Source organism: Odocoileus virginianus, chromosome 32 (assembly GCF_023699985.2).
Source record: "Odocoileus virginianus isolate 20LAN1187 ecotype Illinois chromosome 32, Ovbor_1.2, whole genome shotgun sequence".
NCBI lineage: Eukaryota > Metazoa > Chordata > Mammalia > Artiodactyla > Cervidae > Odocoileus > Odocoileus virginianus.
Window position 1 is genome coordinate 36,399,221 of NC_069705.1, and position 72,089 is coordinate 36,471,309.

Consider the following 72,089-nt stretch of genomic DNA (forward strand, 5'->3'; position numbering starts at 1 on the left):
AAGAGGGCTGGCAGGTCAACAGTGGACTTGCACAGATTAGATATGAGCAGCATTTTGAGAGCAGGAGGATTTGTGGGTTGGGCTGGGCCAGGCTGGGAATTCGGACAGGGCTGGGGGCATGAGAGGGCAGACACTCCTTCCTGGGGCAACACCTGCCCAGTGTCCATCAGCTGTGTCCCCCCAGGCTTCTCATTGACACTCCACTTGGAGAGGGGGGCACCCCGCAGACAGACACCCAACCGCAGTGCGCCCTAACCCCAAATCCACTCCATGGCCCAAAGTCACCCACGGCATTCACAGACAGAAGTCAGGAGGTCTGACCCCAGGGAGAATCAGACCCACGTCGAGGCCAACTTCAGTCCTGCCGGGCAGTTCTGTCCTGGAGAAAGGGGTGGGTGGGGAGGAAACCATGTGTTTCTCCGCGACCACACGGGGCTGTGCCCGCCAGCTCTCCCGGGCCTGCTGGGCAGGCAGTGTGCAGCCAGAGAGCTTCCCACGTAGGCACTGGTCGCGATGACCTTTCTTTTCTTTTTTTTAATGTTAGTTCCAGATTTTATTTTTTTAATTTTTTTATTGTAGTGGTTTTTGCCATACATTGACATGAATCAGCCATGGATTTACACGTGTTCCCCATCCCAATCCCCCCTCCCTCCTCCCTCCCCATCCCATCCCTCTGGGTCTTCCCAGTGCACCAGGCCCGAGCACTTGTCTCATGCATCCAACCTGGGCTGGTGATCTGTTTCAACCTTGATAGTATACTTGTTTCAATGTTGTTCTCTCTGAACATCCCACCCTCGCCTTCTCTCACAGAGTCTAAAAGTCTGTTCTGTACATCTGTGTCTCTTTTTCTGTTTTGCATATAGGGTTATCATTACCATCCTTTTAAATTCCATATATATGTGTTAGTATACTGTATTGGTGTTTATCTTTCTGGCTTACTTCACTCTGTATAATGGGCTACAGTTTCATCCATCTCATTAGAACTGATTCAAATGAATTCTTTTTAATGGCTGAGTAATATTCCATGGTGTATATGTACCATAGCTTCCTTATCCATTTGTCCACTGATGGGCATCTAGGTTGCTTCCATGTCCTGGCTATTATAAACAGTGCTGCGACGAACATTGGGGTGCATGAGTCTCTTTCAGATCTGCTTTCCTCAGTGTGTATGCCCAGGAGTGGTATTGCTGGGTCACATGGCAGTTCTAATTCCAGTTTTTTAAGCAATCTCCACACTGTTCTCCATAGTGGCTGTACTAGTTTGCATTCCCACCAACAGTGTAAGAGGGTTCCCTTTTCTCCACACCCTCTCCGGCATTTATTGCTTGTAGACTTTTGGATAGCAGCCATCCTGACTGGCGTGTAATGGTACCTCATTGTGGTTTTGATTTGCATTTCTCTGATAATGAGTGATGTGGAGCATATTTTCATGTGTTTGTTAGCCATCTGTATGTCTTCTTTGGAGAAATGTCTGTTTAGTTCTTTGGCCCATTTTTTGATTGGGTCATTTATTTTTCCGGAATTGAGCTGCAGGAGTTGCTTGCATATTTTTGAGATTAATCCTTTGTCTGTTGCTTCGTTTGCTATTATTTTCTCCCAATCTGAGGGCTGTCTTTTCACCTTGCTTATAGTTTCCTTTGTTGTGCAAAAGCTTTTAAGTGTCATTAGGTCCCATTTGTTCATTTTTGCTTTTATTTCCAATATTCTGGGAGGTGGGTCATAGAGGATCCTGCTGTGATTTATGCCGGAGAATGTTTTGCCTATGTTCTCCTCTAGGAGTTTTATAGTTTCTGGTCTTACATTTAGATCTTTAATCCATTTTGAGTTTATTTTTGTGTATGGTGTTAGAAAGTGTTCTAGTTTCATTCTTTTACAAGTGGTTGACCAGTTTTCCCAGCACCACTTGTTAAAGAGGTTGTCTTTTTTCCATTGTATATCCTTGCCTCCTTTGTCAAAGATAAAGTGTCCATAGGTTCATGGATTTATCTCAGGGCTTTCTATTCTGTTCCATTGATCTATATTTCTGTCTTTGTGCCAGTACCACACTGTCTTGATGACTGTGGCTTTGTAGTAGAGTCTGAAGTCAGGCAGGTTGATTCCTCCAGTTCCATTCTTCTTTCTCAAGATTGCTTTGGCTATTCGAGGTTTGTCTTATCTCTCCTTGCTATTCTCTGGAACTCTGCATTCAAGTGGGTATATCCTTCCTTTTCGTTTATTTTCTCAGCTATTTGTAAGTTCTCCTCAGACAACCATTTCGCCTTTTTGCATTTCTTTTTCTTGGTGATGGTCTTAATCACTGCTTCCTGTACAATGTCATGAACCTCCATCCTTGGTTCTTTAGGCACTCTATCAGGTCTGATCCCTTGAATCTACTTGTCACTTCCAGTGTATAATCATAAGGGATTTCATTTAGGTCACACCTAAATGGTCTAGTGGTTTTCCCTACTTTTTTCCAATTTAATTCTGAATTTGGCAAGAAGGAGTTCATGATCTGAGCCACAGTCAGCTCCTGGTCTTGTTTTTGCTGACTTTAGAGAGCTTCTCCATCTTTGACTGCAAAGAATATAATTAATGTGATTTTGATATTGACCATCTGGTGATTTCCAAGTGTAGAGTCATCTCTTGCTGTTGGAAGAGGGTATTTGCTATGACCAGTGTGTTCTCTTGACAAAACTGTTAGCCTTTGCCCTGCTTCATTTTGTATTCCAAGGCCAAACTTGCCTGTTGTTACCCCAGGTATCTCTTGACTACTTACTTTTGCATTCCAGTCCCGTGATGAAAAGGACATCATTTTTTAGTGTTAGTTCTAGAAGGTCTTGTAGGGTCTCATAGAACCATTGAACTTCAGCTTCTTCAGAATTAGTGGTTGGGGCACAGACCTGGATTACTGTGATACTGAAAGCTTTGCTTTGGAAATGAACAGAGATCATTCTGTCATTTTGGAGACTGCACCCAAGTACTGCATTTCAGACTGTTTCGTGGACTATGAGGACTACTCCATTTCTTCTAAGGGATTCTTGTTCACAGTAGTAGCTATAATGGTCATCTGAATTAAATCAGCTTCTCAGGTAGCTCAGCTGGTATAATCTACCTGCAACGCAGGAGACGCTGGTTCGATCCCTGGGTCAGGAAGTTCCCCTGAGAAGGAACCGTTTTCCTTGGGAAACTCCACTCTCGCTTTCTTGTGCTTCCCTGCTGGCTCAGAGGGTAAAGAATCCACCTGCAATGTGGGAGACCTGGGTTCAGTCCCTGGGGTTGGGAAGATCCCCTGGAGAAGGGAATAGAAGGGAATAGCTACCCACTCCAGTATTCTTGCCTGGAGAATTCCATGGACAGAGGAGCCTGGCAGAATTCCATGGAGTCGCAAAGAGTAGGACTCAACTGAGGTCCTTTCAGTTTCACTGTATCTATCGAGTGAGGTAAATAAACGTGCTGGGTGCCTAGTATGCCAGGAACTGGGATGGAATCTCAGGACCCACAAGCCCCCACCGACCTCTGTCATCCTGCAGACCAGTCTGTCCACCAGAAGCCAATGGCAGACACACATGCATGTTAGAGCCAGGGCCAGCAGTTAGAAATAAAATGCTATCAGGAAACAAAGCAACACACTCGATACCGGGAACCAGCAGACACCAGCGTGGGCGCAGGAGTGTGTCAGACAACCTCGGGACTGCAGCTCCCCGAGAAAAGGACCAGGGGAGGATGCCCTGTATGGATTTATTTCTGACCTAAAGTTCTTTACTTATTATAACTTCTAGAAACAGATGAGGAGGGAATACAGAGGCAAAAAGAAAAAAAAAAGGATAAAGACATAGCACACATGAAGGAAGGAATAAATTGTTGCCTTGATCCTTTAAAATACACTTTATTTCATTTCACAGTATCAAGTTTACCCTAGTCACATGACAAATTAGAACAGCATACCCAAAAACTTCAAACAAGAAAGTTGCTAGTGCTAGCGTAAGGCAGAACAGCTTATGGACATCTACATAGACACAGTATACAGGGTAGTTTGGGGCTTCCCTGGCGGCTCAGACGGTAAAGCATCCACCTGCCAATGCAGGAGACCCAGGTTCGATCCCTGGGTGGGAAAGATCCCCTGGGGGAGGAAACGACAACCCACTGCAGTATCCCTGCCTGGGGGTTACCGTGGACAGAGGAGCCTGGCCGGTTACAGTCAGTCAATGTGCAGAGTCGGACATGCCTGAGTAACTGAGCACATGAGCACGCATGCACGTGTGTGCACGCACACACACACACACACGCAGGCGCACGTGCGCGCACACACACACACACACACACGCACGCAGGCGCACACAGCACTGCAAGGGAAGACCTCTGAGGTTGCTGTTACACTCCACCTTCACCGACCTGGGAAGGAGTCTGTGCTGCCAGTCTGCAGGGACAGACATTCCTCAGCCTTCAGGACCAACGTGGGGTCAGTTTGGAAAGACCAAGAGATTTTCTTATGAAAGATGGAGAATCTTAGCTTTTGTAATCTCTATATTCTTTTATCTAGATTTTAAAAACCTCTGTAATCTTTAAGTAACTATGACCAGAGTTATGATCATCCACTTTTTAAAGGCACTTACAAAGTCTGAAATACTGTGTTACATCTTTATTAAGCCAGAGTGATTTTTTTCTGTTAGAAGTATTAGTTAAGCAGCTTTTGTGTACTTCATTTGAACTCTGAATCTCCTCATCTGTAGAACCAGGGGTGGGAGGAGGATTTGAAGAGCCAGACGTACGTAGTACTGTGACATTCCACGCACTACATGTAATACTTCAGAGGTGCTGACTTCCTGAGACCTCAGCCAGCCTTTGACGTAAACGCGATTATTATGGCTGTTTAACAGATAAAAAAAAATTGGGTCACAGAAACTTGGTATTTTAACTTGCCCAAGGTCAAATGTCAAGTGGCAAAACTGGGACCCCAAACCTGGCAGTCCACCTGCTGCCTGCTTACTCTCAACAGCCAACAGTTAATCCCCTGCCGTATGGGGCCTGCTGTGGGGATCAGACGAGCGATCATGCCCCTGGGTTAGCACGCCACCCCACCAGACAGCAAGCGCATCTCGGGCTTCAAAAGTAACATGTAGTACTCTATCACTATACTTGTCAATGCAACATACCTATCACATATATGTGAAATAACTATCTCCAAACACAGCCTTTGGCATCACATATATCGCCAGGAAGGGCTTCCCAGGTGGTGCTAGTGGTAAAGAACCCACCTGCCAATGGAGGAGACAAAAGAGACACTGGCTCCATCCCTGGGTTGGGAAGATCCCCTAGAGGAGGGCATGGCAACCTACTCCAGTATTCTTGCCCGGAGAATAGACAGAGGAGCCTGGTGGATCACAGTCCACAGGGTCACACAGTCAGACACAACTAAAGCGACTTAGCATGCACCCATGCATATTGCCAGGTAACTAATTTTTGAGATTTATAGTTTCCCTTTTTTGGTTGAACTAACAAAGCATCAAGAAACCCAAGAATGTAAGCCAGAATTTATTCTGAACATACCATAAGGAGACAAGACTCTTAGTAAATAATCTCTTACTAGCATTCTTTTTTCAGATATAAAGATTTATAAAAATACAGTTGCAGAACATGTCTTTCTTACATACTCACAGATAAAATCATGAATCATCAATTTGGGTGAATAACTGAGCTGTCTGCCCACCACCAATAAACATTTATTGAGAGTTTGCCCCACAAATCACAGTTTCCTCAACACAGTAGAAGTTATTGAGCTTTCTATTTAGGGTGACTTTTTGAAAAACAGGCTTTTTTACCCCTGCTCAGGATAATAACCAAGAATCTCTCTGTTTTCATTCTAATCCCAAAGAAAGTCAATGCCAAAGAATGTTCAAACTACCGCACAATTGCACTCATCTCACACGCTAGCAAAGTAATACTCAAAATTATCCAAGCTAGGCTTCAATAATATGTGAACCGAGAACTTTCAGATGTTCAAGCTTGATTTACAAAAGGCCAGAGGAACCAGAGATCAAATTGCCAACATCTGTTGGATCACAGAAAAAGCAAGAGAGTTCCAGAAAAACATCTACTTCTGCTTTATTTTTCTTTTTTTTTAAACTTTTTATTTCATAATGGAGAATAGCCAATTAACAATGTCGTGATAGTTCCAAGTGAATGGCAAAGGGACTCAGCCATACATATACGTGTATCCCTTCTCCCCTAAACGCCCCTCCAATCCAGGTTTCTGCCTAACATTGAGCAGAGTTCCCTGTGCTGTACAGTAGGACTTTGTTGGCTATTCATCTGAGATTTAGCAGTGTGTTGTTGTTGTTGTTTAGTTGCTAAGTTGTGTCTGACTCTTGCTACCCCATGGGACTGTAGCCCACCAGGCTCCTTTGTTCACGGAATTCTCCAGGCAAGAATACTGGAGTGGGTTGCCATTTCCTTCTCCTACTTCTGCTTTATTGACTATGCCAAAGCCTTTGACTGCGTGGATCACAACAAACTGGAAAATTCTTCAAGAAATGAGAATACCATATGACCTTACTTGCTTCCTGAGAAATCTGTATGCAGGTCAAGAAGCAACAGCTAGAACTGGACATGGAACAACAGACTGGTTCCAAATTGGGGAAGGAGTACGTCAAGGCTGTATATTGTCAACCTGTTTATTTAACCTATATGCAGAGTACATCATGCAAAATGCCAGGCTAGATGAAGCACAAGCTGGAATCAAGACTGCTGGGATAAATATCAATAACCTCAGATATGCAGATGACACCATCCTTATGGCAGAAAGCAAAGAGGAACTGAAGAACCTCTTGATAAAAGTGAAAACAGGAGAGTGAAAAAAGCTGGCTTGAAACTCAATATTCAGAAAACTAAGATCATGGCATCCAGTCCCATGGCTTCATGGCAAATTTGTGGAAACAGTGACAGACTTTATTTTCTTGGGCTCCAAAATCACTGCAGATGGTGATTGCAGCCATGAAATTAAAAGATGCTTGCTCCTTGGAAGAAAAGCTATGACCAACCTAGACAGCATATTAAAAAGCAGAGACACTACTTTGCTTACAAAGGTCTGTCTAGACAAAGCTGTGGTTTTTCCAATGGTCATGTATGGATGTGAGAGTTGGACCATAAAGAAAGCTGAGTGCACAAGAACTGATGCCTTTGACTGTGGTGCTGGAGAAGACCCTTGAGAGTCTCTTGGACTGCAAGGAGATGCAACCAGTTTATCCTAAAGGAAACCAGTCCTGAATATTCATTGGAAGGACTGATGCTGAAACTGAAGCTCCAATATGTTGGCCACCTGATGGGAAGAACTGACTCTTTGAAACATACCCCGATGCTGGGAAAGATTGAAGGCAGGAGGAGAAGGGGACGACAAAGGATGAAATGGTTGGATGGCATCACTGACTCCATGGACATGAGTTTGAGTAAGCTTCGGGAGTTGGTGATGGACAGGGAAGACTGGCGTGCTTCAGTCCATGGGGTTGCAGAGTTGGACACAACTGAGTCTCTGACCTCAGATATAAATAGTCTCAGAATGTCTCCCCAGTTAGTAGAAGTAATGGATTTACTTAACTATCCACCAATTTGAAAAAGCATCAGTGAAATCTTGGGGATAATGTGATGTTGTAACTACTCTAAACTGACACAGATAAGTGATTGCAAAATGGCACACCTAAACATCTGAATAATAAGTTTTAGATTCAGCCAATGGAGATTTTATCTATGTTAAGGTGTTAGGTTCAGTTACTGTGTTTATAAAATCAGTTATACTAAATGGTAATGTAATATTCAAAGTCAGCCAATCTTTAGTTTAAAAGTAGGTATAACTCATAATAGAGACTGTCCCTCCTTCAAATTCCTACTTATAAGCAAAGATATGTAAGTTACTACAAGGTGGTATCTGGAATATGTGCCAAGAAAACCTCTTCCTCAAGCTAACACTTGAAGAACAAATCTTACTAGGATTACAGCTTATTTTTACTGTATACATTTGCAATTGTACACATTAAATCCCAGGACAGACATTTCTCCATTTTCTCAAATGTGAGTTTGCTATACATCTGGCAGTTACTTTGCACCTATGCTTCATGGGCAAAGGTTATACAACATTTCTTAGTTTTAATGGTCAATTTATTCAGATCATTTTACTGATATGGACTTATTCAGTGAAGGTAAGTACAAACCATATAACATTATGAAGGAAACAATAAAATTTATGTACTTGGATATTACTTTGAAATCAAAGGTCCATCTAGTCAAAGCTATAGTTTTTCCAGTAGTCGTGTATGGATTTGACAGTTGGACCATAAAGAAAGCAGACTGCTGAAGAATTGATGTTTTTGAACTGTGGTGTTGGAGAAGACTCTTGAGAGTCCCTTGGACTGCAAGGAAATCAAACCAGTCAATCCGAAAGGAAATCAGTCCTGAATATTCATTGGAAGAACTGATGCTGAAGCTGAAACTCCCAATACTTTAGCCACTTGATGTGAAAAAGTGACTCATTTGAAAAGACCCTGATGCTGGGAAAGAAGGCAGAAGGAGAAGGGGATGACAGAGGATGAGATGGTTGGATGGCATCACCAACTGGATGGACATGAGTTTGAGTATGCCCTGGGTATTGGTGATGGACAGGGAAGCCTGGCGTGCTGCAGTCCACGGGGTCAAAAAGAGTTAGACACAACTGAGCAATTGAACTGAAATGAACTGAATCTGGATATGAAGGAGAATTGTACCACTCTAAACGAAAAATGGCTTCCCTGGTGGCTCAGATGGTAAAGTGAAAAAAAAAAATTACACGGAAATGTTACAGATGAAAGAAGTCACCAGTATGTGTGATGTAAGAATCGTTCAGATTCTTACTTGACTCACCAACCTGGCTAATTTTAAGCATCTGACACATTTCAGTGTTGTATCTTAGTAATTACAAAATTGTCAAAATTAATAATTGCCATACATCTTATTGCTTCCCTGGGGGTTCAGATGGGAAAGAATCTGCCTGTGTCGGGAAGATCCCTTGGAGAAGGGAATGGCAACCTACTCCAGTATTCTTGCCTGGAGAATCCCATGGACAGAACAGCCTGGCGGGCTACAGTCCATGGGGTCACAAAGAGTCAGACACAACTGAGCGACTAACATTCACTCATACATCTTATAAAATATATGGATGACCTTATATATCCAAATTAACACACTGTATCACAATTTTCAAGATTTTAATATACTTAAAAAAAATCACTCAAAACTATTTCAGAATGCAGGGCCAGTCACGAGGCCTATTTTATGTAAAGAGAGACAGTTGGTGAATTTTTGAGTCACAGAATGTTAAATGGCACGGACACCAGAGACAGTGAAAGATTTTATTCTCTTTTACTTTCATCCAAACACACCCTTTTGTGGAAAAGATAAAAGCATGCACATTGACTGCAGTCTTTTAAAGAAAAAACAAGTAACTTAGCTGTAAGTCAACAATAATATAAACAAAACCTTAAATGATATTATGTGAAAAGATTTACTGGTATATGGAGTTCTTAATTTCAGAAAATAATAATTCAAGTCATATCAATACATGTTAAAAAGAAGCTTCTAATTTTTGAAATATTTTGATACAAAAAAATTTTGAACATTTTATAGACCTTTTGTGAGAAAAATATAACGATAGTTATAAGAAACATGCTGTTCAAGTATCTTGTGCAGCTCACTTGGCCTTCTTCAAATCAGTTACAGTCAACATAATTCCAGTGGTATTGCTTCTTAAAATTTAAATTTAGAGCATATCTATGACATTCAAAATAAGTTACACAATTTACATTTATTGTGATCTAATTAGAAATATTTCTAAATTTAGGACTGTTAAAGAGTATTTTAACAAAGACATGGCATTGACATAATTTCACTTTAGAGGGTAACAGAAAACTGCAGTGTGGCATAAGAACAAAACTTTTACCTGCACCTTCATTTATAATGAGGCCGATGGTATCCTGTGGGACTGTGTGTACACACACACATTACACACTCATGTATGTATATACATACACACACTAAACCTTGCACAAACCAGTTCATACTACCCAACTCTTCAGAGGGGTTTCTTGAAATAACTTACTCTGGTTCTGGAAAAACAGACAAAATTTATCTTAATTATTATTTCTATTTTATCATGATTTAAGAGGTGTATTTCATCTGGGGCACTGATACAATTTTGCAGGAAAAATCCATTACCCGGAAGCAAAAATGGGTATCTTAAGGGACTAATAGGCAATCAAGCTTGAATTGTAACATAAAAGTAGAGCAGATCACACTTTAAAAAGGTCCTCTTCTTGAGGGTTTGTTGTTCCAGGACTGAAAATTGTGTGACTGGTTCCTGAAAGATCACTCTTCTTTTCAGGTGACTCAGATGAATTACGCGGCCCCATTAACACTAATGGGAACTAAACAAATTCACTCTGTCCTGATGGATTAAGTCTGTATTCAAGAAGTCGCCTTCTTGACGTAAAACAACACAAAATGCCTTTGCTGCGGACAGTGGGCTGGCTCACAAGAGCTTAAACGGTTGAAGCCTGCCTCAGGACTCAGCACTTCCGGGTGAGGCCTGCGTCAGGACACAGCACTTCCGGGTGAGGCCCCGCGTCCGCTGTGGACAGCACCTCTGCTGATGGTCTGGAGAAAAGGAACTCAAGTACAACAGAAACCGACCATGATGACATAAAAACAAGATTTTTGGATTAGACATTTTGCTGAACCCAAGGGTAACAGGCAAAAGGCACATGCTAGTAAGTCTAGTCAGGTGTCTGAGAGCTCCCACCATCTTAAATGTGGACTCAGGTCTAACAAAGGTTCACACTGATTATTTCGACATAAAAAATAACAGGAAATCTTAAGGTTTTCAAGTACTTATGGCACAAATGTCATGAAGTTCTAGGAGCTTAGCCTAAATCTTCAAAAAGCTGAGCAATTTAAAGTTCCACTACAATGAATCAGGATCACAATTTTAACTTAATTCTTTTTTTTACATTATTCTTCTGTATAGAGCACAGGGTGTGCAAATGAAGCTGTTTCAGTAAATATTAGAAATACTACTTTGCAAATATCAAGTGAAATCAGCTAATAACACAATACAATAATAGCCGGTGCTAACACAGAGCTTCTCCCACCAACATTCCCTGGCCCTTTCCTTGTGCCCTTCTTGATTCTTAACTACAATTTCTTTCACTGACTTGGAGAAATTAAACAAAAGGCAAAATATTTCACAGTTGCAAGACACTAAGTACTTTAGTGATAAGAATTGGCCCAGTCAAGTTGTAAAAAAAAAAGAAAATGAATACAGTAAAATATATTGCAAATTAATGTTCATGAATGCAGCTATTTGAATTACAACACAACAACAAATTATACAATCCTAACAATCTTCTGCAGTTGACATTATTTCATAGGAAATGCCCAGAATAATATAAACTGTTTACCTTTTCCCTTTCCAACAGCTTCTGGACTAAAGTTGCAAAACCATGTATGTTTGCCCAAGACCAGCTGAATATTGGCTTTAGTCAGAAATTCTATTTTATCCAATGTTCAATCAACAAGGCTTTATTTACACTTCTTATTAAATTCAGGAGCAATCAGATGTAACGTGCAGCCACCAACAATAAACAGCGTAGCGCATCCCACCGCCTGGAGACAGCTACTCGTTTATGCTTTAATACTAACCCACAAGCAGCCAATTAAGGTTCCATAAATCCAGGTTTTCACATACAGTTTCCTTCCAGCCTCAGTCATAAGCAAACCAGCAGTCAAACCACTTAAGATCAAGAATGATGGTAAGGTCTTCTTGAGACTTAGCTTAGAATTAACACTTTCTCCAGGAAATTTGTTTCTTCTTTCTGGGTCCGGTGAATCATAGAATTCTATAAGCAATCTACAGCCAGAATGAAAATGAAAACTGCTTTAACTTTCAGATTTAGTCATTTCAATATTTTAATTCAACAAATATTCATTGGGTGCCTGTTAGAGAAGTTACAGGTCCTTATAAGAAAATACCCAAAGAGTTGCTTTAATTGGAGTTTGTAGACATTAAAAAAAATCATTTTAATGGTGCATCCTATAACTCACAGATCCACTTTTTTCAAGAAGAGGGAAAACTATCAATATTTAAAACACGGCATTCAAAAAAACAGAAAAAATATCCACTGACAGCAAAACCAACAGTGAATAAGTAATATATCCTGAAGTTTTCATCCAAGAAAATTCAATGTCTAAATATAATCTCTAAACCTAAGAGCTCAGTTTTTATTTTCCTAAAAACAAAATTCTAAAATTTCTACTTTTAGGCATTTGTGTAAATCACAGGGAGTCTCACTCGCTATCCCCCTCCCCCAGAGGCCCCCACCTGGTACTTAGAGTAATGCTCAGCACTCAGCAGGAGAGACACCGGGTCAATCCCAGAAACTGTTCAGGCACCAAAACATTAACAGCAAAAAGACACTTTAGTCACAAAAATGTCAACTGCCCCTTCTTTTTCCAACAAATGCACTGGGGTCAGTTCCACATACATGTGAGGCACCATCCTCCACCCATGGCCGGATTCTCCAGCCCTCAGGCCAGACACCCTCACCCAGGCCTGGAGCATCACAATGCAAGACTTTCTGTGTGTTTCTTTTTGTAAAAAAACTTTACATCTTACACAAATTATTGAAATGTGGTAAATAATGATGGACAGCCCCCCATAACAAGATCTTTCACAGTGACTTGTAACTGTCAAGGTTAAAACATGAACAGACGGAAGCATGGAATGAGATTTGAGTTTGTAGAAAGCATTCTTACGACAATAATTTGCTTCACATTGTTTACTATAGTGCCAAGTTGAGCCAATTATTTGAAGGGCGAGAACTGTCATTACTCACTTATCTTTTATTTCAAAACGCTCATGAAGCCATCTTTTCATGGATACTTGTTCTTCTGGGATATTTTTTCTGTCTATACGATCGATGTGAATATGAATTTTTGGACATTCTTTGCAGAGAAATTCTAAAAAGAAACAAAAATATTTCATTTTTATTAGTTTAGAATTCAGTTATATAAAATACCAACAAAAATGAGGTTTAAAAAAGTTTTAAAACAAAGTTCAGAGTCTTTCTTTAGCAAAGACCAAAAAAAAAAAAAAAAGAAAAGAAAGGTTACAAACTGGTGGTCTGGGGTTTCAGGCTGAAGCAGTATAATTTCCAAGTCTCCCATAGTTACCTAGGTCATGAGTTAATCAACCAGATGGCACTTCTCATATACCAACTGTAACAAACTGTACAGGCAGCCCAGTCAGGAGGTTAGCCTCTACCAGAAGTATGCTCCCACCCTCTAAAGGGATCCCCATATGCCAACCAGCCTCAGGCCCGCCGGTCGCCTTCATGGGGCCACCGGTCTCTGTTCCCAAGCCAGGTGCTTGTCACATGTCACTGGGACAGGATGGATGTGCCTGGGAAAGCACTGGGCACGGAGCCACCCCACCCCTCAGACCCCAGCACTGAGCTGTGGCTCGTGCCACGACTCCGCAGGCCTCCACCCACCCCCCAGCTCCGTGAGCTGCCAGTGATTTCTACTCACTGATACGCCTTGCTTTCCTGATCCTTGCCACATTTTAACATATTCTAGTTGCTCTGGGAACCCAATTTCTTTTTGTGGAATAGCTCTGGGCCTTTCAACAGCTAGTTCCTAAAAAATGCTAACCTAAAAATTAGCAGACAGTCCTTTTTTCAGCCCAGGTTGCACAAGGGATGAGGTCAGGATTTATTCCAAGATAAGAAAGAACTTTGAGCCCGGAAATTTCCTTTTTTGGATGTGACTTTCTGTGAAGACATGACAATGCTAACATTTAAATTCCTGGAGAAGAAGGAAATATTGCTAAGAGATTTAAGAGACTACTATGTTCCCTGGGTGGGCATGCAAGTAGGGGAACAAGAGTGTTTATCTCAAGTGGAAATGTGCTCGCAGGTGCGTTCAGGAAACAGTGGCTGGTGTGTTGTGCAGCTGAAGGAAGACAGGAAGCTGATCCTTCAAGGCTCCACCTCTGGACCCCGCACACAGCTCTTCTTGTGAATTCTCTCTGCAACTGCTTTCCTCCACTTCTGGTGTCAAGCCTCAGTAACACATTTCAGTCATCAAAAATTATCTTACTGTTTATATACTCCTAGGAGTGAACTAGCTTTGATTATAAATGTGCAAAACACTGCCATAGGAAGACTGTACTTTTACAATATTTTCCTCTTTCTTTTCCTCAAGTTCCGTTTTCTTTAAACCAAAGACCAGCGTAGGAAGTGCTTTCAGGAGCAGAACTGTGCATGGGTGAAGAGCACAGTGAGTCAGGCAGCCTGGGCTCTGACCCCTCACCTGCCCGGGCAGATCTCAGCGTGCAGCCTCTCTGCACACCTTTCCATGTGCATCCAGCCACAAGATGTGACGGTAGCAGACCCGGCCTGGGAGGCTGTCGTGAGAGTGAAGGGGCAGGACAGGACCCAGCACACACACTGGAGTGTCAGTGATTGGAATTTGCTGGCTGCATGTGGCTCTTCACCTCACCCTATTTCTATTTCTGATACGTAAAAATGCAGGAGCTGACACCAACTTTCCTGCCTTCACTTAATCATCTACACCTACACCTGCCCCTAACATTTCCTGCCCCTTAATTAAACGGGTGTCCGGTTGACACTGCATTTATCCTGGATGTCCCGAGTCCCGGGGCACAGACATACAGAATCTGCAAGGACACGAAACCAGCTGCACTTCTGGGGTCAGAAATGACTGTGTGTGAACTCGAGTGTTTGGAACATGCCACCCATCCTTAAAGACGCCAGTGTGAGAAAGGACCCTGAAGGTCCCCTGGGTGCTTTTGGGTTTTTCTCGCCTAGAAGGTACATGTGAAAGTCGCTCAGTTGTGTCCGACTCTTTGTGACCCCGTGGACCATAGCCCACCAGGCTCCTCTGTCCACAGAGTCTCTAGGCAAGTATTTTGGAGTGGGTTGCCATTCCCTTCTCCAGGGGATCTTCCTAATTCAGGGATTGAACCAAGGTCTCCCATGTGGCAGGCAGATTCTTTACCGTCTGAGCCACTAGGAAAACCTAAGAATGTACATAGTGCTTTGGTATTTACAACACACATCTGTGCACATCACTTCACTTGACCTTCGTGCACCTCTGCAGGCAAGGACCATCATTCCTTCACGAGGGTGAAGGGACCAAGCCCCAGTGTCATCAGCAGTGGAGTCAAGCCAAGTCCCTGTGGTCAGGAATCCAGATACAGACCATACAAGCTCAACTCAGCGCCAGTGACACCCAGGAGGTGTTCCCACCAGACAAGGAATGAGTGACGGAAATACTTCCCTCAGTATTTCATAAGCTCCTATATCTACTTTGGTAAAAACTATTTTAGTTGGGGCACATTTCACAGGGCATGAGCAAAAATTATCCCATAATATTTAGGGAATGTAGGGAAAATTGTTCTAATTAAGGTGTGATTTTTTTCTGACTACAGCTTTCCCAGCAGGTCCCTAGAGTATACTGATATTCCAGGGCTGTACAGGAAGTCTTCCAAGGCTCTAGACATGTCACAAGGCCTCGTCTCTGGAGGAACCGGGTCGCGGGGCTCTGTGCCTGTGGAGCCGGGCGAGAGGGGCCGAGAGGAACCCAGGGGCCCAGGGCTGAGCGAGGAGCCGGGGCTGGGCCCGAGCCTGCCTCCCACTCTGCTCCCTGCCTGGCTCATCACCCGCCCCCGTCCCTTTGGGTGAAAACAAGAGAAGAACAATGTGACCAAAACCCAGCAGAAAACTGAGTAGTAAATGGTTATATGTGCACACCAATGAACACTACGTAGCCATTTAAACAAATCATGTTAAGTGTACATTATGACATGTAAAGATGTTCATGACACACTCTTAAGCCAAAAAAAAAACACACACACACATAAATACATACAGGCAGATATATACGCCAACATACAGACATTACACAAGACTTTGAGAAAAATATCTGAAGTGTTATCTGGTGTTTTATCTGGACAGGTGAGTTTGTAGTTTTTTTCCTTCTTCTGAGTTACCTGTAATTTTCCCCTTCAAGTATGTCTCATTTTCATATAAGAAAATATTAAGAGAAAAAACTTACCTGAGAATTATATAAAATACTTAAGTAGAGTATCAATTGTTGTCCTTTAGCTCACAATTTCTTCCAGTATAACACTCATTTTAGAAACAGGAGTTATAAATCAATTACACTCAAATGGCCCTGTTTCACCTCTGCCCAATGCACTCTGTACACAAGAGCACTGGGACACTGTTGGAAAGACCAGGCGAAGCACAGGGCACCCTGATGGGCCCTGAGCCTACCCACCTTACGATGACACGGACCGTGAAACAGGAAGGATATGGCTCCCTGCCTCCCGCCTCCGGCTCTGCTGGGAGGCCCCAGCTGCCAGATGCGGGTCATCCCCGCAGGCTCACCCCCGCAGGGTCACCGGCACACAGCCCCGCCCCGGCTCAGGACAGCCTGTGAGCGGCCAGGCTGAGGCACACCAGGGAACTCGGACAGAAGTACAATTCCCCTGCAGGGCTGGGAGCAACACTGGCCTATGGCACATCAATGAACGATCTGGCAACTTTGTGGAAAAAATTTGCTGCACTCCTATCGACAAAGCGCAAAAGTCCCTGGGATACTCTACTCACCCACAGGCATGGTATCTAACCTGTTATTTGGGGTTTCTGCCAGTTTGACAGCAAAAAATGGTTTTTAAATTTTTCTTATTATGAACAATTTTTTTCTGTGAACTGGCTGTTCTTACTCTTTACTCATTTTTCTATTGAGTGACCAATCATATCAGTTTATAGGCACACTTGGTACATTAAGGAAATTAGTCTTTTTTCCTGCAGTCCCCTTGTCTTCAGTCTTACAGTTTTACTCTGGTGTGTTTTTGCTTGAAGAAATATTTATTCTTAATTGACTGAACTAATTTTTTTGTACGTGACTTCTGAGTGTAAGAGAAAAGCCAACCTTTTCAAAAGTAGAGGCCCTGTGTCCAGACGACCCAAAGCCAGCTCAGGTGCTGAACAAGTGGAGCAGTAGGAGGAAGGGCCGGGCCTGGGAAACCCAGGCCTAAGACGTGTGCCCCCAAAGGCACTTCTGGGCTAACTGTGAGGAGACGGACTCACCAACACCAAGCACTACCTTCCATACACGCTGTGCCCTGGGAGCACAAAAGCCCTGTGAGCTATGAGGGGCGCCTTTGTCAGGGACAAGGTCACAGGCTCGGATGAGGGCGACGGCAGGAAGGTGGCCCGGCCTACCCTCAGCCCCCAGTCTCAGAAGCCACCACAGGCGCTGCGGGAGGGTCTCCATGACGGGCAGGAAGCCAGCAGCCCCAAGGGCCCCAAGTAGGAGGCAACAGTGTGAAGGAGCTCGGGCTGGACACTGCGTCCCCACACAGCAGCGCCCTGGGGACCCTGGGGACGCTGCCTGGCCCATGGGTTCTTACCGTGGGACCTCAACTCAATAAAAGCAGCCTTCTAAAAAAGTTATTATGGGAATTACATCTGGTATCCATAAACAAAAAAATATATTCAGTCTTGTTTTCTAAATAATGCTTGATAAACTCATGGCAATACTGTTGGATAACTACATGTATGTCCGTCTTCAAATGTAAAACTCGGTCAGGGACTCTTTCAATGGTTCAAAAAGAGTAAAAAGTATTATATGTTGCTTTTTGTTTGTAAATTAAATTTGTACCTACAATACACAAGTGATGAAGACATGTGGTTCCCGGGGTGGAGGGGACCAGGAGGACGGGGTCTGATAGACAAGCCCGCACACTTTCGCAGCAGCTCCCACTTCGCTCTGTGGTCAGGGAGTCACGAGAGCAGTCAGTGCTCCGCAGACGAGGCCCCTCCGGGTACCCCTCCTCCACCGCTGGCTGCTTCCCACCGTTCAGCCACAATCTGCTGACCCCCGTCCTTTCCCCTCCTTCCTCTGGGAGTCACTCTCCCTTCTGAACATCCGCCTTCAAGACATCCTGCTGAGATGTGCTAGACAAGCAAGCCGGTTCCACGTCCAGCAGCTGCCAAGGGGAAATACAAGGGCGCTACCTTGAAGAGGGGACGAGAAACTCCACACGCTTCCTGCTGCCCAGCCCCACATCCAGAGGTCTCCAACAGTCAAGAGTGCATTTATATTGAACTAAAGCATGCTGCCCACTTAAATCCTGGCCCAAAGGTCCTTAATACTGAGCCCATGGTTGAAAAAAGAAAAAGTCATGCGTGACGGTCCTTCTTCTTGTCTGTGATAATAGAGTTCACAAATGTTACATGAAAGACACACATAAAGAGAACACTGACCATGAGGGCATAACTCAGTGTTGCTATTAGCATTTACCCTGGTCACTCCTTCCTCTGCTTTATGCAGCTTTTCCATTTCTATGTGTGAACCTTGGGCAGAAAGAGGCCAAGTTAACGATACTGGGCAAATCCAAAGGACTAATGGGACAGCCGAGCAGAGCTAAAGAAATTACTGCTGTTAGAGATTAATAAAAAATACACCAAATGTACATATTTTGAAAATATATCAATGTAACATAATAAAACACACTTACCCTTTTTAAAAAATATATCCCACATTCATAAACATATATGACTTACTTGAAAACAAACTTACCAGCCATGGATGGCGCTTCCTTCCGCTGCCCTTTATCATCCACAGACCCTTCAAAAGCCACTGTAACATCATAAACTGCATCCAAATAATCCTTCATAGAATCAAAAGCAACGTGAGTTGCCTTTATTCTTGGTGTCAGCACATGTTTTAATACTGGAAGGCCTAGAAGAGAAGTTGAGTCAGCATAGCCATATATTAGTTACAAAACACCCTGGTAACAGACTGTAACTTCTAACCTGTTTTTATAGGAAAGTTTAGACAGCACTCAATTTAAACCACCATTCATTTAATAGACTTACCACATACCCACATGTACAAGACCATGCAGGAAGCTGTTGGAAAACCTGCCTTCAAGAAGCTTATAGCCTCTCAGAAACCCTCCAATTTGGAAAACTCAGACAACAGCAAACATACAATCCTCATTTCTGGCGACAGAATAAACGTGGTAGCACCTTGCCTGTGAAGTCAAGATTCAGGAATAAAATTCCTAATTTCTGACTTCAAGTCCAAGATTCTTTCAGTTCTATTTCTACTCAAGTAGAGATGGAGTGCGATTACCCAAACAACCCCGACTATACAGCATTTGAACTAAGAGCTGATGTGATCCATATATAAATACTGACCTGATACTTATAGGATAACTGAAGAATCTAGTTTCTCAGTAAACATTTTTTTAAAATCTGAAATCTAATTCACACACCATAAAATTCACCATTGTAAAGTATACAATTCAGTTGATTTTAGTTTATTCAAAGGGCTATACAACCATCACCACTATCAAACTCCAGACCGTTTTCATTACTCTAAAGACCTTTCACCCCAGCAGACACAGCACACATCCTCTTCCTTCACTTCACTCTCCATTACCACAAAGCTACTTTCAGTCTCTATGAATTTCCCAATTATGGGCAAATCATATAAATGAGATCAAAGTTGTGTCTGGCGTGTACATCAGTACTTCATTACTTGTTATGGTTGAATAATATTCTATTGCATGGATATACCACATTGTGTTAATCCACTGACTAGCCGACATATGTCTGGGTTGTTTTCACCCTTTGGCTGTTATGAGCAACGCAGCTATGGACGTCCATGTAAACTGCATACGAACAATGCACACAAACAAGTCTTGGTGTGAAAGTACAATTTCGATTCTCTTGGGTATATTATTTACACACACACACACACACACACACACTTCTAAAAGTTTCTTTAGGTGAGAAATACTACCATTTGTACACAATAATTCAACATGTTCATCAGTGCTCCCATGAGTGCTAAGAATTTGCTCCTTTTCCCTCCTATTTCCTAGGAGTTGGTGAATGACAGGGAAGCCTGGTGAGCTGCAGTCCATGGCGGCACAGAGTCGGACTCGACTGAGCAACTGAACTGAACTTCCTATTTTCTACTGCCCCCCCCCCCCCATTCCTGGTTTAGAATATTTATTGACAATTTAACAGAAAAGTGTAGCGCTCTGAAAAAGTGACATGAAAACAAACCATAAAAAAAAAAAAAAAAAGCTCAATTTCTACTGCTTCTCTCCAGGGAAAATTAGCTGCATAAGAAAGAACAGCTATAGCATGTTGGGATCTTCCTGCAGAAGAATTTTTAAAATGCAGAGTGGTGTGGGAAAGAAAAAGATTCCCACAACCACATATCTGACTTGAGTCCCTGGGGCAGAAACAGTTTAATTTATTCACAAACTTATAACAAAAACCTGAACAGTATACCAGGATGGGAAAAATTTGTCAATTAAATTAGTTAATACTTCCTTTTCTGCTCTTGGAATTCACCCAACTTTATGAAGTCCACAGTTTCACAGTATCACCTGTGGTAATCAATTATTAGAATCTAAGTAAGTCAGTAAGAAGGTAAGAAGACAGAAAAGTAATACTTCCCTAAAAATGAGTTATAACGAAGGTTTGGGAAAATCGACTGGCAGATGAGTAAGAAACACCCATCACTAGTAGGTGAAGGAAGTGAAGGCAGAATGTTCTCACTGTGGAAGGCATGGGGCCGCTCCACTATCCCCAAACCTTGGGTCATTATTATACAACTAATTTCACAATAACACTATAGAGACCAGTTAGAATTTCAGTACAGAGTCAAACAATAGGCATTCACGATGGCATTCGTAATGAACTACTTGAGCTTGAGCCCACCATACTGCCTCTAGGGAACCCAGAAAACCCCTGAGCCTGAAACAGGGAAATGTTAGCGAATTAAATTAATTCTTCCTAGTCAACATCTAACCTCTGTTTTAGTACCTGCTTTGCCTTGCTTCCACCTCCAGATCTCCTGACTTCTAGCTGGCACTAACAATACTCTAGCTTACCCTTGACCAAACTTCTCCCTAAGGGCCAACATGGTGATGCTTCATAGAACTGAAATTTTGTTGTTAAATAAATGATACCATTGAATGGAAAATCTTTATTGATCCAAGTAGGAAATTTTACATTATATATGTATGTGTATATATTGCTATACATACATACAGACATACACAGGGCTTCCCAGGTGGCTGAGTGGTAAGGAATCTTCCTGCCAAGTAGGAGACAAGTTCGATCCATGAGTTGGGAAGATCCCTTGGAGAAGGACACAGCTACCCACTCCAGCCTGGAAAATCCCATGGACAGAGGAGCCCAGTGGGCTACATTCAACAGGGTTGCAAAGAGTTGGACATGACTCAGTGACTGAGCATACACACACACATTCTGAGGACTTGTACTTAATTTGCCGGAGTCAAGTGAGATGAGGTGTGTGTGTGTGTGTGTGTGTGTTTAGTCACTAGGTCATGTTGCCATTTCTTTCCCCAGGGATCTTCCTGACCCAGGGATTGAATTCACATCTCCTGCATTGGCAGATGGATTCTTTATCACTGTGCCAACTGGGAAGCCCAACATAAAAACATTACTCACACTTAAACATTTTTTTCACTTACTCACACCAACTGGTAAAAGCTTGAGGAAAAGGAGCATGCTGGAGAAAGGCCAAGACAGAGGCCTGTAGGGTAGAAAGTGGGGGAAAGCCCACTGGATAGATGACCAAAGGTGAACTAATTTATTTGGAAATATGAATAAGTCTTTCTTTAAAGGAATGACTAACAGTTTCAAGTAAAAAGGGAATTTAGAGATCATTAATCTAACAAACTATGAAGTAGAAAGTAACACTGGGTCATCTATAGAGATACAGGTGTGAACCTAGAGTCTTCACTGTCATACAGAGTGAATAAGTCAGAAAGAGAAAAACAAATATCATACATTAACGCACATACATGGAATCTAGGAAGATGGTTCAGATGAACCTAAGTGCAGGGCAGAAATGGAGATGCAGATGTAGAGAAGGAACCTGCAGACACATGGGGAAGAAGAGGCGGGATGAGCCGAGAGAAGCAATGACGTACACACACCACTATGTGTAAAACAGACAGCCAGTGGGAACCTGCTCTAAAGCACATGGAGCCCAGCTCAGGGCTCTGCGATGACCCAGACAAGTGGGCTGAGGGGTCGAGGGAGGCCCAGGAGGAAGGGGCCGGATGGTGCAGGTACAGCTGATTCTCACTGCTACACAGCAGAAACTAATGCACTTTGTAAAGCAATTATAATCCAACAAAACAACCTAAGGACACTCTAATATAGACATACCTTAAATAACAACTCCAATTATAAACAAACATATTTTGTGACTAACATTATTTTTGAAGGAAAATACTTCTAGGAAATAGTGATAGCCAGGGCCTTGAAATATTTAGGATTTATTAGACAGACAGACATACCCACATCCACCACTCCTACCTCTTAAACCAGCCATCACCATATCAGTGGTATACGGTGTAATGACTTCAACATGTAAACAAGTATGAAATGTTAAAAATCTAAATTTAAAAAGGTTGGTTTTGGTTTGTTTTTCTATTGGTTTACTAAGTCAGATTCAAATGAAGGTGTACTTTAGGAGCAGAATTAATGTTTTGAAGCAAAACATACAACAAACAAACAAGAAGTGCTATTAAGTTTCAATTTTCCAGAAGAAAAATTAGCTTAACAGCTGGAAAAACGAGTTCATTTGTTTTTATTTTCAAGCAATCTCATTTAGTTTGAGCTAAGAGGAAAGAAAACAGGAAACACTCTTTCTAGCTATACTGTTCACAAATCAACTTCCTTTGTGTGTGGTGGAAAACAATTACCATTAGAGTTATAAGAAAATATATTTTTAATAAATAGCGAGTTTTCCCAGTTACAGGATTTAAAGAATAGTTAGTTAGCAGTTAAAATTTGTATCCATCAGAAAAATTATTCATTTTTTCCCCTTTTGGTAACTGAGAAAGATCTGTAACTCACAGAAAAATGAACAGACCAGTAAAGGTCAGTTACTGGTGACTAAGGTATTATTAGATTTTAAAAGTTATAGTATATAACATTATTATGCTATTTTAAGAATTACTTACAAGTACTTGCTTTAGCATTATAAAATTAGTTTGGATTTTTTAAACATAAGTAACTTTAAGTAGTTACATATAAGCTACTAAATTTATAACGTAAATAATACATGTTTGTGGTTTTAAGTCACTACAGTTTGGGATGATGTGTTACACATCAGTGAATAACAAATACAATCATGTTCTCTCTCTCCTATTAAATCATAAACTCCTGAAAGGCATTATACAGCTAGTTGTACCACCTTAGCAGACTGTGTTACATATTTAGGAATAAAAAATGAAATCAGCAGTCTACGAGGACTTAAAGTGCTCAGGGTTAACTTCTCCCAAGTTCAACTCTCTGTTCAACTCATTAAAAACACATGTTCCAAGACAGTTGATTCCTTAATCACAACAAAATGTACCAGATTTTACAAGACACATGAAAAGTAACAATAAAAAAATTCCCCAATACTAAGTTTATTGTTTCTCTTTCATCTCATCTAACATAAAATTCTAATTCCCAAACAGAATTAAAGTGGATATGAGATGACACATAAGAGTTTCTGAAAATTTATATAGTTTATTAGCCTTCATAACTTGAGACTTTATGAAGAGTCTCAAACAAGTTCACCTATAAACTCTTTTAAGCTTTAAAGAGTAAAATATATATTTTGTTACAGTCAGGGCTCAGCAATGTAGAATCGTTAGAGAAGGAATAATTTAGGAGAGCTGCAGTATTCTGAAATCCTAAGAATTTACTCCATAAAAACCCCAAATTTTGTGTAACAATTCTAGGTCATTGTTTTCTTTCTTATATAAATTTAGTCAACAGCTCCTTAAACAAAATAAGACATTTTTACAAGAGAAGTTTTCTGAGACTAATACATACGAATGTGAATAACTCTCCAAGGAAAGGATATAAATGCAACATTCTCTAAACCCACTTGGACACGGAACCCTTTCCCCCTATTCCCCACAAACTCTTGTAGGCTGTGTTATCACATGCTTTAGAACAAGGAAATTAAGATGGTGACTTCTTAAATAAAACACAATGAACTAATTAAAAAGAATACCACTCAGTGACTTCCCTTCAACTCTGGCATGAGGTCCAGACCACCACGCCCGGACAGAATTCAGAGCCTTCTGTGGTGGCTGAACTCAGCTCTTCTTCGCTCATCCTGGGCTTGAAGACATCAAACTCTTTGCTCATAACTCCATGTCTTTGCTATTGTTGTTTCTTACACCTAGAATCCCTTCCTTTCACCACACGTGTTGGTCTTAATTCTACCTTTCCGATGGACACCCTCTGTCAGCTGGTTCTCTTTCCCTTCAACTCCCACAGACCACTGTCTGTGCTTCTCCCACCTCACTTTATACATCACAAACGTGTGTCCTTATCCACTATCGTATAAGGGCTCCTCTGCTTTGTAAAATAAGTATTTCTTAAAGGAATCAGTCTTTCTATTTTATCCCTTAGGATCAGCTATAGCTTTTTGCCATTATTAATAGATTCACCCGTGGCAAATCTCCACATTCTAAGTTAGAAATGATGACTTAGTAAATGTATGTATATGAAATATACATATACATATATCAGACTTTCTATAAACATTATGTCACTGAACCTCACAAATGCCCTATGAAGAAGATAATCCCTGATACAAATAAGAAAACAGACCAAAAATAAAGCAACTTGTCTAAGGTTATATGAATAATATATGCCCGAGAATGCAGCCCAAAGCTAATGTTCATCTAAGACTCAACACTGGTTCAAGAAGGACACTTGATATACACCATAAAGCAAAGCTGGGAGAACCTTGGAGAGAGAGGCCCAGCTGACAGGTGTATGAGTGGAGAGAGAAGCCCTGCATTTGACACGTCCAGTCTGGGTCATGCCTCTGAGCCAGGCAAGTGAAACTCTCTACTTGGCGACTGTACAGGAAAGTCAAGAGTCGTGCAGACACGTGTGGGTGAGAGACAGTTTTCTGTGAGGCATCAGCAGTCAAATAAATGGTGGTGACAGCTATGGATTTAGAGGAAGGTGCTATGGATTTAGAGGAAGGCCACCATGAAGACCACAGACAGTGAAATAAACGAAAGAGACCCGGGTCAGACATGGGAAACAGCACAGGAAACAGGAAAGGATGAAGCAGAAGTGGACAGAGAGGAGATTAGTTGGAAGCACCAGAAAGGCGGGAGGAAAGGAGATGAGCGTGACAGAAATCTCGGGAGAGAACTTCAGTGAGCACCAAGGATTCCACCTCCAGGCATGATTAATTAACCAAAATTAACTAGAAGCAAACACTCTCTTTCTCTGATGCACCAGCCCATTTCAACTGCTCACTGCACAGGGGTCAGAACAGAGACATACAGCAGATCCTCAGAAGCACCGCAGAGGGCCCGGCCAGCCCTGCAACAATGCACCCTCTCAGACAGACCCCGTGTGATCCAGCCAGCCTCCCAGACACCTCTGGGAGCACAGTCCACCTGGCTAAACTGTACACCTACCGGTATACCAGCTATCCAGGTCTCTAAAAGATGGATGCTAAGAACATCCTTGTTACTGGGGACAGCAATAGCTTTAAGTACTGTAGACTAACTTTGTGTAATATTCTCCATTAGAAGCTTCACATATCTTTAATCCTTACACAGATTTAGGTTTACCCATGGGAACAAGCATACCCCCCACCCCCCCAGTATCCCCAGGGGACTGGTTCTAAGACCACCCCACCACCATCCACTCCCTGGATACCAAAATCCCCAGATGCTTAAGGCCCTTATGTAAATATGGCCGAGTACTTGCATATAACCTATGCAACCTCCATATGCTTTAAATCAACTCTAGACCACTTATAATAACTGACACAATGCAAATGCTATGTAAATAGTTGCCAGCATGGCAATTTCAAGTTTTGCTTCTTGGAACTTCCTGAAAAAATGTTTTTAAAATATTTTCCACCTGTGGTTTACTGAATCCATGGATGTAGAATCCACAGATCTGGAGAGTTGACTGTATGTTTTTTAAGAGGTGGGCCAACTGATGCTCAGTAACATCAGGCAGCTTACGCCCATATGGCTAATTAATGTTAGAATCTGGATTCCAGTCTAGGTCTGTCAACCTACAGAACAGAATCTCTGTCCATCACAGAGAAGCCACACTGCAAACAAAGGTTCCATCTAAATAATCATGTCCCTGGATAGATTCTACCTTAATCTATGGTACCGGAATACATACACAGCAAGCACTTAAATTTACTCTTAGACACATTTAAAAATAATAGTTTCAAATGTAGTTAATTTTTTACTTACCTTCTTGAGCAGCAAATGCTTGACTAGCTGAAATGACTTTTGTTAGTTCTGGATTATATCTTGTTCCCTCCGGAAAAATCACAAGATACATCTGTGAAGACATAAAGAATTGGTTTGTTTTATGTCAGTGTTTCTGTTGTTTCTGTTGTTGCTGTTAACTTACCAATGATAACCCTGTTAATCCTAAGAGTATTTCCCATGGTGGTGAAAAAAAACTCAATTACCTATGACCTTTATTGCAAGCAGAACAACCAAAACGCACAAATTCAATTAAGTCATGACATAGCATAGACTATATTTGAAATGCAGTCCTACATTTATTCAGATGTCAGTCATTTATAATCTAACAACATTTCTAATTACATGCTAATATTTACTAATTTAAAAGCTTGCCATAAAATGCTGACTCATAGAAAGCCTCAATTCATTAATGAAAGAGGTTCCCCCCACTAAGATTCTGTAAAATCACTTTTGAAAAGGCGCAAATTTTAGACATCAGGGTCCCCAAGTACACCTCATCTGATGGAAACCATATATAAATATATAAATCTCCATAATATAAAAGATAATAGGTGTTTATATTTCAAAAGATTCACATAGCAATGTTTATTCAGAAGATGTATTTCTTAGTAACTTTTGGGAAAAAAATCCTGCAGTCTCTCAAACAACGTGCATGCATGCTAAGTCGTGTCTGACTCTTTGTGACCCCATGGATTATAGCCCTCCAGGCTCCTTTGTCCATGGGATTCTCCAGGCAAGAACACTGGAGTGGGTTGCCATTTCCTACTCCAGGGAGTCTTCTTGACCCCGGGATTGAACTCATGTCTTTTATGTCTTCTGCACTGGCAAGCAGGTTCTTTACCACTAGCACCATCTGGAAAGCTTTCTCAAATACTACTACTAGTGAATAAGAGCTGATTTAATCATTAATCATTGATTTCAGTGAGGAATATTAAGTCACATGGAAGTTGACTTTATAAATATATTCTACCTTCCCAATTATGTGATTAACTTTCAGAAACAAAAGAGCCTAATAAAGAGTCTGAGAAATACTTAGCTGTTTCACAGCACTTAAATATTAAACAGTGAAGCGACCACCCAGATTCTATGAATGTGGCCTCATCCCCACAGTGACCTGAGCGACAGCCAGTTGCAGTGCTGCCTCACGAGCCTGGCAGTCCATCATTCAGTGTCACTGCGTGACCACCAAAACACTAGACTCTTGCCCTTGAAAAACAGAAATGCTCTCTGGGAGCCCAAAGTGAAAGACTAGGTTATTTGAGGGCTTCCCTCGTAGCTCAACTGATAAAGAATCCACCTGCAACGCAGGAGACCCTGGTTCAATTCCCGGGTTGGGAAGATTCCCTGGAGAAGGGATAGGCTACCCATTCCAGTATTCTTGGGCTTTCCTGGTGGCTCTTGGTAAAGAATTTGCCTGCAGTGCAGGAGACCTGGGTTCGAGCCCTGGGTTGGAAAGATTCCCTGCAGGAGGGCATGGCAACCCACTCCAGTATTCTTGCCTAGAGAATCCCTAAGGACAGAGGAGCCTGGTGGGTTGCAGGCCATGGGGTTGCAAACAGTCGGATGCAACTGAGCGACTAAACACAGCACACAGCAGGTTCTTTGAACTGACTTTCCTACTGAAAACAATTTAGAAAGCTGGATATAACATCATCTTAAGAGCATCCAAGAGCTGACAAGATGTAAGACCAAAACTAAAGCAAACACAGAAAAGCAGAAGCAAGCCCAGAGAAGAATTTAGCTCTAAGAGAAACAAAAAGTGAGGGGACAGACATCTAAAGCGACAGATCTTCTGTTAGAAAGAGTAAGAGTGAAACAGAAGTGAAGGGAACACCAAAAGGGCCACACTCCTGGGGTAAAAGCAAGCCAGGTAGTCACGCAGGTCTCAGAAGGTCCTGTCTCAGCACGGCCTGGGTGGTCCAGGGAGCCTCGAGCTTAGGCCTGGGCTCGGGTGGGGCCCATGGGAGAGGCGCCTCCAGGGACCGGACTAAAACAAATGCCAGCGTTCTCTTTCATCTTATGCTCGAGCTGATTTCTGCAAATAATTTTTCCAAGGTCACCAAGCACATGGGGAAAGGAGGCACCGTGAGCCAGGGAGGAGAGAGAGGGAGTGGAGAGAGAGGGCAACTGGGGGGAGGAGGAGGCGAGAGGCAATGAGGAAGGAAGAGGGGAGAGAACTCGAACCTGTGAGCTACGTTTCGGAGCACCAGGACAGACAACCACGCAGGGCCCCAGGGAACGAGGCTCAGGGAGGCACGGCTCCCCTGCGGCCCTGTCCTCAGAGGGAGCGGAGAGCCACAGGGAGCAATGAGCATTCTGCAGGGAGAATGCAGAGGCTTCTTCTGTGGGCAACAAGGTTTTACAAACTAACGCCTACATGCAATGCTCTTCATTTGCAGATATTCATACTTTTTCTGACTTTTCAAATAACTCAGTAGATACAAGAAATCCAAATTCACACTGACAGAAAACAGTAGTTCTTGTAAAACTCCACCCGATGCAGAAGAAGAGGAGTCAGAGGAGTTCCTAAGTAGCTCAAGTGTAAGGTTACAAGGGCAGTTCTGTTTCTAATTATAGGCTAAAGACACCAAATGTTCTCCTTACTCCTCTTTAAGGTCAATATTGACAACCACCTGCAAAGGATCGAATCGCCGGCAGCAACTTTTCTGATGGCCAAAAATAACTGCTTGCCTATATTTAGAAGGTTTTTTGCTGCCTCAAAAACTCTGAATTAGTTATTACACATGGGGTAATATATTTTCAAAACAATTCTTAAATGCTAATTTAATCCTTAAATTACAAATTGAGAGTTGATAAAAAAAATAAAAATGAGAGTAATCTTACTGGAGTTCCTGCGTTGATGTAGCGCTGCAGCTTTTTCCTCATCTGATTTTCATTAAATTTGGCACTTCTTTTTACATAGATTCCTCCATGCTGCCATGAAAAAACAAGGGGGAAAAACATATTTACTATTAAAATGTCCAATGGCCAGTCATCAAAATGGTTAACTTTATTTCCAAAGGGTGAAGAACAAAATTACATTTTAGGAATTAAGTTATATTTAATACATTCAAATGTTAGCCTTTAAATAACATTAGCTGAATTCTGTGTTTTCAATACAATTGAAATAAAACCATGTATGGCATTTCATAGGAAACTACACAAACATTTAGTTTTGCTGGAAATTAAAAATGCATTCTTACCTTAAAAACACTTTTTTTTTTCCAAATGAAAGATTCAGTCAAATGGATCTTAGCTCTCAGTTATTCCACTGACTTCTTATGTTGAAGCCCTAACTCCTAAATGTGACTATATTTGGAAATGAGGTTTTTAGGAAAATAATTAAGGTTAAATGAGGTCGTAAGAATGGGCCCTGATCCAATAGGAATGATGCCTTGTAAGAGACTAGGACACAGACAAAGTCACGTAAAGGACAGACAGAGAGAAGACAGCCACCCGCAAACCAAGCCTCAAGAGAAACCAACCCTGCTGACCCTTTAGTCTTGAACTTCCAGCCTCCAGAAACTGGCAGCAAATAAACTTCTGTTGTTTAAGTCAGAGTGTGGTATTTTATTATGGGAGCCCTAGCGGGCTAATACAAACACCACCATAAAAATTGTTTAGTCACTCAGTTGTGTCCGACTCTTTGTGACCCCATGGACTGTAACTTATCAGGTTCCTCTGTCCATGGAGTTTCCCAGGCAAGAATACTGGCAAGAGTTGCCATCTCCTTCTCCAAGGGATCTTCTCGACCCAGGGATAGAACCCAAGTCTCCTGCACTGGCAGGTGGATCCTTTACCACTGACCCACCAGGGAGGCCCTCATAAAAATTTAAGATAACCTTAATTAAACCTCATAAGTGAACGTCATTGAAACTTTGCATCAGGTCTTTTTTTTTTTTTTTTTTGCCTTCCTCTACTCTAACTCAAAAACTCATCTGTAAAATTTGAACAGACTGGCTGAAATTTGATTTTGTCTTACTCAAGAATATGAGTAAAAGGAAATAAAGAGAAGCAAGGTGGGGACAGGATATAGAGGAGGGGAAGGGGGGTCTTAGATTCTGGATGTGGTTCCTTCACACACGAGCTGACTTGCCTGAGAACAGGAAAGAAACTCCAAGTGCTCTAAGAGTGCAGGTGCTGACCCAAAGTAAGTAGCTTGGGTACTACTCACCCAAGTAAGTAAGCAGTAGTTTGGGCACTACTTACCCAAACTAAGAAGACCGATGAGGATCAAGTCATGCTTAACGAACTCTTTAGAATTAGAGCCACAGGATACACATACTGCAATGTGAAACTTTCCCAAGCTTTCAGTGACATTATCTCTCTTCTTCGCACACTATTTCCTACTAATCATTTAATGTGCTTATTAAACTCAATTTTCATTTAAAAAAATCTGAGTTCTTTCCCAGGTATATGGAAGCTACAGAAGTCAAGACCAGCTATCTTTCCCTTTGGAACTCCCCGATTAGTGATGAAGCAAAATATGTATAATATAATATATATATTATATGTATGTAATAGAGTGTAATATAAGAGAATGAATACGTGTTACAATAAAGGTGGCCAGAATTGAAAGCAGAGTGGAAGCAAGTGTAGAGAGCTCAGGTCAGTCACAGCTGTCACACATATCTCTAGTTACACTCACAGGACTTAAATGAGAAAAAGCTCTCTAGTGCCTTTTTGATTTTTTAACACACAGTAAGGTTCCCAAAACATCTGCGTTTGGCTGGGATGAGGGAGCAAAGAGGATTCTGTTCTATTCCAAAGGTAAACTACACCTGTCAATGTTTACAAGCTGGTGGTTTAGAAATGTTTAATTTCCTGAATATCTATATATTAAAATTAAAGAGGGTGAGAGATGATGACATGGTTGGATGGCATCACCGATTCAATGGACATGAACTTGGCAAACTCCAGGAGACTGTGAGGGACAGGGAAGCTGGTGTGCGGCAGTACGTTGGATTGCAAAGAGTCGGACATGACTGAGCGACTAAACAACAACAAAACATTTAAAATACACCACCACCACACATAAAATAAATAAAAAACTTGACTGTTTCCTCATTTGCTTGTAAGTAACTATTTTTGAATAGCATTATTTCTGCTTCATACAGACTGTAAAAAACAAGTCTGCTTAAAAGAAAATCTTACTTCCTGGCATAAGTTATGCAACCCACTCCAGTATTCTTGCCTGGAGAATCCCATGGATGGAGGAGCCTGGTAGGCTACAGTCCATGGGGTTGCAGAGTCGGACACAACTGAATGGTAATACAAAGTCCATTCTTTTTAATTTATTTCCATTTACACATAAACAAAACAGTTTAAAATACTTTTCATCAAAATATATTTGAATTTTACTTTCCTTTAGAAGGAAATAAGGAAAAGAAAGAGGAAATGGACAGTCAAGACTCTAACCTCCAACACCACAGGAACTCTTATCACGGGACTTGTGGGTAGCATGGACTGTCCAAGGGGTGACTTCCAGATTTCTATCTTTTCAGGGCTTACTATAACTTTAGCCTCTCTTCTTTAATCGAGTATTAAAGTCTTATTATCAAGCATGTCTTCCACACAAATTTCACTCTTATTTAGAAAATTGCAAGTGTATATGTATTAGTCACTCAGTTGTGTCTGACTCATTGCTACCCATGGACTGTGGCCTGCCAGGCTCCTCTGTCCATGGGATTCTCCAGGCAAGAATACTGGAGTCAGTTGCCAGAGCCTCCTCCAGGGGATCTTCCCGACCCAGGGATCGAACTCGTGTCTCTTGTGGCTCCTGCATTGCAGGAGGATTCTTTACTGCTGAGCCACTGGAAAAGCCCCCAGAAAACTGCATAACCATGATTTATTCAGAAAAGGCATAGAAAAATGCTAGTAATCCCCTTCTGAATATTAAAGAACCTGTTGTATAGTTTCATGACCTGATGGTTATTATGTGATTTCAAAGGACTTTTATAAAATAACATATACTGAACATTTATTATGTACCTGACATTTTTCTATATCCTACAGATAATTACTTTTTAATTTATTAAGGGTCCATCACATTTTTTACCTTTGAAATTTTTTATATGATTTTTGTAGTTTGCATTTTTTATTTAACAATTTGGATAATCAAGACATATATATAAATACACATCATTAAAAATGCCAAATAAAACCACATTAGTTTAGAATGAACTGGTAAACCCATAAAAATAAACCCAAAAACCTTAAACATCCACACATATATAAGAAAGCAGCATGGAGAAAAGTTACCTGAGAAAAATAACACCCATACAGCGGTAGCCATTTGAGCCCATCTTTCAGCACGTAGCGCACGTGGCCGAGAGCGTTCTGCCTGACGGCCAGGATGTCGGCAATGATCCAGTCAACTGCGAAGACAGAACCCGTCAGTCCTAAGTGATCCCCGCCACAGAAACAGAGCCTCTTCACAAGACTGTTATGAAGACGTGCTTTGAAAATATTACTCATAGAATTTTTAAATTTTTTTAAATCAACCCCAGACATTTGAAAAATACAAATTCTGTGGGTTTTTTCAGGTTTGTTTTTACATTTCTTAAAAGCTTATTTCAGGGATATAATGCAAAAGCCATACAAATCAAAGTAATACAAATGATGTAGGAACAAAGAATAAGATAAGCTTCTCTAATTCTTAAAGTCTAGAAAACATGAAATGATAGGCAGAGATTGGCTAAATGAAGCTGTCACGTTCAAGAAAATATTCCATATATACTAATATGCTCAACAAAAGGCAAGGACATTTTATCTTTACCAGTGACTTTCAGGACACAATCATAGGCTGTATCAGAATTCAAAACGAAGATGTCTCAAAGTTTACAACTATGCTGGGCACTTATGTATTCTTTACATATCAAAGGACAAGTAGCCAAGCTGCTAAAAACTCTAGTTATGTAGATATATTATTACTAAAAGGTAAACAAAAACAAAAACAAGAAGACATCAGTTAAAAAAAAAAAAAAAAAAGCATCAGTGAGCTGATAACACCAAACCCAAAAAACTTGTAGGAAGAGAGAAGCTGTTAATTGATCTTTCCAGCAAAACAAATTCTGAACAGAGGAACGAGCCCTTCCTTGCCAAAGCAAAGAAACAGGGGCCAGCAAAGGGTGCAGAAGATGTCAAACAGAGGAGATGGTTTAAAGAAATTAAGAGAAAATGAAATGAAGTTAAGACAGCAAACGGTAAAGAGTCTTGAAGACCAGAGAAATGTGATTTGAAAACAAATGGCTGCAAACTACTCTATTCCTTCATAGAATGAAAATGATAAAAAAGAAATGTGAGGGAGGCTGTTCTAGCATCTACAGATGAACTGGAAGACAGGGATACTTGAAAAAAACATTGATAAGAATCTGAAAGGATTCAGTCACAGGATTACAGCTGTGTTCAGGGTCAGGTGAATGAGAACAAAAGGAATAGATTCTTGGAGGAATATGGTTTTGTTAGGTAGGAAGGTACGCATGAGCCATGAGGGGTGGCCTAGCCAAAAAGGATGCAAGCTGATCTCTAAAGCCCACTCCAGACACAACCAAGAGAGCTCACAGAGAGAGTTTTCCAACTCCTGCACATGCACCCTGGGCACACAGGGATACAAACTAACCACAGGGGCTTCCTCAAGTAACCTGAGAAAGCTACGAGCCCATTAAGGGCTCATAAATATTCTATATATAAATACACCTGATTGTAACAGACTGAATTATGGGAAGACACGCACAACAGGCCCTGTTGCTCCGTAACTTGCAACTGTCAACCGGCCTTGAGTGTATGCCCATATGCATTCCCTTTCTTGATGGGTGGCGGGAAAGCCCTCTTTTGCACAGGATACAGCCAACAGGAGGAGATGGGAAGTATAAAAAGGGGGGAGTCAAGAGGGACCCTTATGATGAAGTTTCAACCAAAAAGGACAGTTTTCCCGAGGATTAGGGGAGGACGAGCTCTCAGCTGTGTGGACTCCTTCAGGCGCCGCACCGTGCTGGACGGAACACGCCACACAAGACTCAGCCGGTTCAAACACTGAAATGTCCTTCTGGAGAGGTGTTTTATCAACTAGTATACATCTTCCTTGTCTGAATATTTCATCATTTAACTCTTTCTTGATTTCAGAGGTACAACTAATACATCTCTAATTTCTGTCACGGCTCCCTTTAAACAGAGGGAAGCAAAGATGTCGCCGACAGTAAACGAACGATCCCCTGTGTCTGTCAGGCAGCGACACCTACTCTATTGAACATCAATTATCACTTTCTCCAAAGCATGTACCTTCCCTTAGAAGTCATCTCCCTACCCCCCTCCCCTCTAATTCAAATCAAACAGGCACTGATAAACACATTTCTTCCTAACCATGTCATAGAAACTAAATAATTAAATTTGTTAAAACTATACCTAATGTAAAAGTAGAGACTCAGAATAAATGGAGAACGTAGTGTATTGTTTATAGGCTACAAAATATTCTGAAACAAATTTTGGTACAAGGCTAAGAACAAGATTTGGTATCTTTTCCAGGGACAAACATTTTTTAAAATTTGGAGGAATTTGAAAATTCTTTTTTATATTAAACACATATGGCTATACTATGGCCTAGATACACCTTCCAGTAACTTGAAGGAGAAAGTGTCAAATTTACAAAATATGTCATGTTTTTAATGAACTTGCCTGGGCTATGCCCTTATACTTTTGAAATATTTAGCGAAAAAGTTTAAGAACTAACATAAGTAGTCAAAGGGCTTCCCTGATAGTTGGCAAAGAACTGCCTGCAATGCAGGAGACCCTAGTTTGATTCCTGGGTCAGGAAGATCCACTGGAGAAGGGATAGGCTATCCACTCCCATGTTCTTGGGCTTCCCTTGTGGCTTAGCTGGTAGAGAATCGCCTGCAACGTGGGAGACCTGGGTTGGAGACCTGGGTTAGATCCCTGGGTTGGGAAGATCCCCTGGAGAAGGGAAAAGCTACCCACTCCAGTGTTCTGGCCTGGCGAATTCCATGGACTATACATTCCATGGAGTCGCAAAGAGTCAGACACGACTGTGTGACTTTCATTGAAGTAGTCAAAACACATGTGCTGGGTGCCTCCAATTTTTTCAACTCAATTATCTTTTTAAATTGTTTAAAATTCTCAACTAGGTTTCAGATAAAAGACACCAGCTGAGTTACTGATGGCTGGGATAATACCTTCTTAACTGGTCACCTGATGCAAAGAGCTGACTCATTTGAAAAGACCCTGATGCTGGGAAAGACTGAGGGCAGGAGGAGAAGGGGACGACAGAGGATGAGATGGCTGGATGGCATCACTGACTCAATGGACATGAGTTTGGGTAAACTCTGGGAGCTGGTGATGGACAGGGAGGACTGGCGTGCTGCGGTTCATGGGGTCACAAAGAGTCGGACACGACTGAGCAACAGAACTGAACTGAATAACTATTCAGATTTTGTGCTCTGGCATGAATAACTTAATTAAGAGATGAAGAAATGCAGCTGTGTAAAAATTCTGCCATGGTGATCCAGCTCAAGCAGTGCCACAGTTTATATTATTAACTTGGAAGAGAGGAGGGAAGGGCAGAGGAGAGGCAGCAAGAGAAGCGAGGCTCTCCTCAACTGTGTGACTAGGGAACAAGAGTTTCCAATTCTTAAGGGCACCGTGTTGGCTGAAAGGAGCCCTGCACGTGAGGTACTCGCCTATCATGGATGCAATGTGACCTGGAGATTAGCTGTCATCAACACCATCACTCCTACTGTTGGCTGCCCTTGAGCCAGACTCTCTGTGAGGTTAGAGCCAGGTTACGGAAACTGCCTACAAGCCCTGACCAGTAGACATGACTCACAGCTGACCAACAAGGCTCAGAGAGGCTAGGCCATCGGCCCACAGACACACAGCAAGGAAGTCAAGTACAACGGCATACCAACTGGGGTCTGACTCCACAGCCCAGGCCTTTTAAAGAAAGGCCACCATTCACGCTGTTAGTTAAGGCAAATGTCACCCAGACCAAGGAAAGGGAACATTCCATGAGATTAAAAACGTCCAGAATGTTCAAAGCAGAGAGTTAAGGAAGGCGTGGGGAAAGGAACAGTGGCCACCGCAGTCCTGCTGACTCTGGAGAAAAGTCAGTCAACAGAGACCAAGAACGCAGAGTCGGCAAGGGCTCACTGCAAGCGAAAACAAGGGAGCAGAGGGACAAATTCAGATGCCAGTTCTGCAGCCAGCCAGGCCAAGAAAAGCCTCTTGCGTTCTGGCAGGCCTTGGAGAGCATGAGCTGGGAAGTCTAAACTCAACAGCAGTCTTTGAAATGTTCTTTCTGCCACTGACATTTTCAGTTTATTCGATGGTGGTTTTCAGGGTCTCAAAAGGGTTTCATAAAGGGCACCCAGACACGACAGGCCAGGGCCCATGTCCCTGGGTAAACGAGGGGCCTGCAGAACCTCAGACTGCAGGCAGAGTTTTATGCATCCATATTCTAACTGAAGCCTGCAATTCTAAAGTCATTTAAAATCTCTGTCTAGTTATGCTCCTAAGCTACGGGTTTTTTATTTATGGTCATGCCACCGGCTTATAGGATCTTAGCTCTCCAACCAAGGCTTGAACCCCGGCTCTCGCTGTGAAAGCGCAGCGTCCTAACCATGGGACTGTCAGGGGATTCCCTGGACTTTTTAAAGGACTCAAAAAGCAACCCTCCCCGCTCCTAATGGCTGACTGGCGTGGGGCCGGCACCCAGGTCGGGCGAGGGTGTAGACGGCCAGGTTCTCACAGAGATGTGCAGCTTTCTCCCATCAGCCGGGGCTGACTGTGGACCTCACACTTCCTGTTCTACCCTTGCAGTCCCAAACATTGAAGAGTTTTGAAAAATCTGTATTCCTCCAAATGTTTCCCCAAAGTCCACACTCGGGAGTAAGGGATATAAAGGCCAGCACACAGCGAGCACACCCAGGAGAGCAGTGGCCTCGGGAAATGTCCAGAGTCCTTACTCTACAGGTTCGTCCGGGCCCCACGGCTCTGTCCCTAGAACACTCTTTCCATTGAAGCCCACAAAAAGGCAAGTTGACAGGGAACCTAAACAAGGAATTTTAAGAGAGACCTTTTAAATAGAAAGCTAGCTCTAAGTGAAATTAACCAGGGGCTCCATACAAAGAAAAATGGGTTAAATGAACCACTCCCTGTCCTAGAACCAGAAATCCTTTTTATCTGGATCTTGGAAACTTGGTAAAGATTGGCCATCGCTAGCACGACCAGAATAGCAAGACTGTGTCACTAATAAAAAGCTCGATAAGACTGGAGAAAGCGTGAAAATAAAGGAGGAGGTCAGGCTGCTTTATGGACCAGAGTTAGAAACAGACTCTGACCATATCCTAAAGTCAAATGTAATTAAGTCAAACAGTCTTAGCAGTTAGGGTAATAAGATTCAGTTCAGTTCAGTTCAGTCCCTCAGTCGTGTCTGACTCTTTGCGACCCCATGAATCGCAGCACACCAGGCCCCCCTGTCCATCACCAACTCCCGGAGTTTACTCAAACTCATGCCCATTGAGTCGGTGATACAGGGAAATACAAATACATCAAATTCCTATTCACTCTTTGTAACATCAACTCTTGACCTAGAAAACTGACTGTAACTACTAATAAGCTAAGTTAAGAAAGAGGCATTTCTCCTTCATAACTGTTCCGAAGGTACAGGTAGTGATAACAGTAACTGAAGACACACAGCTGACAGGAGAAGATAAAGGACAGCCACAAACATCAGTGATTTCCCAGTGAGGTGTTACCATTTATTAGTCTGTTTTTAGTCTTGAACTTTTGCTTACTACATTTTTTTTTACTACATTTTTAAAAGTAATAAAAATGGAATTTAGGAAGTGTGCATCAAGAGCAGTTACAGCTTTGAAAAAATAATGAAGTCGGATGTCTTTTTGATTGAAGTATTTGGAGAACTAAAAAGTACCTGAATTTCTTAGTTTGGATACTGTAGCATAGTTATATAAGATGCCACCTTTGGGAGAAACTTGGTGACGGAGTCACGGGAGACTATGTACTATTTTTGCAAATCCTTGTGAATCTACAATTATTTCAATATAAAAAGCTTTTTAATTTTTTTCTTTAAAGCACCTTGACCTAATTTAAAGTACACACTGCTATACTGGAGACCAGAGTCTTCAGTGATTCTTCTGATAGAAAAGGGAGCTATAATTAAACCAAAACATTTGAAGAAGCAAAAGGAAGTGCAGACATCAGAAAATAATACTGTGTTTAGTAATAAATACAAATTGGTACAACCTTTCTGTAGCCTAACAATAAAAAAATCTAAAATGTTCATACAGTATGATCCACAAATTTTACTTCCAAAAACAAAACTTAAAAAGGAAGAATAATGAGTCTTTAAAGCGATAGTCAAAGAAAGAGAAAAAAGAAAATAGCTTATATACACCCAGCAGAGGGACAAGGAAAACACATAGCTTTCACAGTCTCATTTTTCCAAAACAGTAAAATCACAAAAATACAAGGTCACATATAATATCTGCATTGAAAATTCAAGTTTCAACAACAACAAAAAAATCCATTTAAATATATCAGAACATTACTTTGAATTACTTCTCTACTGTGTGTGGAGAGACCCAAGTTTCATGCAAATGAAATACAAACCTGTGCTTTGATGATTTGCTAAATATATTACATTTTCTTTATTTTTTGGCAAATCTCCATATAGCAATATCTAAAAGATAAAATAAAGAGAAACATTATGTTGATATTTTAAAACATGAACTGCAGTCACATACAAAATATGACAATGTCAAAACACTGACAAAAACATGATGTCATGAATATGTCATCCACGATTAACAACTATTCGACTTCTCTTAGGAGCCTTAGAGACCATCAACAACAGCATATGACTAGAAAGAAGCTGCGCACAGGGCAGGTTAATGGTCATTAAGAGAAACAATGATCAGTCATCCTCCGGAATTTTCACTGATTTCTCACAATATCTGAAACCCTGTTCATAAGGAAAGAGCCTACAGGGGGAGACACAGGCGTGCACACAGCAACTATGATGAAACACAATGTAAATATTATGAAAACACAGTCTATTTTAAAGACCTGTCAGCCGCAGAGCTGCAGTAGCATGTGTTAGGTGTGGTAACAGTATGGGAGGTGATGAAGGGATGACCATGAAGAGGGGAATGAAGGGATGGAGCGGCAGCGTCTGGGGCCAGCATGGGTGTGCCTGGCAGGGCCTGGTCACAGCCAGGCTGCACGCAGTCAGGGAGCTGGCGCGAGCGGACCGGAAGGAGAGCTCAGCCAGAACGCAGTGTCCTCTGAAAGCCAAGCTAAAGACGAAAACTTTATCCGGGAAGTAATGGGGGAACTTGGATCCTGACTGGGACTCTATTATGCCTCCATACAGAACTCTCTAGATGAAGTCCAAGTGATCCCTAGGAAGGGGGGCTGCAAGAGGGGGAGGGGGTACAAGCAGGCTCCAACTCCAGCTTCCATGTTGTATGTCTTTAAGTGGGTGGTGGGAGCGCAGGGGCTCCTTACAGGAGTCTTTCTGTAGTTTTGCATGTCTGAAATACTTCACAGTAAATCATTTAAAGTAATTGGGAGTATATTTTTAAAGGCTTCAAAGGAAATGACTCCTAACAGTGTAATTTTTTTATTCAGGGCATTTGTTTCCATATTTTGTCATCATGGATTATTCAAGAATATGAATTAGCTACAGATCTATCTTTTTCCTGATGCTAGGGAAAACTGAAGTCAAAAGGAGAAGGGATGAGATGGTTAGATAGCATCAGCCACCCAGTGGACAAATGAATTGGAGCAAACTCCAGGAGAATTCAGAGGACAGGGAGCCTGGTGTGCTGCAGTCCATGGGGTCACAAAGACATGACTTACAACAACAACTGAACAACAACTATCTTTTTAGATAGGCACAGAGATTGTCTTTTGAATACAACACTACTCATTAATATCTTAACAACAGAACAAACAAAAGGACGCTGTTATCTCTGTAGATATATATAACTAGATGACAAAGTTCTGGAGACCAGGGACTCAGAATGAGATTTCTATTATCTTCCTCAGAAAACTATACAGTGCTATGTGGGTCAGTCAGTTCAGTCGCTCAGTCGTGTCCGACTCTTTGCTACCCCATGAATCGCAGCACGCCAGGCCTCCCTGTCCATCACCAACTCCCGGAGTTCACTCAAACTCATGTCCATTGAGTCGGTGATGCCATCCAAGCATCTCATCCTCTGTCGTCCCCTTCTCCTGCCTTCAGTTTACGTGGGTAATATGTGTTTAAATATTTTCTCAGTAATTTTTTAATATAAACATCCCCTCTTGAGCCTCACTCCCCCACCCCCACCATCCGACCCATCTAGGTCATCACAGAGCACCGAGCTACTTGCTCAATAATTTTTTATTAATAAAGTCTATCAAGACCAAAACAAAAAAACCAAAATCAGTGACTTGATCCATGCAAGGTTAAAAAGTGGAGTCCTAGTTTGTGAGCGATCTACCCTCTCAGCAACGAGCCAGAGTTGCTTTGGGAACCCTAGGTAGGACTCACTGGGTTCAAAGCACTGCGACCAAGAACTTCTGGCTTGACTTCCTTGGACAGGATACTCACAATGACAAGCTGTGGTTTAATTGATTCAATCTGAAAACCACTCTTTGGAGACCTGCCTGCCCTCAGGCTGAAGGCAGTACTTGAGCCACCCAGGGACTCTCCTTCCCTTTCACTTCATTAAGAGACTACAGCCTTTGAAGGCAGCTGACAAACAAGTTATTAAAAGGATTTCTTTTTCTTAGTTTGATTGTGGTAGTCATTTCATAATGCATACCTATGCCAAAACATCACAATGAATAACATGAATAGGTAGAATTTTTATGTGTCAAAAACAAACTTAAAAATTTAAATAATGGGTATTCACAGGATGATAGTTATCAATCATACAGAAAACACAGCACTGCAAACTTTATTTCCTATACAACTAAATATATTCCACTTTAAAATAAAACAAGCATGGTGAGGTGAAAAGAAAACCACAAACATAACACAGTCATCTAATCTCATGACAAACAGTCTCCAGCAGTGAAACTGGTCAATCAATACACTCACCGGCAGCAGACCAGCATTTGACCATCACCTGGTCCAGCGCCAGTCTCACACGTCAGCAGGCCTAGCACAGAACCACCACGCTGCCTTGATCGGTGACTCGTGATGAGTCAACAGCACCACTTAAGAAGATCCCACACCATCACTACTTGGGCTGAGTCCACATACTATATACCACATTGGCCTTAAAACATCAGGTTCCTACTTTTGTTTACAGATACAACCATGAACCAAAAAGCTTTGCAGGAAAGCCACCTCTGCTTTCCCTGAGGCTCACTAATTTCCCCCATCCTTAAACGGCTTCCAAACAACTGACATTTTCAAAATGTAGTTTGACTATCTCAATAACAAAGTTCAACAGGCCCAGTGCTTAAAAACAGACCTTCAGTGGTATCTAGAAAAAAGTAAGACAAGTAACGAATTCTGGTGGGCAAAACAGATAGGCAAAATGTGAAAGGAACAAAATCTTAATTCATAGCCACTAAAGGGAAAATAAATGCATAGTTCATACTTTTAAAGATTATTCTTCAATATGCACCTCACTGAAATAAAAGCTATTTCCAATTGAGATGCAAAAGAAGATGGTAAGCCTCTGACATGAATTAGGATCTCAAAGCAGGTATTTGGATTCAATGCCTTTAAGGTTTTTTTTTTTAATTTGTCACTATAATTTGTTTGGAATTCAACAGAAATGAAAGTTACAAAGAATTTCCCTTAATATTTGAAAATTTAAAAGCTCTAAAAGCAAAGTAAGTGAAATGATGAACTGCAAACCTTACTGCAATAGATGCAGCCCTTGATTACTTAGTACTTCAAGTAAATATTGATTAGCCAAAGAAAGAAATACATGAGTATAATGTTTATGTACCAAACATATGGGCATATGTACGAAAGACTCTTGAGAGTCCCTTTGACTGCAAGGAGATCAAACCAGTCAATTCTAAAGGAAATCAACATTGAAAATTCATTATGAGGATTGATGGTGAAGCTCCAATACTTTGGCCACCTAGAGTGATGGGAGCTGACACTTGAAAACACCCTGATGCTGGGAAAGATTGAAGGCAAGAGAAGAGGGCAGCAGAGGATGAGATAGATAGACAGCATCACCAACTCAATGAACATGAATTTGAGCAAACTCTGGGAGCTAGTGAAGGACAGGGAAGCCTGGCATTCTGTAGCCCATGGCGTCACAGCACTTACAAAATACCCATACATTTACATTGTTAAATGACTCTATGATTAATTAAAAGCCACCTGCACTCTCTCATTGCAGTCATCTTAGATCAGCTTTTTCACAACATTTATTCACCTCCTCACGGAAGCCCTCCTGCCTCCTAATAAGCTGGACCCCAAGATTCATCACTTCCCCTTTTGCATCACAGTAAACCCTGTCTCCCTGTGTACCCCTATTTCTGCTCACATCACATTCCCCTTGAGACCCACAAGCTCCTCGGGGGCAGGGACCTCACCCCTGTTCTGCCCAGAGCCCAGCACCCAGGTGCTTTTCAACAGATGTTCACTGAATCAATAGGCTGCATCTGTATTTCTCACAAGTGGATAAAGCTACGCCTCACTTTCAGCAGTAAGGGGTTGGGGTAGAGACAAATACTTTAAATGCACCAGTGACTTATTTAAGGCATCATTCTGTGAGTCTTCTGGTACATGTATTTCAAATTACAACCACTTCACTGGCAGGTAATTTGTTCCTTCAAACAAGGCACATGAAAAACATGGCTTTTTTGGTTCTTCCTAAGTTTCTGAGTAATTTTAGGTTCATCACAATTGTTCAATTTGGGGTTCATCAATATTTTTAAAACTCATGTAAAATCCCTCTAAAGAAAAATAACAATGTTCTCTTTTAATTTTATTAACTTAACAGACAATAAAAATGCTCTTTGATTATCTTCATTGTGACTGAAACACACTAGTTACAGCTCTGTTCCAATCAAACAAGCTCGTTTAGGTTGCACAAAGAAAGCTTTCAGCAGACCTGGGTTTAGGCAACACTGTTCTCTCACCTGGATCTCACCTTTACCTTTCTTTTGGTTTGTTCCCATGATTTGTAAACTACTTGAAGACTACCTCATTTGTATCCTGAAAAGGGATGGCAGAATGGAATCTAAAATAATCACGTTTCTCACACAGTGGAATATCCACCCAACAATGCCTTGGGGACATAAAACACAGCATACTTTCTCTTCAAAAAACAAACAAAATTCTTCATTTATCTCAATATTAAAAAGCAGAGACACTACTAGACAACAAAGGTCCATATAGTCAAAGCTATGGTTTTTCCAGTAGTCATGTATGGATATGACAGTTGTACTATAAAGAAAGCTGAGCACTGAAGAATTGATGCTTTTGAACTGTGGTGTTGGAGAAGACTCTTGAGAGTCCCTTGGACTGCAAAGAGATCCAACCAGTCCATCCTAAAGGACATCAGTCCTAACTGTTCATTGGAAGGACTGACGCTGAAGCTGAAGCTCCAATACGTTGGCCACGTGATGGGAAGAACTGATTCACTGGAAAAGACCCTGATGCTGGGAAAGATTGAAGGCAGAGAAGAAGAGGGCAACAGAGGATGAGATGGTTTGATGGCATCACCGACTCACTGGACATGAGTTTGAGCAAACTTCAGGAGGTGGTGATGGACAGGGAGGCCTGGCATGCTACAGTCCATGGGGTTGCAAAGAGTTGGACTGAGTGACTGAACTGATCTCAGTAATATCTATTTTCTTTCACCATGCAAACTGAAATACGAATTTTGTAAAAAAAAAAAACTTTCTTCACTGTCCTTCAATATACATGATGCTGTAGAAAGGGCTCAGAATATCCACCCCGAAATATGCCACTTTGACATGAGGATTATTTTGAGCTGAAGGCAACTGAGAAACAGCACACACAGCTCGCTGTTCTCCCCCTAAGCTTCCCTTGGTAAAGGTGACACTAAACTCCACTCATCAATGAGTCAGCAAACCTTACTAAACACCCTTATCGCGTATCCGTTTCCCAGGGACCATCCCACCATTTACCAGCTCCAAGAACCCAACACACCTCTCCTCTATCTAGCTGTGTCTCCACAGTCTATTGTCCTTTATTATTAATAAAATGATATATACACCCCTGGGCTGAAGAATTCCATGGACAGAGAAGCCTGCAGGCTATAGTCCATGGGGTCACAAAGAGTCAGACAGGACTCAGGACACATATACATCCCTGGGCTGAGTCTAACCACTTCTTACGGTTTTCACTTCTTTTCTGTGATGCTCCAATAAAAACACGCTTATTTAACATGTAAAATACTAAAATATTTTTAAAATACTGACATCAATGGAATTTGTATGCCTTTTCTTCTGTTGTGACTTCTGTCAATTTAATTTGTGGGCCCAGCTACAGAACATTTTGCCTCTTCTATGCTGCAATATAATCATCATTAAGACACAAGCAGAAATGTTCAATTCACATGAAGATGGGGATTTGAATCCTAGTCCATCACCTTCCCAACTTTATGAACTTCAGCACAAGTACCTAACCTCTCCTTGCCTTTTTTTGCTTTTTGTAACTTGTAAAATGAATGTAATAATAGTAACTACTCCCCACAGGTCGTGGTGAAATAACTGAGACCATGTAAACTACTCCACATTATTCCTAGTAACGCTTCCCCCAAAACGGTAACTGTTGCTATTAGTAGTAATGTTAGTCACTCAGTCATGTCTGACTCTTTGAGATCCTATGCACTGCAGCTCACCAGGCTCCTCTGTCCATGGCAAGAATACTGGAGTGGGTTGCCATTTCCTTCTCCAGGGTATCTTCCAGACCCAGGGATCAAACCTGGGTCTCCTGCATTGCAGGCAGATTCTTTACCATCTGAACCACAGGGGAAGCTCATGTTGTTATTATTATTATCCAATAAGGTGAAACTGTTCACTTAAAACTGTGTTAAATGATGAATGGATAAGAGAAACAGATTATCTAGTTTATCTTCCTTTAAAAAAAAAGTCTGATTATGTAGAAATGCAGCTATAATATCAGCATAAGTAAGTTCACATATGTAATTCACACTGTGATCATTTATAATCATTTAAAGAGAATTTTTAAATGTATTTCTATGTCAATGAAATATATTATTTCAAGATCACATACAAGATTTCTACTGTAATACACATGAAACGATGGTCTTTTTCTGCCCAGTTTGAAACATTTCCCTGAACAGGAAAAGTATGATGCCCTTCTGAAACAAGGTTAAAATATAAACATAGTCATTTGTCTAATAATCAGTATAAAAATAATTATTATGCAACATTTAAGTGGAACCTTACAAATCACAAAGCTCTCTTTATACAATATATTCACCACAGGTATCGCTTGATACTGTCTTCATTTACAGATTGTGCTTTTCCTGAGTATCTGTGATGGATCTGTCATTGAGCTAAGCAGCTTCACATATTATCTCAGTCTTCAAAATAACAGGAAAATAAGAATTCCATTTAAGAATGAGAATACTGAGTTGAAAAATTGGTTTACTCAAGCTAACAGAGAATGGCAAAGTACTAAGAATTACACCGGGTTTCTCACCCAACATCCAAAAAGCTTTTGAATATAACAAATTACTTGCAAAAATTCCAAATAAAAATTGTCAAATGAGAAGGAGTCCCATGTATTAGAAGCTTATGTAATTTTTTTCACTTTGAACATTAACCACAAGGAGGTAAGAAAGCCTCCAGTAAAAATTTAAAAACTGACATAAAATGTTTTCCTACAGAAACACAAATTAAGAATGGGAGCAAAGCAACATGTAAACACATGAGGAGTTGGCTTCATCGCACAGCATCTAACACAGAAGAATCACCTTCCCCCAGTGAAGTAACCACTTGTATTCAGTTATACTCCAGTGTTTCCTCCACTCTTTGCTCATTTTGTCATTTTGTAACATCCCATTATACATTATTTAAAAAAAAAAAAAAAAACTGACTTGTTTCTAATTGCTAAGTTGTACACTGGGAGCAGAGGCTATTTTATCAATGGAAACAGTGCCTCACATGTGGTTAGCACTTAATATGACCCTGTTTCCAGGTATCACCCCCATCATTATCTCTCTGCTTCTATCACATACACTTACACACATATAGCCCTCTAAATCCCCAGGCAACACTTACTTATTTGGGGTTTTCATTGCTAATTCATGGAAAGAAGCATAGTAAACAAAATAAACCTGACAGAACTGATTATTTTTAAAAATTGCAAAAAAGTGCAGGTTTTTATTTTTTATTGACAAGTATACAAAAGTATCAATACTTCTGAATCGATACTTTTATATATATATTTTGTAAATATGCAAGTCTCTATATTGCTAGCTGTTTCAGAACTCCTTTGATAAGGTCTCTGACCTTATTCTCAGTCTTTGGTCAACTAATAGGGCCATTCAAGAGCCCCCGCGGATTAAAAGTGAGATGTGCCCGCATTTCCAAAGAAACACAGATCGGCATCCCCTGTGTAGTGCTCTGCCCTTTTGCTGAAAGGGAACCATCAAGTAGTCACTCTTGCCACCTACAAGGAGCTACAGTCAAGGGAAGGGGACTATATATATATAGTATATATATATATACTATATATATATATGCCCCTGCTATGCTAATATTACAGGTTAATGTTACACGTAAGTAATCCTGACATTGAGATGGGGTGAGATCGTGACAGGCATAAGAGGAAAAATGCCTGAGCTGGAAGAAAGCATACTGAGAAGAGCAGCGCAAAGGCGCATTCTCGAGAAGGCGCGGTGAATGGGGGAGCGGGTGCTGGGAAGGAAGCAGCAGTAGCACAAAAGTGAAGTCAGTGAATGGAAAAGCTGACTAGGGCGGAGCTGTGATGGCCTTGAAGGCCATGCTTAGGAGTCTTCATTTTTTCTCAGTTATCAATGGAATAAAACACAGCATGTTACTCCTGCTTGAAGTATAAAAGCTCAGAGTGGTTCATAACAATTGATACAGCCTTCTTGAATAATCTAGCAGAGTCACAAAGACTCTATAAAAGACTCTATAAAGTCTATAAAACTAGACCAATTTAGGAAAGAGGGAGAGTAAACTGTATATACAGAGAGTCCTCTTTTCTTTTGTTTTCCATCATAATGGCACAGAAGTGTCCCCAAAGGTTAGAGTATATTTAGTGCTACTATAAAACCCATCCAAGAAGTTAATTTAAAATGGAGAAGTCTCTCCACAATTCATACATTTATTTAAAAGCTCCTGGTAGAAATCCAAAGTTACACACCAAACTGTTGCAGGCTGGAGGAGGGAGTGTAGATAAGGGAACTTTAACTGTCTCAAAATCTTTACGCAGTGTTTGAATATTTTATTGCACCTGTAACTTAGAAAAATAAGGTAATTAAAAAATTTTTATATGGATGCAACCCAAAATTACTGTGTTTCTTATAGTCCAGGATTGATATTTCTAGACAGTATAAAAACAAGGTTCTAATTACACTTCTCTAAGATTTTCTTATAAGTCTGTTCCCTGGCTGGACTTAAACTGTGTTAGATTGGAATCGTATTTGATTGAGAAATGTTTAATTTCCTCTTTCAAAGGCTGTGTCATTCTACTTAAGCATCTTCCGGGTTCTGTGCCTCCTAGCTAAACTGAAGGTAGTAGTCTAAGGTCTTTAAAAGTCTTCACGAGGATGATAAATACGTAGAGAAAAGAGAAAAGGAAACAAGGAAAAATTTATATTCTACATAGGACTACTGATATTTGAGAAGAACCTGGGCAACATTTTAGCAGAAATGCAAAAAGAATCCAAACGTGACAAAGAGCTTGGACTTGTGAGGTCCCTTCTCTGATTCTAAACACATGTTTCATTCTAATAACTAAGCTGCTTTTACAAGCTGCATGCTTAGTCATGTCTCACTCTTTGAGACTTCATGGACTGTAGCCTGCCAGGCTCCTCTGTCCATGGGATATTTCAAGCAAGAATACTGGAGTAGGTTGCCACTTCCTTTCTCCAGGAGATCTTCCTGACCCAGGGATGGAACCCGTGTCTCTTGCATCTCCTGCATTGGCAGGAGGACTCTTGAGCACTGCGCCACCTGGGAAGCCTGCTTTTTACAGGATACAGAATACAAATTTATCTCATTAAGAGTTTAGCACTACTTTTGAGGACACAGTGCTACCAAAATAACTAGCTATAAACAGCCTCCAGATATGAAGGCCTTGAGGGTTTCTGAGGAACTTGAAACAACTTTTCAAGTAAATGTATAAATTATTAGAGTATTCTAATTGGACACATTATATAAACACCAAAATCTTAGACTTAACTCTGTCTTACTTCTAGTGTTATTTGAACTATTTTATATTTGAAACAGGTCAATTGAAAAACTAAATTTATTTCACACCAAATTTCATATTTGACTGTTACAATGTATCATGTTAGCATTTAGGGAGGTAGGGATTAGCAGTCATTAGTGTAAAATCTATTTTAAAGTAAAACAGTTGTTACTAACTGATTTAAGCAGGAAGAAAATGGTAACTAAAATACTTAGGTTTTAATGAGGAGGCATGTTGTGTATCACTATATATTTCGGTCTGCAAATATCAAAGTTCAGTTTTTCATCTATTCCAGTAGAAGGAGGAGAAAGTGCAACATTTTTTTAAATACACAAGAAAAATGAATCCTGACATTTAGAAGATTATCACTAGATACTGGTTCTTTATGTATTTATAAAAGGATGTCTGATGGTCTCAAGCATAATTCAAATTTTTATTTAGCATGTGTGGGTCCCTGATGAAGTCTGTTAGGAATCCTTGAATTGAACAGAACTGATCAACAGACTAAACTCTTAAAAAACCACATGCTGAGGTCTATACTGAACAAGATGTGAGATATACAACTTCAGAAACACCGGAAAGTTCAGACCCATTTTTTAAAATTTAAGAAACTTATTATACAAATTACTTCAGCCATATATGTCGTATTGCATGGGACATGTTACATGCTTTTAACCAAAATTTAAAAAAACAAAAACAAAACACTGTAGTTAGAATTATTTTTTGAAGAGGTAAATGACTGTGTTATATTGTTTTGAGTCTGTTTCCTAGCCTGCACCTACTGACATATGATGTAAAATTAAATATGTATCATGACAAAACCATACGTTTAGACAACTGTGGTGAAGTAAGAACACAGTGGGGAAATGACTGTTCTGAATCAGTGAAAATTTTAAATGAAGCCCATTGTAAAAGTCAAAGATCAGCAAACCATTATCTGGAAAAGCAGTCTTTCTTTTCTAGGAAACACAAATACTGATTTAAACAGAGGCCCTGGCTTCTAGTTCCCACCCCCCAAACCTCCAACTGGGGCAAGTTCAGAGTCATCAGGCATTAACAGTAAGGCAACTGCAAATTCAAAATAGTAGCTGGTGGACAAGAGGGTATAAGCAACAGCACTAGGGGGTAGTAAAAAAGACAAAATAATGCCTTCCCACTCACTCCAACCCATCCACAACAAGAAAACAAGAGGGCTGGGTATAAGGAAAACCAAGAATTAAGCTCTAATTCACCCCCCCCCCCCCAAATTGGAGAACAAAAGGAAAATTAACAATTTTTTCCCACAGTTGCTATTTTTGTGTAAGACTTCAAAAAATTAAATAAAAAGGGGGTTCTACTTTTGCTTGTTTTACAAATTTAATCTACAAATAATCCATTCTCTACAGAGAAGGAAAGGAACAGAAAGACAAAAAAGATTAGCCACACACTTAAGCCCAGTCAAATTTGGCAAGAATGTTATCTCCGGTAAGGCTTCTCCAGTAACAAATGTGTTACTTTTCATGCTCAGCTTTCAATCATCCTGGGGAAGAACGCGAAACACAAAGTTGCACTGCCTGTCCAAAGAGTAACACCAATCTGTCTGCAGAGAAGGTCTCCGATTTCTAAGAGCGCACTTTGGAGTTCCAGCATGACCATCTCCTCTCAGACCAAGCTCCAGAAACTGTCAACCGCCTGCCCTACTTAAATGTCCATCTGCACCGACTTCGCCAAGCACGAGACAGACAGTTTCAGAAGCTGGGAGCGGTTGATCCTACTTGTGGCCACAGAACCGCGTTCCTGAAGCTATACCGAGAGACTCGGGGTGCCCGCACCGAAGCATCGGGCCAAACCCCGGAGCGCGACCATGAACGTGGCGGGCGAGGATGGGGTGGCGGCACGTGTTCCCAGGTTCGGACCTGCACCAGCCGGGAGACACGGGGCGGGTCGAGGCTGGGAGATGCGCCCGCGACCCCCCACCCCGCCGCCGGGCCCCCCGACAGCGGCAAAGGCGGCGGCCCGCGCGCGGGGACCTCACCTGCACCCCGGTGTAGTTCTCGAAGAAGAAGAGCACCATGCTCTGATAGACGCAGTAGAGCCGGTCGTCCACCGCCTGGTAGAAGCGCGAGGGCAGCAGGGCGGAGAGTAGCCGCCAGGCGCCCCAGGCCAGCACGTAGGTGGGCGCCGTGCCCAGGAGCACGGCGGCCGGCAGCACGCAGCGCACCGAGTGCATGTGGAGCACCAGGGACAGCAGCATCCTTCCGTCTCCGCGCGCCCGGCGCTCCGCCGGCCCTGCGATGCCCTGCCGCCTCCCGCCGCCGCGAGGCCCTCGCACGCCGGCCAATCAGCTGGCCGCGCCCGGCCCCGCCGCCGCCCCCTCACCTTGCCCGGCCGCCCGCCGCACCTGAGACGCCCGGCCCGCGCCCGCTCGGGCCTCCGCCCCCAGCCGCATGGGCCGGGCCGCCGCCGGAGGGCGGGCGCGCTGGCGAAAGAAGGGCGGGGCGCTCTGATCGCGGCCCGAGGCAAGGGACGCCGCGGCCCTCAAGGGCTGGGGAGCTCAGGACCGCTCACACCCCATGACCCTCTGCCCCGGCCGGGGGCGGGGCTCCGCGCCAACAACACGCCTCCCGATAGGCCGCCCGTTGCCATAGTCCCCCGCCGGGGGCGGGGGCCCGCGGCAAGAACTCGCCTCCTGATTGGTTGAGCCCTGTACACGGTTAAAACGCAACGGCTGCCCAGCCGCGTGGACGGCCCTGTTCAGGCTACTGCGCATGCTCCAAAGGTCTCCCAGCTCCGCCCCCCTCCGGGGGCGCGCGCGCTGGGGCGACGCGGTGACTGGCTGTGGGGACGAGGTGCGGTTGGTCCGGGCCGGTGAGGGGCCCGGGTGGCCGTGCGCCCCGTGGTCGGGCTCTGGGCACAGGTGGGCTTGCGGAGACGCCCCACCACCTGCTTGCACGTCCGAGGGCCCCTGGACGCCGGGATACGCCCTCGAGCCGAGACATCCCCTTCCCCTGGGGCGCACAGGTGAAGCTCGGCACCTAGAAGGTGCTGCACACCCTGGCTGCCCGGCTGACAGATTGGTCAGGCCGGCTGGGTCAAGGCCAGCAGGAGACAATTGGGGTAGTTACAGAAGAGTCCCAGGGGCTCTCGGGGCTCTCGCCCTGGGTTCTACAATCAGGCTGCGCTTCCTTTTCACGGCGGCGCCCACCCGCTCGCTCGCCTCGGCTCTGCCTCTGCTCCCCGCCGGGTGCCCAGGACCCTGCTTCCTGCCCTCCACTCGCCCTCTAGCGTGTGTCCGAATCAGGTTCCCTTCTTTCTCATCACTGTACGTTCACGCATAGCTGGACAGCCTTTTTACAAGGTTCATTAGTTTGTCTTATCAGATTCACTCTTTTTTTTAATTGTTTGGATGCCAAATTTTATTTTTAAACTTTTTATTTGATATTGCTGTATAGCAGATGAACGGGCTTCCCTGGTGGCTCAGATGGTAAAGAATCCGCCTGCAATGCGGGGAGACCTGTGCTCTGATCCCTGGTTAGGAAGATCCGCTGGAGGAGGGCATGGCAATCCACTCCAGCATTCCTTCCTGGAGAATCCCCATGGAGCCTAGAGGACTACAGTCCATGGTCCAAAGACTCGGACAGGACTGATAAGCACAGCACAGCACGTAGCAGATTAACAATGTTGTGATAGTGTCAGATGGACAGCAGAGGGACTCAGCCATGCATATACATGGATCCTTTCTCACCCAAACTCCCTTCCCTTCTAGGCTTATCAGATTCACTCTCGCTTCACTTTCCCAGGCCTGGCTGTTTAATGTCTTCCTGATAGCTTATGCTTAGCCTCGTTTTTTGTGTAGTTCTTGAAGGTACTTGCATGGTGGTGGTGGTTCAGTCGCTTCAGTCGTGTCTGACTCTTTGCAGCCCCATGGGTTCCTCTGTACACAGGATTCTCCAGGCAAGAGTACTGGAATGGGTTGCCATGTCCGCATGGACGTGTGGAATAAAGTACTAATGTACTTCTGTGACCTTCACAAAAATCTAAGACATCAGGGCAGCTGTTTTATTGTTATGAAAACAGATTCCGAGGCCTTCTGAATTCTTCTACCGTCCTTTGACTACAGTGAGTGTGGTTTACTGTGTAATCCTTTAAGTGAAAAAAGGAAAAACTTTTTTTTTTCTGAATGCAAGCCTGTGAAAGTGTCTGACTCTTTGCAACCCAAAAGACTGTAGCCCACCAGGCTCTTCTGTCCATGGAATTCTCTAGGCAAGAATACTGGAGTGGGTTGCCATTTCCTTCAATAGGGGATCTTCCCGACCCATTGATTGAACCCAGGAAAGCCCAGCCAAGTGCATTTAGTGGCATTTCAGTGGAAAATTGTAATCCGATCCAGAACAGTGGCTACCTGATTTGACTGTCTGCACATAGTTGACATGTAACATGACTGGTAAATGGTCACCCTGAGGGACAAAGCCAGATGAATGGAAATTGCTCAAGGAACAAGTGTTTGCACAGGTATATTGCCAGCAGGTAAGCATCCACAGTACAGAGATTTTCAACAGGATTTTCAGTCTTTTCTTTTTTTAAAAAAATATGGAACACTTCATGAATTTGCATGTCATCCTTGCACAGGGGGCATGCTAATCTTTTCTGTATCATTCCAATTTTAGTATATGTGCTGCCAAAGTGAGCGCTCTCCTCTTTCTGTGGAAAGCAATGCCCAGTGAGAACTAGATTCATACTGGAGGGAAAAATTCATGGATATGGAAAATGTGCACAATCAGTGTCCCCATGCTTCCTTGAATTAAACGAGACCAGACATCTGTACAATTAGGGAAATGTACGAAGGGATAAGCTTCCCTGGTGATTCAGAAGGCAAAGAATCTGCAATGGAGGAAAGCAACAGAAAGAAATCTTCCCAGTCCCTGGGTTGGGAAGATCACCTGGAGAAAGAAATGGCAATGCTCTCCAGTGTTCTTGTCTGGAGAATCCCATGAACAGAGGAGCCTGGTGAGCTATAGTCCATGGGGTCGCAAAGAGTCGGACACGACTGACTAAGCACACAGACATGAAGGGATAAAACTGGTTCAGTGTTAACATTACAGTCTGTACACATGAAGTCAGTAAATGTGTGTGACATGTGTAAATACGTTACTTCTTGTGGATTGTCCCTGTATTACTATTGGTCACCAGGTTGTAAAGTTTTGTGCAAGTTCTGGCATAGGGACACTGAGAACTTGAGCTGCCATTTATATCCAAACTTGGCCCCTTCCCACTTGATTATCCCCTGTGTTCTGCAGCCTCCTTATCAGCAGACTCCCAGTCACAAACTTACTCTCCTTTCCGCCTGCCCACCTGTTAGGCTGTACTCAGTCCACACCTTCTGCCTCTACTTCCTTACCTTGTACATATTTTAACCCTTTGCAGTGGGGTGAGTTTTATGTAAAGGAGGAATTCACGGTACCATAGGGACATATAATAAGGAGGTCTCATTTAGTCTGGGCACATAGAAGCCTTCTCAGGTAGAGTTGACATGAAGCTCTAGGGTGAGCTTGCCAGGGTAAAGCTAGGGATTAGAAGGAAGAAGCACTTTCCAAGTGAGAACATGTCTGAAGGACTGAAGTTAAGAGCTAACAGGTTCTCAAGGCTGAGGAAAGCTGTGTGCAGCAAGTAATATGCCCTACTTTTTTTAAAATTCAGATGCCCCCTAGAAGTATGTTGTTTATTTCCCTCACTTGTTTTTAAGCTAACATCTACAGTTATTTTTATCATAAGTTTGATCAGTTAAAAAGTAAGTTCCCATGAGTTGTGAATAAAATTTTTAAATTAAATGATTACAGAATTCTTTTAAGTGGACCCCATGGGTTGGCTCAGTGGGTAAAGAATCTGCTTGCACACCATGGAATATTACTCAGCCATTAAAAAGAATTTATTTGAACCAGTTCTAATGAGATGGATAAAACTGGAGCCCATTATACAGAGTGAAGTAAGCCAGAAAGATAAAGACCATTACAGTATACTAACACATATATATAGAATTTAGAAAGATGGTAACGATAACCCTATATGCAAAACAGACAAAGAGACACAGATGTATAGAACAGACTTTTGGACTCTGTGGGAGAAGGCGAGGGTGGGATGTTTCAAGAGAACAGCATCGAAACATGTATATTATCTAGGGTGAAACAGATCACCAGCCCAGGTTGGATGCATGAGACAAGTGCTCGGACCTGGTGCACTGGGAAGACCCAGAGGAATCGGGTGGAGAGGGAGGTGGGAGGGGGGATCGGAATGGGGAATACATGTAACTCCAGGGCTGATTCATGTCAATGTATGGCAAAACCCACTACAATATTGTAAAGTAATTAGCCTCCAACTAATAAAAATAAATGGAAAAAAAAAAAAAGAATCTGCTTGCAATGCAGCAGACACAGGAGACTCAGGTTTGGTCCCGGGGTCAAGAAAGAGCCCGTGGAGAAGGAAATGGCAATCCACTTCAGTATTCTTGTCTGAAAAATCTCATGGACGTGGAAGCCTGGAGTGCTGCTGTCCATGGGGTCTCAAAGAGTAGGACACGACTTAGTGACTGAACATCAACAAGATTTTTCCCAATTAGAATTTTACATTGATCCTTTATCTCCTTGAAAACATTTTCATTCCACTTCTGCCACGTCATTTTATCTTCATGGAATATATTTTATGCTTCCAAATCTTTTTTATTGATCAGACTGTGTCGTCAGGGTCCTAAGAGTTAAAATTTCTTCTGGATTGAGCTATGGCTGTTAGCAATGTAAAATTTAATCATTGTATATCACAAAATCTGATAATTATTGTAAATAAAGTTTGTGTTAATGATACCTCAGTTACCAAGTCAATGGATATGAGTTTGAGCAAACTCCAGGAGATAGTGACAGACAGGGAAACCTGGCATGCCACAGTCCATTGGGTTGCAAAGAGCTGGACATTACTGAGCAACTGAACAACAACAGTTAAAGGAAGTTGTCTGTAAGGCAATTATCCTTCAATAAAAAATCATTAAAAAGGAAATTAAGTTACCCTCTGTGTGCTAAAGTTATTACACCTTTCCCACCTGAGTGCAGAATGGTATGGAAGATGATGGGAGGGGCAAGTGAATGGGACGTTGTGAAATGCAAGGTGTTCTGGACTCCTGGAATCTTCTCAGGCAGATCAAATGGACAGATATCATCCACTCAATAAATCTAGTTAAATGAACAGTCAGTAGCAAAGTGTTTACATGAATACACTAAGATGACATATGAAATGAAATGCTACAAAGCAGTTAAAAAAGTAGACCCAAATGTATCATCATAGATCTGCATGTTAGTTGAAAAAAGCAAGTTGCTGGATAATGCATGCTCAGTAGAGTCTGACTCTTTGCAACGCTATGGACTGTAGCCTGCCAGGCTCCTCTCTCTGTGGGGTTTTTCAGACAAGCATACTGGAATGAGTTGCCATTTCCTCCTCCAGGGGATCTTCTGGACCCAGAGATTGAATCCGAGTCTCCTGTGTCTCCTGCTTGTCGAGCAGATTCTTTATCACTGAGCTATCTGGGAAGACTGCTGGATAATATATGCACTATTAGCCCCTTTCTGTAAAAAAAAAAAAACAAAAAATGGTATTTCCAGATGTAAATATCTTAAAAACTACTGACAACTGTGGTTTTCTCAGGGGAGGGCAAGTAAGAGTAGATGAAGGTCAGCCGGACTTCCTGTATCATTTCAAGTTTTTACAAAGAAATATTGATTTAGCAAGTATGTATCCAGCATTCATTCCACATCCCACTTCTTGCAGGGTGTCAGAGATAAAGAGAGAACAGATAAAGAGGCCATGACCTTTGCTGGTCTGGGGTGGGACGATGGGATTAATTTGTTACAGAGGCAAATAAAAATAATACAGAAAAACAAGCCAAGATGTGACTTTGGCAAGAGATAGCCAGAAGGTTACTTGACCTTAGTGATAAGGAGGGGAGGGAAGGGTGAAGGATGCCTCTCCAGTTTCAGGCTTGAGAAAACCAGGTGGAGTTTGGTTTCATCCTTGAAGGGTGGAAACAGGTTCTGTGGGGCATGGAACTTCCTCAGTTGGGACAATGGAGAGCACTTTAAGAACAGAAGTCTAAGGAGGGGGAAAAAAAGAACATAACTTTACAAATACAAAGTTGGATTTGCATAGGGATATTTAGAATGCGAAATGTTTACAGGCTGACATACCACAAAAATAAAATACTCAGAAAAATATTTTATTATGTAACTGTATCACGCGAATGTCTGCATGCCAAGTTATTTTAGTTGTGTCTGACTCTCTGCGGCCCTTGGGACTGTAGCCCACCAGGCTCCTCTGTCCATGGGATTCTGCAGGCAAGAATACTGCAGTGGGTTGCCATGCCCTTCTCCAGGGGATCAAACCCATGTACTTACATCTCCTGCATTGGAAGTGCCATCTGGGAAGACCAGCTGTATTATAGATTGGTGATAAAGTGTAACTTTATTTTGATTATGAAAAACATTTTATATTTTATGTACAGGAAAGTACTCACCTTTCCAGCATGGTAAATGTAAACTTGGTTTTTATCCTTGATTATTAGGGTTCATGATATTCAGCCTCACAGTTCAGTTCAGTCACTCAGTCGTGTCCACCTCTTTGAGACCCCATGGACTGCTGCACAACAGGCTTCCCTGTCGTGCACCAACTCCCAGAGCTTGCTCAAACTCATGTCCATCAAATCGGTGATGGCATCCAACCATCTCATCTTCTGTCGTCCCTTCTCCACCCACCTTCACTCTTTCCCAGCATCAGGGTCTTTTCCAGTGAATCAGTTCTTCACATCAGGTGGCCAAAGGTTTGGAGCTTCAGCTTCGGGCATCAGTCCTTCCAATGAACACCCAGGGCTGATTTCCTTTAGGATTGACTGGTTTAATCTCCTTGCAGTCCAAGGGGCTCTTGAGAGTCTTCTCCAACACCATAGTTCAAAAGCATCTGTTCTTTAGCTCTCAGCTTTCTTTGTAGTCCAACTCTCACACTATGACATTTCACCTCACACCATGACTTTAATTTTTTTTGTTGTTCAGTTGCTCAGTCATGTCTGACTGTTTGTGACCCCATGGACTGCAGCTGGCCAGGCTTCCCTGTCCTTCACTATCTACCTGAGTTTGCTCAAACTCATGTCCACTTAGTCAATGATGCCATCCAACCATCTCATCCTCTGTTACCCCCTTCTGCTGCCCTCAATATTTTCCAGCATCAGGGTCTTTTTCAGTGAGTCAGTGCTTCACATCAGGTGGCCAAAATAATGGAGATTCAGCCTCAGCATCAGTCCTTCCAATGAATATTCAGGGCTGATTTCCTTTAGGATTGACTGGTTGGATCTCCTTACAGTCCACCAAACTGGTTTTATTTTGTGGGGGCGAGAGATGCAAAGGAAAAGGACATAGCGGGACTTAGAACAATAGGATAGGAAAGACTAGAGATACAAAGGGAACAAATGTCCTTTATCGTGCCCATGCAACAATGGGCACGATAAAGGACAAACGGTATGGAGCTAACAGAAGCAAAAGATATTAAGAAGAGGAGGCAAGAATACACAGAAGAACTGTACAAAAAAGATCTCACTGACCCAGATAACCACGATGGTGTGATCACTTACCTTGAGCCAGACATCTTGGAGTGTAAAGTCAAGTGGGCCTTAGGAAGCATCACTGTGAACAAAGCTAGTGGAGGTGATGGAATTACAGGTATGTTAATTCACATCCTAAAAAGATGATGCTATGGAAGTGCTGGACTCAATATGCCAGCAAATTTGGAAAACTCAGCAGTGGCCACAGGACTGCAAAAGGTCAGTTTTCATTCCAAACCCAAAGAAGGGCAGTGCCAAAGAATGTTCAAACTACTGCACATTTGCCCTCATTTCACATGCTAGCAAAGTATGCTCAGAATTCTCCAAGCCAGGCTTCAACTGTATATGAACTGAGAACTCCCAGATGTTCAACCTGGATTTGGAAAAGGCAGGGGAACCAGAGATCAAATTGCCAACATTTGTTGGATCATAGCAATTTGATCTAGTTCCTCCACCTTTCTACTTCCCAGGTGGCACCAGTGATAAAGAACCTGCTTGCCAATGCAGGAGGTGTAAGAGATGTGGGTTCGATCCATGGGTCAGGAAGATCCCCTGGAGGAGGGCATGGCAACCCACTCCAGTATTCTATCCTACATAATCCCATGGACAGAGGAGTCTTGTTGGCTACAGTATATAAGGTCACAAAGAGTCAGATATGACTGAAGCAACTTAGCACATACGCATTTGTTGGATCATAAAAAAAGCAAGAGAATTTCAGAAAATATGTTTCCTAGACTACACTAAAGCCTTTGACTGTATGGATCACAGCAAACTGAAAAATTCTTCAAGAGATGGAAATACCAGGCCACCTTACCTGCCTTGTGAAAAACCTGTATGCAGGTCAAGAAGCAACAGTTAGAGCTGGACATGGAATAACAGATTGGTTCTAAATTGGAAAAGGAGTATGCCAAAGCTGTATATTGTCACCCTGCTCATTTAACTTATAGGCAGAGTACAGCATGCGAAATGACAGGCTAGATGAAGCACAAGCCGGAATGGAGATTGCCAGGAGACACATCAATAACCTCAGATATGCGGCTGACACCAACCTAGGGCAGAAAGCAAAGAGGAACTAAAGAGCTGCTTGATGAAGGTGAAAGACGAGAGTGAAAAAGCTGGCTTAAAACTCAACATTCAAAAAACTAAGATCATGGCATCTGGTCCCATCACTTCATGGCAAATGGGGAAACAATGGAAACAGTGACAGACTTTATTTTCTTGGGCTGCAAAAATCACTGCAGATGGTGACTGCAGCCATGAAATTAAAAGATGCTTGCTCCTTAGAATAAAGCTATGACAAACCTAGACAGCATATTAAAAAGCGGAGACATCTCTTTGCCAATGAAAGTCTATATAGTCAAAGCTCTGGTTTTTCCAGTAGTCATGTATGGATGTGAGAGTTGGGCCATAACGAAGGCTGAGCACCAGAGAATTGACGCTTTTGAACTGTGGTGTTGGAGAAGACTCTTGAGAGTCCCTTGGACTGCAAGGAGATCCAACCAGTCCATCCTAAAGGAATCAGTCCTGAATATTCATTGGAAGGACTGAAGCTGAAGCTCCAATACTTTGACCACCTGATGCGAAGACCTGACTCATTGGAAAAGACCCTGATGCTGGGAAAGATTGAAGGTGGGAGGAGAAGGGGAAGACAGAGAATGAGATGGTTGGATGGCATCATTGACTAATTGAACATGAGTTTGAGCAAACTTGGGGAGATAGTGAAGGACAGGGAATCCTGGAGTGCTGCAGTCCATGGGGTATCAAAGAGTTGGGACATGTCTGAGTGACTGAACAAAAACAACAAGGAAAATGCGCTATAGGGACTTCCCTGAGAGTCCAGAACTTAGGACTCCACAATTCCACTGCAGATGGTGCGGGTTCCACCCCTGTCTGGGGTCTTTTCCAGTCCCCACATTTCACCCTGTGCCTCCAAAACAAAAGAAGAAGAAAGAAAAAAGCATTGTAATCTTGTAGGGAAACAATCAAACATTTTTTAAAAGGCATAATGAGCTTTGCAGGCGCAGTGATGGCCATCTGAAGACGTCCATGTAGTTTCTGGAGCTGGTGAATGTGTTAATTTGCACGGCAAAAGAGAATTTAGAGCACAAACAGAATCAGGATTGCCAGTTCCATGACCTGAAGGAAGCAGTCCTTGGTTAATCAGGTGTTCCCCATAGAATCACGAGGTGCCTTAACATGTAAGGAGGGGCTAGGAAAGGAGCTTGCAGAGATGCGTGGAGGGGAGGACTGACTCACCTGGGCCCCTCGATCGGCTCATAGGATGGAGGAAGGGCTGGGGCTGGGGAGAAGGCAAGACGAGGGCACGCACCGTCCCCTGGAGCCCCAGAGGACACAGCCCTGCTCGGGACCTTCACGACCGCATGGGGCCCGTTCCAAACTTCTGCCCGCAGAACGGTAGGATAAACTAGTTTTATTTAACTTCCTAACTCTGTGGTGATTTTTGTAGCAACAGTTTGTAGCCTGAGGAATTTTCCCAGTAGGCACTACAAGTATTGTAGCGTGACCGTGATATTATGTTGCGAGCGAAGAGGCAGACAGCTCAGAAGGGCAAAAGCAAGTCTTTCCCTGGTACTACTGTGTCCGTGTATTTTGTGTTGGGTCTCACGGAAGTGGCATTCAAAATCAGAGGAGAACGAATGAATTAGTCAAACGATGTCACTACTTCTGTGTATTTTGGGGAAAGGTTATAAACATGACAACCTACATGAAAATAAGAGCCGGACAGTGGGGGAACTTATACAAAACAGTTAACCTAAAAAGTAAAAGAGCATACTAGAAAAAAACACAGGGTAATCATTCTGCAATCTTCACATGGAGGAGATTTAACTTGGCGTGATACTAAGACAGAGTATTGATTCTCCAAAGGCTTGGCGTCTCCATGGAGCCATCAGGGAGCAGAGTGGAATAAACTTGGTTGTGTCCGTGTGACAAGCCACAGGATGCACACACGGAATGCTGTGAGGTCTGTGTGTCAGGGCCCTGGGCCACGCTGGCTGATGCTACCTGAACTCAGGTGTGGAATGTAATTAAAGAAAGCTGTAAGCTGATCAGTTGTACTGTAAATTGACTATGCCCTAGTGGTAACAGAAGGGTGTGATCTGAATAGTAGCACCCACAGAAGCAAAGGGAAGCTCGTCTCCGCCTGCAAGATGAGGAAAAAGAATGACATTTCCTCACTAGCAGCTTAGAACGGAGTCCAGTACTCCTCCTCCACTCGAGTTTTTTTTTTTTCAGAATTCAGATTTATTGATTTCCACTGTATTGACTTTTTTTTTTACATTTTTTTTCATTTATTTTTATTAGTTGGAGGCTAATTACTTTACAGTATTGTAGTGGGTTTTGTCATACATTGACATGAATCAGCTCTGGAGTTACATGTGTTCCCCATCCCGATCCCCCCTCCCACCTCCCTCTCCACCCGATTCCTCTGGGTCTTCCCAGTGCACCAGGCCCAAGCACTTGTCTCATGCGTCCAACCTGGGCTGGTGATCTGTTTCACCCTAGATAATATACATGTTTCGATGCTGTTCTCTCGAAACATCCCACCCTCACCTTCTCCCACAGAGTCCAAAAGTCTATTCTGTACATCTGTGTCTCTTTTTCTGTTTTGCATATAGGGTTATCGTTACCATCTTTCTGACTTTTAAAAATGGTATGAAGCTGACTGCAAGAAAGGGAACTGGTGATTTTAAGTTAAAATTAAGCTAATGGTGGAAGTACATCACCTCTGGCTTCAGTCACCACATCACCTCAGATTGGATATAGATATTTTTGAACAAAGTTCCAGAACTCTGAAATCCCGGGATGCTGCAAGCCTCTCCCTGCAATGTCCTTCACTTTGGGACAGTCTCCTGGGGCAGAGGTGAAACTGCTTTCAAAAATACTGCCATTTCCCCAGCATAGTGTCTTTGATTGCATCCACATATTGAGTTGGAACCCAGTACACCCAGTAGTAAGAGGTTTCCGTGGGGCCCAACTGAAACGCCATCATGTGGTAGTCCTCATGTCCTTCAGTAGGCTCACTGACCACGTTTTTAATGGAACCCATGGGCAATTTCTCAGTCCGCTCTTTAGTGCCAGTCCACAGCTGACCTTGAAGGTAAGCCTCACTTTTCCTCCAGACTTGTTCATGCCGGATAACGGTGCAGCTGGCAGGCGCTCCTGAGCACCCTGAACAGACGGCATCACGTCTTCAGGTTTCCTTTATCCAACACTTTCCTGTGTTGTTTCTGCTGGCAGAGGGGCCCCTTCTTGTTCTCTTCGGCCTTTGCGTCCTGTTGGACAGCATCTTTGGGCGTGGAGTTTTATTTTTACCTGTAAAACTGAAATGAGAGGGCATTCTTGTTCTAAAAGGCTTAAACACTGTTTGGAGTTTTGAATGAAATGAAGTTGCCCTCACAGCTGTCTTGAATCCAACCTGCGCATGGTTGTAATAAACAATCTAGTTATTGTCTTGTGCTTGTTAGTGGAGGACCGTGAGCCTCCTGTTCTGTTTGCCTCTTGAGAGCCCTAAGATTCCCATTTAGATCAGATATCTGCTCCCCGATACAGCCCGCGTGCTTTGGGGAAAGTTGACTCTACCCCCTCTCCCAGGACAGGCAGGGATTTCTCGTGGATTTCCTGGTTTTTGTTTCTGTGGACATTGGACCCTTGAAGCTCCTCAAGACCCTTTCAGATGGTCCAGAGTCAAAAATATATTCATAATGACACTGAAACATTATTCATGTTGAACTTAGAGTAATGTTGGTGGGTAAACCCACGAGCACCTTGGCATCAAGGCCAAGTTGGTGTCAGTACCAGAGTGCATAGTGGCCACGTGTCCATCACCATGGACTCTCAGTGAGAAACCATTCATTTCATTTAAGAATACCCTTGATGAAACAACAAACATTAATTAAATTATGACCTTGATTATACTTCCTTTATTAATAACATTGTGTGAGTAAATGATACATTTGCGTGAAGCCCATTTGATGCACCCCATCTGATGTACCATAGTTCTTCAGAGAAAAGAGTTTGATTTGTGAGCTCAACTAGCTAGTATTTTCATAGGACAGAATTTTTACTCGAGTAACAGGTATACCTGCCAGAATAACCATGGGTTTTTTTTTTTTTTTAATCAAAAGTGAACAAAATGGTGCTGTCCCTTCAAGGAAAAGCAATTGACTCTATTGCTGATAATAAAACTTGAGCTTTTAAATGAAAATTAGAATGTTGAAAAACCTACTTTTGCTTTCATGAACTTGATATGTTCCCAATAATTGGACTGATTTTTACTTCTGTGGTGATAATTCTTGTGTTTTCAGTATCACATCAACATTTAGAAGGCCAGCATAACTCAGTGAAGCCTTTTTTTTATAAATCAGTGCTTGGGGTCTAAAAATCTTGAATGGGTAAATTTCAAAGTGCAAGGCAGACCAGTGGATTTCAGTGTAACAGCATTCAAAAATTTGACATGTCAAACTCTACATTGCTAACAACATTTAAGAAATGACCAGTTCCTGTGTTTTAGTGTAATATGAAATAATATTCATATTATCTGAAGGCTATTAAACTCCTTCCCGTTTCCAATCACATCTAACTAAGTCTGGATTTTCTTCAGATGCCTCAGCCAAAAAAGAAAACTATGGCAACAGATTGAATGTGAAGAATCCAGCTATATTCAATTAAGCCAGACATTAAAGACTTAAAAATGTAAAAGTGCCACTCTTCTAAATTTGTTTTTGAAATTTTTTCCTATAAAATATATTAACATATAATAGGCTTATTACTGTTTCCTAAAAAGTTACTAAATATTTTAAACTTCTCACTTTAATTTCCAATATAGTAAATAGCAATCGGTATAACTTGGGTTTAAAAAAAAAAAATCCTTGTGAAGAGTTTCTGAACCACCGCTTCTCTGGGATAGCGGTCCCCAACTTTTGGCACCAGGGACTGGTTTCATGGAAGAAATTTGTCCACAGACCGGGGGGGGGATGGAGTGAGGGATGGTTTGGGGATGACTCAAGTGCATTACATGATTGTGGACTTTATTTTTTATCATTACATCAGCTCCACTTCAGATCATCAGGCATAGATCCCAGAGGCTGGGGATGCCTGCTCTAGGACAAAGTGGCTGTAGGACAAACCAAACCATAATTTGGTTTAGGGATGAACTAGCTGCCTTGGGGCTCCTGAGACTCAAGTGGAGGTAATTGGGGGCCCTGGAAATGAAACTTGTTGACTCTGCCAACGATGCTACCAGAAATGATCCTTCCTGTCTTTGGGCTGATGAATTAATACTGGGGTGAAACTTGGAACTCTGTAGCCAGAAAGTCTGCTTCAGCCTGAAGGCAGAGATGAAATAGGACAAGAAGCCTTTGATGTAATCCTTAGGGTGTATTTCACAGCTGGTTTGATTCAGCAGATCATTTCTCAACCTTCTTGTTAATGAGCTAACGAGCTTCTATGAAAGCCACACTGAGTTGGGTTTCTCTCATTTCTCCAGACCACCATGCTGGAAACCTAGAGGTTATTCTGTATCCCTGCTCCTCGCCCGCTACGTCCACTGGCACTAGGTCGTTCATTCATTTGCTCACTCACTCATTCAGTCACATTTCTGAGTGCTCGTTATGTAGGATCTACTAATACAGGCAGGCCCCTATGATGCGTCTCTGCCATGTCAGTAGTGAGAGATGGATCGAGTTACCAGGACATGCAGTGACTTCAGACAGGGCGACGGGGTAGAGGGTTCTGCAGCCGCTCCTTTAAATCACAAGGTCAGGCCATGCCTCTCTCGTAAGGGGACACTGATGTTAAAAACGGAATGAGCCAGAAAGGAAAACACCAATACAGTGTACTAACGCGTATATATGGAATTTACAAAGATGGTAACTGTGACCCTATATGCGAGACAGCAAAAGAGACACAGATGTAAAGGACAGAATTTGGACTCTGTGGAAGAAGGCGAGGGTGGGATGGTTTGAGAGGATAGCACTGAAACATGTATATTATCATATGTGAAACAGATCGCCAGTCCAGGTTGGATGCATGAGACAGGGTGCTCAGGGCTGGTGCACTGGGATGACCCAGAGGGATGGGATGGGGAGGGAGGTGGGAGTGGCGTTCAGGATGGGGAACACATGTACACCCATGGCTGATTCATGTCAATGAATGGCAAAACCAATACAATATTGTAAAGTAATTAGCCTCCAATTAAAATAAATACATTTATTTTTTAAAAAATGGAATGAGGAGCAAAAGGAAAATGAGAGCATTTCCAGTTGAGAAAACAAGTACCAAGGTGCTGAGGCTGGATGGAAGGAAGGAGGGCAGTGAGCAGCAGCTCTAACTGACCAGCGGCTAAAATCCTCATAGGCATTCTTTTTTTAAAACTTTATGGGTTTTTTTTTCTCAAATTTATTTATTTTGGTTGGAGGATAATTCATTTACAGTACTGTGATGGCCTTTGCCATCTGTCAACATGAATCGGCTGTAGGCTACGTGAGTCTCCTCCCTCCCAAACCGCCCTCCCGCCTCCCGACACCTCACCCCTCCAGGTCGTCACAGAGCAGCAACTTCGGCTGCCCTCCGTCATACATCAAACCCCCTCTGGTTGTCTATTTTATCTATGGTAATTCAGTGCTATTCTCTCAAATCATCCCACCCTCTCCTTCCCCCACTGTGTCCAGAAGTCTGTTCTTCATGTCTGCGTTTCCTTTGCTGCCCTGCACGTAGGATTGTCAGTACTACCTTTCTAGATTCCATTTCTATGCATCAGTAAATGATATGTCTTTCAGGCTTACTTCACTCTGTATAATAGGCTCCAGGTTCATCCACCTCATTAGAGCTGACTCAAATGCATTCCTTTTTAGAGCTGAGTAAAATTCCATTGCGTATATGTGTGACAACTTCCTTATCTATTCGTCTGCCGATGGACATCTAAGTTGCTTCCATGTCCTCAGTTCAGTTCAGTTCAGTCGCTCAATCGTGTCTGACTCTGCGACCCCATGGACTGCAGCACACCAGGCCTCCCTGTCCATCACCAACTCCTGGAGCTTACTCAAACTCATGTCCATTGAGTCAATGATGCCATCCAACCATCTCATCCTCTTTCATCCTAGCTATTGTAAATAGCACTGCAATGAATAATAGGGTACCTGTGTCTTTTTCAGTTATGGTTTCCTCAGGATATATGCCCAGTAGTAGGATTGCTGGGTTGTATGGTAGTTTTATTCCTAGTTTTTCAAAGAATCTCTGTACTGTTCTCCATAGTGTTTGTATCAGTTTGCATTCCCACCAACAGTGTGACAGTCATTCTCGACATCCAACTCCTCAGTAAACTATCATTTCACCATCTTCCTCTTTGTGTGGTCCTGGCTCACCCGAGTCAGCGTCGCAGCCCCCATATTTCCACCCGCCAGCCCCTCCCTCTCCCTAGTCACTGCATCTCCTGCACGGCAGCCACCGTGGGTCAGCTCCATCCCCTTCGAAATCCACGTGGTGGAGTCCTACCCCCAGCATCTCAGGACGTGACTGTATTTGCAGACAGGTCTTAGAAGTGATGGGTGGGGTAGAATGAGTTCCTGAGGGTGGGCTTAAATGCAAGAGGACTGGCGTCCTTATTAAGAAGGGGAAATGGCGACACAGACACACCAGAAAGAGGTGATGATGGAAAGAAACACAGGAAGGTGACAGCCATCTCCAGGCCAAGGAGAGAGGGCTGGGACAGGGCCTTCCTTGCGGCCCTTGGGAGGAACCAACTCCACCAGCGCCTCGGCTTTGACTTTCTAGAGCTCAGAACTGTGGCAAAGTGTTTGGTCTTTAAGCCCTTGGTCTGTGGAGCTTTGTTACAATGATGCAAAGAGCCAACTCATTGGATAAGACCCTTTCGCTGGAAGAGATTGAGGGCAGGAGGAGAAGGGGACCACAGAGGATGAGATGGTTGGATGGCATCGCCGACTCAATGGACGTGAGTCTGAGCAAACTCTAGGAGATGGTGAAGGACGGGGAAGCCTGGTGTGCTGCAGTCCACGGGGTCACAAAGAGTTGGACACGACTGAGCAACTGAACAACAATAATAAGCCCTCAGTCTGTGGAGCTGTGTTGTAGCAGCTGCAATGAATGAATACAGCAGCCAGGGTGATCCTTCCGTCGGTTCTCTGCTCGAGCTAGTTGACCCTTGAAGAACTCCGGGAGTTAGGGGCACGGGGCGCCACATCGTCGAAAATAGGAGTATTTAAAGGTGCTTCCTCGGGTACTATAGTATTTACCATTGAAAAAAGTCCAGGATTAACTGGACCCTTGCAGTTCAAACCTGTGTTGTTCAAGGGTCAACCGTCCTCCCATCTCAGAGTAAAACCCAAGTTAAGTCCCGCCTGTGCCCCTCACCCCTCCAGGCTTCACCAGGAACCCCCTCCCCGGGGCGGGCGAGCACCCTGGGTGCATCTGCGTAGTAAGTGTACTAAGTGTCAGGCCTGAGCCTTCCTCACCTTGACTCTACTCTTTGTCCCGGGAAGACAGTGTTATCAGCCAGTAACTCTGCTGTTTTCTTTGGAAATCTCTCAAACTTCCACTGAAGGGCAGCCGGGCAGCCTCTCCTCTGGACAGCAGGCAGCTCCTTACTCCACAGGGCGCTGAGCAGACAGGGACTTGGACCTCAGCCCGGTTCAAGGGTCCTTGCCTGCCACGTCCACCAGATGGGAACTCCTATCACTGACTGCCCAACTCCAGTTAGGTGTTCACATTGAACGGCCTCCATAACCCACTCAAACCCACACCCCCAAACCCATTCATGTCCTCTCTTCTCCCATCTGCATGAGGATACTCTTACTGCAGTGAAGAACGTGTCTCAGTGGGTCCCTGAGTCCTCTGGTGGTCATTTTGAAGAGCCAGCAGCCCTGATCTCTGGCAGCCCAGGCCTTCGCAGGACCTGGAACTTTCCTCCCCACATAAGGACATGCTTGTCCCTTCTCTCTTTCCCAGTCTCTGTTAAATGTCCTCACAGAAACTGTCTCTTAACCGTCTTGAGTAACGTGTGCCACTTTGTCATTATTTGCTCATATTGCAACAGACACTGCTAGTTTTCCCCAGTATCCACACTCCCTGTTTATAATAGATTCCTGATTTTTACCCAACATGACTACCTAAAATAAAAGGCTGTTCCCCAGTTTTTCTGCACCTAGATGATTGACCTAGCCAATGAAATATACCAGAAAGTGGTGCATGTGGGGTAAAAGGCGTGTTGTGTGTACCTCTTACTGGGTGAAATCATACGTAATGGCTGGAGCATCAGCAGACACATTGGCAGGCGCAGCAGAACAACCATACGAAAATAACTTGCATTCCTGATACTGTGGAGCACCATACCAACACTGCACTTATTACCTCCAGAGTTCTTGTAAGCAAAAACAAAAGTCTTCTTAACTCGTTCAAGCTTGTTTTAGGATTGTGTTATTTGTAGACAAACCTGATCCTAATCCCTCTTTCTCTGCCTTATATTACATTTACTTCTATGTGACATAGTATGCGCTGTCCCCCCTCATCATAAGGTAGGCTCCTAAAGGGATAGGACTTTGTGTTTTTTCTTTATTTTCGAGGCATTGATCCAGGCTGTAGAAACCATTAAAAGTTGAATGAATTAAAGAGAAAATTTGCACTCCAGGAAGACATGCCACGTTTTTTTCTCTAGGAGTTACTGATACCCCAACACACTGCCACTATGTAGAAGCACAGAGGATGCTTTCCTAATCCATGCCCCTGTCTCTGGCACTGCTCCTCAGAGGCACTGAGACAGATCTATAGACCCGGGTTTGTACAAGGGAATCCCTTTCTCCAGCCTCCAGTGTTGGATCCAAGATAACGAAGTCACAGACCACCAGGTACAGATTATGAGCCAAACCGGACTAAACACTGGAGCATAGAAGTCATGTGGAATTGCAGTCACAATTGGTGCCTTGAAACCCCAACCAGACATGTTGATACTTTGGGAGAAGAACAAATGACCTTTCAGAGAGACAAAGGCACATTGCAAGCAGCCCATGTGCCCTGAAAGAAGGAGGGAGAGGAAGGCATGCCCACTCTCTGCTGTGATTTCCAGCAGCAGGTTCATGCAAGTCCCTTGGTTCTTCATGATAAATTCCCTTACCTAATCCACTCTCAATAGGTTTGCATGGCTTGTATAGGAACAATCCTGCTAAGACTTGTTAAAACTTTTTAGGGTATGTGCTCTTAAGAACACCTGTGAAGCTCTTTCCAGTCTGGTCCAGACCTGCCTTTCTATCAGCACATTCCATTGCTCACCGCCTTCTAAACTAAGCTGCACTCACACAAGCCCCTTACATCGTCCAGGACAGCCATGCTGTTCAGTACCTTAGCATTTTGCAAGCACCATCATTTCTGCTGGAATAGTCTTCCTCTCATTCAACCGTCTGGACCTGACTCAAACTTTCTTCATTCGAAAAGTGCCCCAGTCCTTGTCCCCTGCCCCTTCACTAGAGCTAGTAAATGCCCTTGGCCATCAACCCTGCCCGAGGGTGCCTCTATGACAAGACTTACCCTCAGTTACTGCAGTTCTTTGAGATCCCCATTGGTGTTTCTCTCACCCAAGAAGGTGCTTTTAAAGCCATCTTTTTCTCCACTTGGTCGCCTCCACCCAGACCACTGTCCCCACGTCAGATGCTCAGTCCTTCACTCAGCCTTTTGAAGGCTGACTGTGATCAGCCTTTGCCTCCTGAACATGCCCCCTACCCCGTCCCACTCTCAGCCCTTCTAGCTCCCCAGACATCCTTGAGTGAGTCCGTTTCCATCTCTGGTTTTGGCTAATCCATTGTTTGCTAATGACCCCCAAATCCACAGACATCTTCTGACCTACAAACATTCAAACAAACAAACAAACTGCCCTCTTGACATCTGAGCCTGGAAATTCGACAAGAACTGTAAATTTTCTTAGCAGAAACTATCTCCAAAACCACCACCCTGCTCTTTTCCCTGAAGCGCCTCAGTTTGGTGCTAAGAAATGGGGAATTGCCTTCAGTCTTCCTTTAGCTTCAGACGTGCACATCCCACCCTACATATTATTCACTTGGCTGGCGGCCTTTCTTTATTCCGATTCCTTTCTTAAGAGATGCCTGTTGACTTCCGTCTTCTCCATTGCTACCAGGGACTTGGCTGAGTCCTGATCGGGTCTCTGCTCGCCTGCGCAGCTGTGCCGCCCAGCTTCAAACCCTTCCTACCCTGCTGCCAGCGCCCCGTCGCTGCAACAAGCCTCATCTCACTCACCGTCTCTGAGAAGCCTTCAGGGACTCTCCTTTTCTTGGTTAAAGTCACACTCTTCGTGGTCTCCAGGGCCTTTCGCGGTCTGGTCCTGCTTGCTCTGCAGCTGAGCCAGGCACCATTTAGGTCGCTGGCTGTGTACCCAGACTCGGGCCTGACCTCCAGCCGCCTTCGAGCCGCAGCCGCTCTGGCCACCTGCTTGTCCTGGATCCTGCCTCAGATGTGACTCATGCTCTGGCAGGGAGCTTCCGCTGTGACACCTCCTTTCTAATTCTGGCTCTGTGACACATTTAAGCCTGACATACGGTGAGAACTTGTTTTGTGTGTACATTTCTATTTGACACAGACAAACTATGTGTAACTTAAGAGAACAACTGACAATGATGCCTGCAGTAAGAACAAGTAGTAAGATGAGAGCGTTGAGGAGGCGGCAAGGTGAGGTTGCTGTCCCGTAGACCTCTCCGTGGGGAGACCAGAGCTTTATCCTGAAGTGGGCTTTTGGAGCCCGGTGTACAAAGAAGTACAAGTCATCTTTACATTTGACACTAGAGAATATCAATAATAAATATGTAATAAGCAAAATTAGCGACAGTTGCCTCTGATATATAGACACACAGCTAATGGTTACCACGTACAGCACAAGATGCTGACTGATAGAAGGCTCTTTAATGGTCTTGCCTCATCCAGGTATAACTGGGGATCTGAGTCAGCTGAACTGTGATTTATACATCGATAAGATAGACAACCATATCTCTTCTCCCGCACCCTGAAAGAGGGAACATGCACTCGTGCACGTGTGTGCATACATACACACACACACACACACACAAGCAACTGCAGTAACAATTGCAGGCATCTACTGATAGGCCTGGAAAAATTATTTTGGCATTGGTAGCAGAGATTCCCAATATCAATTCTCCCCTTCTTTGTGGAAAGAATCTAGAGTCAGTTTGGGAAGATGGCTGTGCAGCCAGATGACTGCCTTTCCTAACTCCCCCTTGTAGCAAGTGTGGCCACGTTGACTACATTTTGGTCAATGAAATGCAAGTGCAGGTGTTGTGAGACCTCTGGCAAATGCCTTGGAGTGCTTCCCTTCTTTCCCACTTATCTTTTCTGGGTGTTGGAATGAAAAAGTGATGGCCAGAGCTTGAACAGCAATGTTGGGCCACATGGCAGAGGCGTAAGATGGAAACAGTTGGGATCTCGGAGCGTCTAGGGTCATTGCTGAGTGTGTGCGTGTGAGAAAACTGTAGTTAAAGCTAATCCTAACTGAGAAGAAGAGGATGGTACCTGGAAGCCAGAGTCCATGGCTCCCCTCATGGGTGACCGTGAAAGATTAAGGTAGAGAGAGGTGATGA

The 72,089-nt window shown here is 42.8% G+C and overlaps 1 protein-coding gene and 1 non-coding gene across 2 annotated transcripts; both read right to left on the minus strand.

Moving 5' to 3' along the window:
• Positions 1-9,339: 9,339 nt before the first annotated feature.
• AGPAT5 (1-acylglycerol-3-phosphate O-acyltransferase 5) lies at positions 9,340-51,437 on the minus strand. Its single transcript, XM_020880883.2, has 8 exons — positions 50,866-51,437; positions 39,059-39,128; positions 32,678-32,793; positions 29,261-29,350; positions 26,396-26,486; positions 18,670-18,831; positions 12,891-13,014; positions 9,340-11,905 (listed from the first exon to the last, which is right to left on the minus strand). Exons 1-8 carry the CDS (start codon positions 51,082-51,084, stop codon positions 11,680-11,682), a joined length of 1,098 nt encoding a protein of 365 aa, XP_020736542.2. The 5' UTR covers positions 51,085-51,437; the 3' UTR covers positions 9,340-11,679.
• Positions 51,438-53,414: 1,977 nt separating this feature from the next.
• On the minus strand, positions 53,415-53,521 carry LOC139032667 (U6 spliceosomal RNA). Its single transcript, XR_011485246.1, has one exon. It is a non-coding gene; the product is annotated as a U6 spliceosomal RNA (small nuclear RNA).
• Positions 53,522-72,089: the final 18,568 nt, after the last annotated feature.

What these genes read in the sequence shown, in the direction of transcription:
- AGPAT5 (XM_020880883.2), bottom strand. Translation starts at nt 51,084, where the DNA reads ATGCTGCTGTCCCTGGTGCTCCACATGCACTCGGTGCGCTGCGTGCTG. An exon ending in AGAACTACACCGGGGTGCAG is followed by an intron (nt 39,129 to 50,865) that starts GTGAGGTCCCCG and finishes TTTATCTTTTAG; the next exon opens with ATATTGCTATATGGAGATTT. An exon ending in GGAAGCGCCATCCATGGCTG is followed by an intron (nt 13,015 to 18,669) that starts GTAAGTTTGTTT and finishes GTTTCTTTTTAG; the next exon opens with AATTTCTCTGCAAAGAATGT.